Below are 60,948 nucleotides of genomic sequence, written 5' to 3' on the forward strand. Positions count from 1 at the left end.
TTTTTGTCTCTGGCCCCACACACTCCTGGCAGGTTGCCCACCCCCTTGCAGGTGATGCTCGGAAGTTTCCCCATAAGGCGGGCATGTCCAAAGTCTGTTTTGGGGGCCTAATCCGGCCCACCGGCCAGTGTAATCTGGCCCCTGTGGCAGTTTATTTCCTGGGGTTAAAACCCCCCAAACCTCAACAACTTCAATCCTATAAAAAGCTCGACAACTTCAACCCTATAAAGCTCAACAACTTTGGGGTAAAATCATTAAAAAAGCTCAACAACTTCAATCCTAAAAAAAGGTCAGCAACTATGGTTGGCCCTCACGTCCTTCACTTCATCAAATCTGGCCCTCTTTGAAAAAAGTTTGAACACCACTGCCACAAGGGAATGAAGCCTTTGGTCTGGGAAAGCTTTGTCATTCCTGTGTGACTTGTTCTTTTCAATCCTGCTGGGGATTGAACTAGGGGCCTTCTATATAAGCAGAAGCTCTGCCACTGAGTTATGGGCCTTTGCTATACTGAGTCAGACCACTAGTCCATCCACCACAATACTGTGCACACTGTCTGGCAGCAGCTCTCCAGGGTTTCAGCCCTACCTGAAGATTCTGCCAGGGATTAAACTTGGTGCATGGAACCTTCTGCATGCCGAGCAGGTGCTCTGCCACTGAGCCAAAGCCCTTTCCTTAAAAATCAAGTAAGGTTCTAATCCTCATAGTTTGGAAGGAAGGGTTCCCTCTTTGGGTCAGGTTGGGAAGAGGAGGACTCAGCCTAGTCAACTGCTCTAGATTGAGGGAGAGCTTTGGGTGGGAAGAAATTTGATATCTACTCACTTGGCTCCCCCCCCCTCCCCGCCCCAAGTTTTCTGCATTGCAAAAAGAAGTTCCATCTGCTTCTTCCTCTGCTTCTCTAGCAGGCAGCTCTCACTTACTCAATTCCACACACCCCCTTCCATCCAGGCTCTGCCTTTCCAGAGGCACATTGTGCAAATGTAACCTTTCTGCAAGTCTTGCCTGCATCAGAAAACTGGGAAAGCGGGGAGGGGGGGAGGCAGTAGAGAGATGCCTCCTCCTCCTCCTCCTCCTCCTCCTCCTCCTCCTCCTCCTCCTCCTCCTCCTCCTCCTCCTCCTCCTCCTCCTCCTCCTCCTCCTCTGTATTCCCCCCCCCCACAACTCTCTCGCTCCTCTATCCCCCCCCTTCCCCCCTTTCTTCTTTCCTTCCCGCTTTGGAGCTGGAAGGCAGCTTGTTAATCAGAACTGGCTGACAGCAAAAAAAAGAGGAAAGGAAAGAAAAAGCTGACGTCATGCGGCTGCAGTGGTGGGGGGTGGAGGAGAGAAAGAGAGAGAGGTTGCTCGATGATTTAGCCTGGTGCTTCTTGCTGCTTTGAAAGCAGAGGTGGGCGGCGGGGTGGGCAGCCTGTGCCCCTCAGCCTCACTCCATGCAGTCCTTGGCCTGACTACGGGCTGGCGGGCTGGGAACTGGAAGGGAAAGCAGGTAGTTGGAAGAGACGGGGAAGCGGGGGTAGTAGGGAGGGGTGGCAAAAAGGGAAGTCGAGAAACGGGGAGAAGGGTGACAGAAAGAGAAAGAAAAAAGGAGAAGACAAAGGGGTGGCAGAAAGAGGGAGTGGGAGAAGGGGTGCACTAGATGGACCCATGGTCTGACTCAGTACTGTATAAGGTAACTCCCTACCTACCTACAGGTAGGTAGCCGCGTTGATGTGACGTAGTCGAAACAAAATAAAAAAAATTCTTCCAGCAGCACCTTAGAGACCAACTAAGTTTGTTATTGGTGTGAGTTTTTGTGTGCATGCACACTTCTTCAGATACACTGAAACAGAAGTCACCGGATGCTTATATATATATAGTGAGATGCTTATATATTATATATACCTACCTGTTCAACTGAGCCCTTTGGTCAGAACTATGAGGGCTAGGATTTTACTCTCTTTTTTACTGCACTACTCAGATGAAGTACACTTATTTGCCTACAAAAGATCTGAGGTTCAATCTCTGGCATCTCCAGGTAGGGCTCCTTGTTTGAAACCCTGCAAAGTTGTGTGGGCAAAGTCAGTGTGGTCAGTACTGAGTGAGATGGAGGGGTGATCTTGACTCGGTATAGGAATCTTCCCGTGTTCCTAAAACATGCACAAAACTAAATTTGTCTCCCATCTTTTTCCAAGCAGAAGAAAGCTTTCAGATGGAGTTTCTTTAAGTCAGTACGATAATTAAGCACCTGAACAAGAGGTGCATAGGCTGTGGGCTTTCTACCGGCACAAAGACAAGGGTCCCTGGAATGAAGCCTTCAGTCTTGGCAATGGATTTGAAAGGAGGGACCCTCCTATCCATTAGTGTAATGAAAACTGCTCACTGAGGCATGCCCTTCCAAGAAAAAAACATTTTGCTTATCAACTGAAGACCAGACCGAAGACTGGTGTCAAATTGCCAGGTGTCTGGACAAGAGACCTTCCTTTGATATTGCAAAGCATACTTGGCTGCAGAACATCTTATTCCCATAGAACTTTGGTCTACAGGCACCTTTCTGTTTCCTGGTTCTCAAAATCACAATTTCTGTGAAGGATAGGGTTCCAGATCCTATGTATTGCCTGGACCCAAATATACATTAATGGAAAGCAATGCCCAGCATGAAGAAAGTGTTTAGAGAAAAGATTTTCCTCCCTCATCTCATGACACTAGAACCAGTGGGCATTCAATGAAGCTGAATATTGGAAGATTCGGGGCATAGGCATAGCCAAGATTTATTGGGGGTGGGGGGCAGAACTGAGGTATCTGTGACACGATTGATCAGTTAGTTAAATTTTTATTTATTTACCTGATTTGAGGGGCAGCTGCCCTCCCCGGGCTATGCCCATGACTCGGAGCATGGAATTGGCTACCACAGGAGGCAGAGGTGGCCATCAACTTGGATGGCTTTAAAATAATATTGGTAAAATTCATGGAGGAGAAGAGGGCTATTGGAGGCTACTAGCTGGGCTGATTGTGCTCTGCCTCCACAAATAGGGGCAGCAATGTTTCCGAATACCAGTTGCTGGAAGCCACAGAAGGGGAGAGGGTTCTTTTACTGAGGTGCTGCTTGTGGGTTTCTCATAATTGGCACCTGGGTATCCACTGTTAGAACAGGATGTTGGGCAAAATGGGCCACTGGCCACACTCAGAAGACTTTCCCTATGTTTTATCTACATCAGGTACGTCTAACAGGTAGATCGAGATCTACCTGTAGATCACGGAACGTCTGTGGTAGATCACTGGTAGACCACTGGCTCCCCCTAAAGAAGCTCAACAACTTTGACTCCCCTAAAAAAAAGCTCAACATTTTTGCCCTTCACCCCAAAGAAACGGAGCTTTCCTTCTCCCTAAAAAAGAGCCCTACAACTTTGACCTGAACCCCTAAAAAATGGGCCTTTCTCCTTCCTAAAAAAAGCTCAACAATTTTGACCCGAACCTCCAAAAAGGGGGTAGATCACTGCCAGTTTTTAACTCTGTGAGTAGATTACAGTTTCTTGGGAGTTGGCCACCCCTGATTCTACATAATACACAGGAGTTGGTTTAAGGTTTTAGGGAATGTTTTGTCACAGTTCCTTATAGAACTATAGAATTGTAGAGTGGGAAGGGACCTCAATCATCATCTGATCCAGCCCCACTCGGTGCAGGCATTTCAATGAATGCATCCACAACAGATGGCAATCCAACATCTGCTTAAAAATCTCCAAGGATGGAGAGCCACCCCACCTTCTGAGGCAGTCCATGCTACTGTTCAACAACTCTAGCCATCATGAAGTTCTTTCTGATGTTTAGTCAGAATCTTATTTCTTATAACTTGAATCTACTGGTTTGGGTCCTACCCTCCAGAGAGGGAGAAAACAAGCTTGCTCCATCTTCCATGGGACACTCTTCAGATATTTGGCTATCAGATTACCCCACAGGCAGGAATAGCCATCTGGAACACCTAGTACATATGAAAATGATCTAGGGGTCTTAGTGGATCACAAGCTTAACATGAATCAACAGTGTGATGCAGCAAACAAAGAAGTGAATGCTATTCTAGGCTGTGTTAACAGAAGGGCAGTCCCAATCTATTCTGCCTTGGTCAGACCACACCTGGATTCCTGTGTCCAGTTCTGGGCTTCACAATTTAAGAAGGATATTGACAAGCTGGAATGTGTGGAGAGGAGGGTGACCAAGATGGCCAGGGGTCTTGGAAACCAAGCCTTATAAGGAACAGTTGAGGAGGTTGGGCTATGTTCAGCCTGGAGAAGAGAAGACCAAGATGTGATATGATAGTACTCTTCAAATAAATGAAGGGCACATAGAAGAGGAAGCAAGCTTGTTTTATTTTGCTCCAGAGGGCAGGACTTGAATCCTGAGCATACCTTGTGAGAGATGGTTGAGGGAGTTGGGTATGTTTAGCCTGGAAAACAGGAGAATGGGAGTAGATAGTAATAGCTAAAGGGCTGTCACATGGAAGTTGGAGCGGCACAATCAAATGGTTTCCAGTTACTAGAAAGGAGATTCCAGCTAAATAGCAGTAAGAACTTAACTGATGGTAAGAGCTGTTTGGCAGTGGAATGGATTTCCTTGGAAGGTGATGGACTCTTCTTCGGGGAGGGGGGGTTAATCAGACGTTGGCTGGCCACCACCATATATGATTTAGTTGAGATTCCTGCATTACACATGGTTGGACTAGATGACAGTCCCTTCCAACTCTACAATTCTATGATTCTTTGATTCTCTGCTTAGGAGAAGGGGAGAAAAAAAATCTCCCTATTTGCTTTCTCCATGCCATGCATAATTTTTATAAACTTCTTCAAGTTCCCCGTTAAGCCTCAGATACTGTAACCTTTCTTCATGGGGTACATGTATATTCGGCAAAACTGCATAAAATCTTGTGTGTCTTGGGAGGAATTTACACTAAAAAGTGGGTGAAATTTCATGACAACCTTATTTAAATAAATGAATGATTGAATCACACACTGATGTGGAGAGCCCGGAAACAGTGAAACTGACAGATTTGCCCCCCCCCCTCTTTTTTTTTTGTACGGTGAGGCGGGCAGTGGACTTTAAAGCAAGCCTCCCATCTACACAACCCCACAGAGAAAAACATGGAGGTGCAGTTGGAGCCATGTCAAATTGCCTTGGGAAAAAGCAGTGCGTATATGTGTGAATGTAACACGAGCTCCATTTTTCGGATTCCATTCTGGGCGGGGACCCCCCACGCAAGGCTAGCCTGTGTTTGTGAAATGCCTGTGTGGGGTGGAGAAGGAGGTTAACAAAGGGTGAAAAGCTTTTGAAATTCAGCTTCCTCCCCCCACCCCCAAACCCCCATGGGCTAAAGCAATTACCCTCCCCCCCAATCCTCCTCTAGGTTTCTTCCCCCCACAGCTGCCTCCCCTCCTGGCCATCTATTCTTCCAAAAAAAAGAAAAGGGGAAAAAAGAGCCTTTTGTTGGCAATCTGAGAGAAAGGCAGGCAGTTGTGTGAGTGAAACAAGGCTTCTTGTGGTCAGGTGGGGGACCTTCCAGGCCTGCCCATCAGATGGTGCTGATTGCAACCCCCAACTGACTGTTGATGCCTGAAAACGTAAAAAAAGCCTGGTGGATCAGGCCAGTGGTCTATCTAGTCTAGCATTCGGCCCTCACAGTGCTGCCCCAACCAGCTGCTCCAAAGGGAAGAAGCCCACAAGCAGGACCAGAGCACAAGAGCCTTCTCTCCCTCCTGCGGTTTCCAGCAGCTGACATTCAGAAGCACTGTGCAGGCAGAGCATAGCCATTGTGGCTAGCGGCCATCGATAGCCCTCCATGAAATTGTCTAATCCTCCTTTAAAGCAATCCAAGCTGGTGGACATTACTGCCTTCTGGGGTAGTGTGTTCCATAGTTTATGCACTGTGTAAAGAAATACTTTTATCTGTCCTGAATCTTCCAACATTCAGCTTAATCGGACATCTATGAGCGCTGGTGTTAGGAAACAGCACTTTCCCCATATCATGCATCATTTAAAAACTTTATCAACTTACCGGTAATATCACATTGCCTCTTACCTGCCTTTTTTCTAACTAACCCCCATCATTCTGCCCGGACACTGAGGTCCAGTACCGAGGGCCTTCTGGCGGTTCCCTCGTTGTGAGAAGCCAAGTTACAGGGAACCAGGCAGAGGGCCTTTTCGGTAGTGGCACCCGCCCTGTGGAACACCCTCCCATCAGGTGTCAAAGAGAAAAACAGCTATCAGATTTTTAGAAGACATCTGAAGTCAGCCCTGTTTAGGGATGCTTTTAATGTTTAATGGATTATTTTAGTTTATTTTTCTGTTGGAAGCCGCCCAGAGTGGCTGGGGAAATCTAGCCAGATGGGTGGGGTATAAATATATTATTATTATTATTATTATTATTATTATTATTATTATTATTACCTCCCCATGCTACAATTCATAGGGGAGTGGTTCCATCCTATTGATCTTTTTTGTTGCCCTTTTCTGAACATTTTCCAGGTCTACAATATCCTTTTGGAGGTGAGATATGGCCAAGCAAGAGGGTGATTGGAAGGGCAGAGGGCTGAGCCTCAGTGCCCAGATTTAGTCCCTTCTTGAGATCACTCCTCTGAAAAATGGTATAGCTTCCATCTGCTCTTCTCTCTCTCTCTCTCTCCCTCTCTCTCCCCCCCCCCCGCTCCCCTCTCTGGTAGGGGTAGGACAAGAATGATTCCCTCACCCTTCACCCCTCCAAACCTCATTACGGTCCCAGAATCATCATCTGTTTTTAAGCCCCACTCTTGCCACATATCCTATATTGTGACGTCTGTGTGTGTGTGTGTGTGCGCGTGCGTGTGTGCATACTCTCTCTCTCTCTCTCTCTCTCTCTCTCTCTCTCTCTCTCTCTCTCTCACACACACACACACACACACACACACACAGGCACAAACCTCAGCTGTCTGCATTCTGCTATGAAGAATCTCATTTCCCACCCCCCTAGAAATCATTCCTGAGCCATCACAAATCTTCTGTTGTGCCTTTTGGAAGAAATTTTAGGGATGGCTTCTCAAAAGCCCCTTCCCTTTAATTTTATTTGGAAGTTGAAAAATACAGGTGACAAAAAAATGATGACATAAGAACAAAACATTGCCACTAATTAAGAAAAAAAGGGATTCTAATGAATGATGGTAGATTGCAGCCCTTTGTAAACTATAGGTGGACTTTTGAGATGCCGCCAGTATAACATCTTAAGGATGGATGTTGTTGTTGTTGTTGTTGTTGTTGTTGTTTTCTGCTTTTTGCCCTAGTAGTACTCAAGGTGGCTTACACAAATTAGATCAAGGCAAATAAAATATAGAATGCTAAAAACATATAACAGACGGTTGTTAAAAAGTTATTACACTCTAACAGAATTAAAACAAAATAAAAAGCATGTATAAAAATAGGGATAATAAAAGCATCACAGCACTCTTAAAAGCTGTTTCCTTAAATAAATAAACAAGTCATTTCCCTGTTGACATGTATTGCTGTATGGAATTATGTTAAGTTTAGATGGATAAAGTTATTTAGAAAGTCACCTGACAAAAAGGAGCAAAACACACAAGATGATATAGTGTAATGGTTAGAGCAGGGGCAGGGACTTCCAGGCCCTGGAGCTAAATCCGGCCCTCTACTCCTTTCTATCTGCTCCTGGGAACTCTCTCCATGGCATACTCTTAATGCCATGCCTCCTCCTAATGGCCACACCCTCCTTGAGCACCTTTGCCTGGCTGGAAGGAAGGTAACCTGTGCTACAAAGTTAAGAATAATATCTCACTCCCCCCCCCCCACACACATTGGCTCCATTTGCTACTTTCAGGATTGCCAGTTCAGGAGCAGCCCATACCCTGATATTTCAGGGTCCAAACCTGAGACCTAGGGGCACCCTGCAGTGATGTCACAGTGGGTGGACATCACCCTGCAGTGATGTCACAGTGGGTGGGTGATGTCACAGGACGAGGCAGGCCCTGGAGAGCTTATACAATAATTTGCAGAGATGGGGGTTAATTGGAAGAGGGGAAGAGGAAGGGGAGGAGGGCATACCCCACCAGCGGGGTCTCAAACTTTGGCGCTGCCATGTCCGATGCCGAAATTTGGCATGCCCCCGCCCCACCTCTCACCGTCCATTCTATATCACAGTAGCAGGCACTGTCCCCAAGGCTCCATAGACAGTGTGACTGAATCAGTTGTGCTCTCCTAAACCCACCTCTGACTCCCTCTCCCAGTCTATACAGTAATTTGCAGTCAGCTCCTGCTGGGCTGAAGCTTGCAAGTTGCACACCGTCTTTTTATTATGTATGCATTTTTTAAAAAGGCACTCTTGGCCACCTGGAGATTCAAGCCCACCACCTGGAGGGGCCCATGAAAACCTCAAGACCTAACTTTAGCTTTGGAGGGGGGGGGGACAGGCAACCTTAGCTGCTGGGAGGAGGCCTCACCCAGAAGTTTGGGAGAGGGAGAGATGTGGCATTTCCAGCCCTTCCTCCCTTTTCCAGATCTTTAAAAGGGAAACAGGTGAGGGATAAAGGGTTGAGAGGCAGGCAGCAGGGGAGCGTGGCTGTCAGGGTTCAGAGGGGAAGGATCCCAAAGTATAATCTGTGCAGCTAGCACCTAGCAGGAAGTGGAGCTGTCCACAGTCCTTTTGTTTGGAGGAAAAGGGCTCTTTTGTAGCTGGCAGGGGTTGGTGGGGAAGTGGATGCTCTGGGAAGCTGCCTCCTTTCATTTAGCCCTGAAATGCAAACACCCCCCCCCAAGTCCCCACAGGCAGGCTGGGTGGGAGGCGGGTGTGTGCCTGTGATCACAGCTGCTCCTCAGCTTCTGGGAAGGAGGTAGGCATTCAAAACCCCGAGTTTATAGCCCCGAGCCACACTGAGCAAATATAACAGGATGAGAAGATGTTGGCTCTCAGGCTTCTGTTGACTGATAGACAAGAGCACAGGAAGCTTCCTTTTTGCTATAAGGAACTGTGGTCCATCTAGCTGAGAATTGGCTGTGCTGGCTGGCAAAGTCTCTCCAGGGTTTCAGCCAGCGAGCCTGTCTGTGTGAAGGCCCAAGGCCTGATGGGAGTTGTAGTCCACATCTGGAGGGTAATGGGTTGGAGAAGGCTGGTTTGCAGGGAAGGCACCCAGGCAAACATCAGGCTGGCCTTTTCTTCCTCCTGCACTCTGGGCTGCTGGGAGATCCTCTGATCCCCTGGAACTTTCTCCAAAAGTGAACAGAAGGAGGAAGTGGAGGGGAAACAAGAGGTGGGGAAAGAGAAAAAGAGAAAAAAATAGTTTTCCTCGGTGCCCCAGCGGTGGCGGGGATTGATCGGGCGCAGGTTAGCGGCGAGCGGCGGCGAGAGCTTCATTCCCAACTTGCCAGCTTACAATTATCGGGAAAAAACCTGCTTGGCTGCTGCAGTGAAATTAGTTATTGATCCTTTGTCTGGGTGACGAGGCTCAGTTCCCTCCTCTCGCCCACAGCTGCAGAGTCCCTGAGTTGCTCACTCCATCTCCTAATAACCCCCCACCCCAGATCCCACCTGCCTCCCCAGCTCTTTGCTGATGGAGCATGGAGGGGGGGGGAGAGAAGGAACGGTTGAGGGAGCTGGGTATGTTTAGCCTGGAAAAGAGGAGACTGAGAGGAGATATGATAGCCACCTTCAAATATCTCAAGGGCTATCACATGGGAAATGGAGCAAACTTGTTTTCTCCTGCTTCGGAGGGTAGGACCAGAACCATGTTGGGCAAAAGATTCCTGCATTGCAGGGGTTTGGACTAGATGGCCCTTGAAGTCCCTTCCAACTCTACAATTCTTTGACTCTATGATTCTACGTATCTTGCCTCTAAGCCCCAGATGCACAACTACCGGTAAGAACCTTCTAGACAGCAACATCAGGTTGGACAAAAGGAAAGTCCTTCTGCATCCTTCCAGACATCATTCCACACCATAGTCCTATTAGTATATAGAGCCCTTAATGACTTGGGACCAGTCTACTCACAAGATTGCCTAATCCCAAATACACCCACTTGACTGTTTTGACTGGCAGAACTGGCACCACTAGAGATGCCACATTACACCCATTCTGCATTTGTGAGAAACTGATTTTTTTTTTTAGCAGGGCAGCACCCAAATTTTGGAACTCCCTGCCTCTTGACATCACTGTACTCTTTCCAGTGCCCACTAAAAACATTTTTGTTGAGACAAGCCTACTATATTTAGAAATATATTTTCTAAATATTTTATATTTTACCTTTTTTATATTTAGAAAGCTGATGCAAGTTTTTGGTTTGTTGGTATTTTAACTTTTTGAAAGTCTTACATTATTGTTGCTAATTCTTTCTTGGATAATTTCCTTGTTTCATCTTTTTTGTAAGCCACCTTGAGGTTTTTGTTTTTGTTTTGTTTTAAAAACCCAATCAAATGGTGTATAAATTTTATGAAATAATGAAATGAAATAAAATAAAAAGCCAATTTCGACTGAACATCAGGAAGAACTTTCTGGCAGAAAGAGCTGTTCAGCAGTGGAACAGACTCCCATGAGAGGTGATGGACTCTCCTTCCTTGAAGGTGTTTAAGCAGAGGTTGGGTGGCCATCTGTCTTGGATGCTTTAGTTGAGATTCCTGTATTGCAGGGGGTTGGACTAGATGACCCTTGGGAGTACATTCTAACAATGATTCTATGAAAATTCATTGCTGCAGGGTGTAGAATTTTGCATGCAGTCCCCCATCCAAGTCACATGTACAAAACACATACTTTAAGAGTAAAGTGTGCATAAAAATGCACACGTTAGTGAAAATTAACATACAGAAATTGTGTTAGGTTTGGGAAAACTGCTTTGCAAAAAAATGTTCAATAGGTAAACTCTACTATATATTTTGGGAAGTGGTTTGTTTGTCTGTCTATCTGTTCTCCTTTCTAGATATATCATTCCCAAACTTGGCATGAGGGTTCCTTAACTGGGAGCTACTGTTGCTGTGAAGGGCTAGATGCCAGTCACCATGTTGAATGAAAGAGGAAAACCAAAATATCATTTCGGCATGACTTTGACCACTTTGCTTCATAGCTTTGGCTGCCGCTCAAGATAGCATTAACAAACTGCACCAGGGTTCCTGAGATGAGGGTTGTGGATGTAGCTGCCATTGTGCCGAGCACCGTTTTGAACCCAGATGGCAGGCCAAAATATGACTTTGAAATGGCTTTGCCTCTATTTAGGCATCAGTTTGGCAGCCTTTCGGGATATTGTTGCAAAACTTTGCATGAAGCTTGTTGTATGGCAACCCTAGACTGAGGTGGGAGTGACTTTGGTGTAACTTCACCCATTTTTTGGTGTGATGGTTCCGACCTCATAAACTGCACTATGCATTTAAAAACACAATATGTTTTGGTTTCTACCAGTCACTCCCCGCTAGTTGCAAAAAAAAAGGGGAGAAAAGTGTATAACAGGAGAAATTAACACAAAAATGCTAATGTGTTTCGTGATGATCTTTTTTAAAACAAACAAACAAACATGCAGATGCAGAAATGGAGAGAAATGAGAGAAACTGAAATTGACAGCTCTGTTCATTTCTGGTGGGTGTTCTATGATTCTGCTATTTTATATTGTTTCAATTTATTTTTATTATAATACGCTGCTCATTGCTCTCGGCCCCAAAGTGGTATATAAATAAACCACAACATTACATTACACAACATAATAGTGGGGCTCAAACATTCAGATGACAGACATCAGAGTCACTAGGGATGAGGGAGAAATTCCATTATGTCTGCATTTTGAAGAGAAACTACCTGCTTTGCACTTCTCGAACTGAAATCTTTTGGGATTTGCACGTCTCTGAATTTTGCAATGCAATTTCCCCAACCCAGCAATGTGTACAAAGGTGTATATATTAGGGGGAGTAACAAACCGAAAAAAGCATCATATTAGGGGAAATTGCAAACAATGTGTGCATTGGTCAAAACTGCTTTAAAAATGTGTGTGCTTATGGAAAATCTGCAGCAAGATCTTGATGAAAAATATTGTTGAATTTTCACAATGATGTGTTTTTTTTAAACTACTTAGCAAATTTCTAAATAGGGGCTCATCAACCTGGGAAGGTAGCACATCTAGGAGAAGGAAAACTCTGATCCTAAACCTCAGCTGCTTTGTGGGATATCTTCAGGACAAGAGAAAGCCACACAAGTCTGGAGTGGAATCCCTAAGGCGGTTGGATGGTGCGTTGTATGCCTCCTTTGGGCAACTCCTGCAGCCAAGTTGGGGCCAAATATATGGCTCTGCTTTCCTCTAGACCAGTGTTTCCCAACCTTGTGCCTCCAGCTGTTTTCGGACTACAATTCCCATCATTCCTGACCACTGGTCTTGCTAGCTAGGGATGATGGGAGTTGTAGTCCCAAAACATCTGGAGGCACAAGGTTGGGAAACACTGCTCTAGACCACATCAGCACAGCCAAGGGGGTGGGTCCTGTCATCTGGGCAGCTCTGGACATCTATACACACTGCCTAGGCTTGTGCTTGTGCCCTGGGGAGGTCACCGGTGCTGCTAACACAGTGGTTTGACTTCACCTCTGGAGGTGCACTCCATTGTCTCTCAAGACAGATGGATGGCAACAAAAACAAAAACAACTTCAGAAATAAGGGGAACTGAACTGAACGTTGGAAAAATGAGAAACTGACCAGACTGAAATTGACCGATCCACCTTACCTGTGTCTTGGGGTAAAGAATAGCCTCTGGGGAGCAGCTTGAAGACTGAAATGAGTGGTTAATCAATATGATCCCTGGCAACTAATGCTTGGAGCTCAGATCAAACCATCACTCTTCCTGGCTGGCATCATCTTGAACCTCTCCCCTGTTGGCCTGAAATGATGGGTGCTCTGTGCTTGCCCCCAAAGTGCCTCTTCAGACATATGTGTCTTCGGACATATAATCCTTTTGGAAAAATGGGAGGTAATGAGCAATAGAGCAATAAAGCTCCGTGTGTTTGTGCTTGGAGGGTGGGCGGGTATTGACTCCAGTGGCTTCTTTAAGAAACCCACAACCTTCTCCAGAAGGAAACAGCTGAAGGTCACAGCAGGAAACCTGCCAGGCTGGTAGAGGGAGAGAAGGGAGAGCAAGGAAGGGGAGAGATTGCCTGGGGATTTTAGAGGGAATTGAAAACAAGGGAGAGGAAGGAGATGGAAGATGGGGAGCAGGTGGAGCAGGGAGAAAGCAAGTCTGAATCCCAGGCCTCAGAACTAAGCAGTTTCAAACACAGGGAAAGTGATTTAATGACTTGGGGAATGCTGGCTGTTTCTGTAGCACCAATCAATAATGTGGATTAGAATCTCCAGATCATCCATGACTACACAGAAAGGAAGGGGGTGGCAATTCTTGCTTTCTGGGGTCAGTCCCTGGAAAATTGATCTCTTGCCTTTTGGACAGGGGTGGGGAAATGAATGCAACCCTTTGGTCCTTTTAATCTGGCCCTTCACTGTCCTACTCTCTGGGAAAGGCCATAGCTCAGTGGGTAACAGCATCTGTTTTGCATATGCAGAAGGTTCTAGGTTCAATCTCTGGGAGCGTCTCCAGGTATGACTGGGAAAAGAAACCCAGCTTGAAACCCTGGAGAGCTGTTGCCAGCCAGTATAGATTATGCTGAGCAAGATGGGCTCATGGTTTGAACGGTATAAGGCAGCTTCTTATGTCCATATTTAAACCAGCCCTTTATTTAGAACCATGAGGGTTAATCATAGAAGTACAGAATTGTAGAGTGGGAAGGGACCCTGAGACTAATCTAGTCCAACCCCCTGCAATGCAGGAATATGCAGCTGTCCCATATGGGGATCTAACCTGCAACCCTGGTGTTATCAGCACCATGCTCTAACCAACTAAGCTATCTAGAATCTACTTCTAAGGGAAGAGTCCCAGCTCAGTGCCAGAGCCTGGGTTCAGTTTCAGGTAGGGCAGAGCCATTACCTTGCCAACAAAGGTCCGTATAGTTAAAGCTATAGTTAAAGGTTTTCCCAGTAGTGATGTATGGAAGTGAGAGCTGGACCATAAAGAAGGCTGATCGCCGAATTGATGCCTTTGAATTATGGTGCTGGAGGAGACTCTTGAGAGTCCCATGGACTGCTAGAAGATCAAACCTATCCATTCTGAAGGAAATCAGCCCTGAGTGCTCACTGGAAGGACAGATCCTGAAGCTTGAGGCTCCAATACTTTGGCCACCTCATGAGAAGAGAAGACTCCCTGGAAAAGACCCTGATGCTGGGAAAGATGGAGGGCCCAAGGAGAAGGGGACGACAGAGGACGAGATGGTTGGACAGTGTTCTCGAAGCTACCAACATGAGTTTGACCAAACTACGGGAGGCAGTGCAAGACAGGAGTGCCTGGCGTGCTCTGGTCCATGGGGTCACAAAGAGTCGGACACGACTAAACAACAACAACAGGCCTGGGAATGGGCGCTGGTGCCAGTCACTGTAGACAATGCTGAACCAGATGGACTGGTAATCTGACTCTGTATCTGAGGCAGCTTCTTACCTCCTGCCCTAAAATGGGTTAGTGATCCATTAGTGGACAATGAACTTCCCCCCACCTCTACTGCATTGTCACTCCTTTAAACACAGGGCTATGTCATGGTTTGTGACCAAGGGAGCAAGTTTTTATCTATCTTTGGATACAACTGGGCACCATTTTGAATCAAGATGGCAGACTGAACCTTTCAAAGCTGCGCTCATTTTAACCGAATCTTGCAGGATAGTTTGTGAGATGAAGGGAGTAGGTTTTCATCTATGTTCCAGTATAATTGGATGTCATTTTGATGCAAGACTGGGGACAGAACCTTTCAAAACTGCACTGATTTTAACCACTGATTTCTTGGGTTTCTTAGAACTCCCAAGCAGGGCTTGTCTTAAGACATCAGGGGCGCTGCAGAGGCAACGAGGAACGTTTTTGTCTGCGTGCGCTTTAATGTGAAGTTCAACTCCAGGTTGTCCTTGACAGCCAGGGATGCTTGAGTGCCACTCTTGTATATTCATGTTCTTTTGGGCAGATATTTCTCATGCGTTTCGCCCAAGAAACTCAGCTCTGGTGAGGGGAACTGAGTCCCTAGACCCCCCCCCCCCCCGGTAAAGCGATAAATCTCACTGTTAGTCCTGCTCATTTCCCACCTCTGTCAACCTGCTGTATATCTCACTGTTGGATCCATCCTAGTACAATGCACTACTTGCTACCTCCCCAGCACCAGCACCACCCTTGCTGGCTCCCTTTCTACCTTTTGCAAAAACAAAACCTGGTGCTTGAGTCCCTGGTTCAATAGAACAGGGTAACAGCGAGCTGTCGAGATTATGGATAGCCAGGAGGGAAGGAGCCAGGCAGCGGTGAAGAGTGGGAAGGTTGAGGGAGCAAAAACAGCCGCCACTACTTTCTCTCTCTCTCCCCCCCCACCCCACCCAACCATAAGCAGGAGAAGTTGTCAGCAAAGGCTCACGGAGGCTGCCGCATCAGCACAATTTTTATCGAGTCCTCTGCAGAGAGCCAAGGAGTTTGCTTCCTTTCAGAAATGAGATTCCAGCACAGGGAACGTGATGGGTGGGTGGGGGTAGGGGCTGAAATTTGGGGGGTGGTGGATTCAGGAGCTCCCACAACGTCAGGTGGTGGTGGTGGTTGGAAGTAGGGACAGGATAGGGGCAATATTTTGCACACCCCTCCCAGCCGCATCCAACAATTCCAAACATATGGACACATCAGTGAAGTGGGTGTGCTTACCGGGGGCAAAACCCCTTTGGGGGGTCTACAGGAAGACCATGCAGGGGCTGGGAATGTTTTACGGCTTGAGGGCCACATTCTGTTCAGGAAAGCTTGGGGGAGCATGTGCTGGTGGTGGGCAGGAACAGAGGGGGAAGTGGGTGGAGCAATATATGCAAATAGTAAGCTTGTTTTGACACATACTGACACCCACCCCAACTGTCTATCCTCCCTGAAGGGGAGTTTCCCAAACTTAAGTTCAGTTCTCTGCATTTTTCACATCATTTTGCCATATTTGTGTGCGTTTAAAAATACCACCTCATGAAAGTTCATCTAAATTTTCGTATGAATTTCTCCTAATAGACACAACTTTGTGTAGCATTTTGCCCAACACCTACATTCTTGCAACACAGTTCCTCCTACTATAATGCTGCATGATATTTCCTCCAATATATGTGTTTCTATGCATATTTTACCACAGTGCAATATGCTTTCTTACACATTACTTGGCTGGAGAATGGCTCTGCAAAATTTGGAGGAACGTGAGGGTCATCTTTTGGTTCTTGTATCATTTCAGAAGGCATGTTTTAGTTAAATTCACTTTTAAATGTGGCCTGAATCAGATTTCTACTCTTCTGTCCTCACTCAAGAGTCAAATTTAGCAGGTCTCTGTTGGCTATGTTCATGAATATCAATAGGTCTGCTCTGAATAAGACTAACATTAGATACAGCCCATGCCCTTTTGCAGTTAGGAAAGTGATGTGGAAACACATTGGAAACTGTGGATTGAACAAATGATTAACAGGAAGATACACAGACGCCCCAAAGGCAAATTAAAGTGAACATTTATTGTCACATTTGGAGTATTTGTTTTTCCAGCAGCCCTGGAAAAATTATTGTGCATGCTCACAATAGCTTGAGAATTAAAAATATATATTTAGAGTTGACCTATTGAAATAGGCAGGCCTCCGTTAAGGCATGCCAGTATCTGGGTATCTGTGTGTCTATTCTGAGCATGACCAACCTGCGGGATTCTGCTGGATCAGGTCTTTGAAACATTCTCCGTGCATGATGCTCTGCAAGAATCCCTCACAAAGCTTTTACTGCAGAGGAACAGGATGTTGGAACCAGCCCAGAGAAGGGGAGGGTGGGTGGGAGGAGAGAGAGGGGGAGGGAGGGAGGGAGAGGGACTTAATCCTCGCAGTACTAGGCTTTTAGGGCAAATGGAGCCTTCAGAATTAATTGCTAGCCTGGAGGCCTCATCAGCCGTTGCTTCTTCTCCTCCTCCTGCCTCCAATGCTTTCTGCTGCGCCGCTCTCCTCTCCCCACCTCCTTTCCCCGTCACCCATCATGCATAAAACTGACAGCCTCCATCTAGGCGAGGACCGCCACAACGAGGAGGCGCAGCGCTGGACGCGAGCCGTTCGATTTGTCTCTGCGCCGGGTGCTGGAGAGTTCAGGGGGGGATTATGTCGGGGGCTCAGCTGGGATCCGATGCCGGGAAACGGGGGTGGGGGTGGGGAGAAGAGAAAAGAAAGAGGCTTAGATATTTATAGGAGGACTGGATTGCATGCGGAGAGCAGACCAGCTGTCACATGACAGGGGCAGAGCTGTAAACAAGCAACCCCGAGACAGACGGACGGGGTTAACCCTTTCTGGGCACTGCCTTTCTGAGTGGCCTCCCTCCTCCCTTCCACCAGTCTCTGGCCGTGTTGTAAAAAGAAAGTCCAGGCAAAGCATTTGAGACCTTGCGTGTGCCCTTCTGACCATATGCGGTTTGGGAGTTTTGTCGTTGTTGTTGTTGTCGGTGGTGTTTTTAAGGCTGGGTGCGTAGCTGGGACCAGTTATCCATAACCCATCACCTGCCTGTCTTTCTAGCTATCATTCAATCGATTATAGGAGGGCCTGTGTTGTGTAGTGGTTAGAGTGGCAGACTAACACCTTGGGAGACCAGGGTTCACATTCCCACCCGGCCTTGAAGGCCACTGGGTGTGACCTTGGGCCAGTCACTGCCTCTCAGCCTAACCTACCTCACAGGGTTGTTGTGGGGATCGGAGGAGGAGGAGGAGGAGGAGAACCACACGTGCCACCTTAAGCTCCCTGGAGAAAAAAGTGGGATAGAAATGCAATAAAATAAATAAATATTTCTATTCAATCTCTCTCTCTCCCCTCCCCCCCCATCTAGTTAGCTTGCTATCATCTATCTAATCTCCAAAGGTTCAAATCTCAGTGCAAATTCTCTGATCCAACAGAATTTCTTAAGCTTCAGCGGGAAGGAAAACCCAGGGAAAAGCGACTTGGGGCTGTAATCCGACAGGAAATAACTTTATGATGAACCTCCAGAGAATTTTCCTTTCTCAGGAAGACTCTCCCCTTCCAGCCAGCCCCCCCCCCCGTGAAGCTTTGGAGAAATTCAGGGGCCCATTTTCCTGGGAAATACTTGGTGACTTGAGAAGGGCTGTAGCTCAAATAGGGCCACCAATAATGAACAGGAGTGGGGGTGGGCATCAGCATGCTGATGGAACTCTGAGGTTTGCAAAAGTTCAAAAAATGACTTCAGGGAAATATCCTCAGTGCCCCAGCCCCATACCCCTGGCAACCCAAACCAAATGAGTAACGCAAAACATTCATTGAGGGGCAGAATGGAGTACAGTCATACCTCGGTTTAAGTATGCTTCGGTTTGAGTACTTTCAGTTTAAGTACTCCGCGGACCCATCTGGAACGGATTAATCCACTTTCCATTACTTTCAATGGGAAAGTTCGCTTCAGGTTAAGTACGCTTCAGGTTAAGTACGGACTTCCGGAACCATTTACACTCATACTTCGGGTTAAGTACGCTTCAGGTTGAGTACTTCGTGGACCCGCCTGGAACGGATTAATCCACTTTCCATTACTTTCAATGGGAAAGTTCGCTTCAGGTTAAGTACAGACTCCCGGAACCAATTGTGTACTTAAACCGAGGTACCACTGAATACTGGAAGAGGGCATAGCTGGTTGGCTGGCTTGAACCCTGAACAGGGACATTCTGCTCTGAAACACCAATCCCATGCAGAAATTCGATAGCCTAGGTGTGAGATTTTATTTTTATGGGTGTTTCCCCTACCCCCTTGCAGAGGATGCAGATATTTTGGAGGCAGTGGAGGAAGCGGGGAGGCTTTGCAAGGCCACAGCCAATAGCCGGAGGCAGCCAGTACAGCAGAGAGTAGGCTGGGGAGATGGGGGAGGGAAAGAACAGCCTGCAGCACCACATTTAGGGCAGGGTAGGCAGTTTCTTCACGCTGGCCACAGAGCTGAGGGGGTGCAAAATAATTATAACAACAACAGCAACCACCACCACCAACAGCAACAGCTATATTTATACAGGTATATATAGGTGTAAATTGTACAAATGGAATTATTGTTAAAATCAGAAATATTTTTTGGAGGGACACCGACTGCTGTCCTTGCTCAGGGTGCCACATTACCAAAGCCTACCCCTGCAGCCAACATTAGTGTAGAACAGTTTATCTGGGTTGCAATACAGTTTCACAAGTCTGTGGCCTGCCATAAAATCTGGACGGCCTTGTACTGAATAGCTGGCAGGGACAAGTTGCTGTTTCTCTACTCACAGCCAGTCAGAGAGTTGTTTCCCCCTCCTCTCTGTCATTCTCCCAAGCTGCTCGGAGAAAAGGAATGGCCGGTTCAACTGCAAGGGCTCTCCAGTTTTAGTTCTCCTGTCCCCCTGCTCCACTATCATTACTAAGAAGCAAGAATCCAGCCAAATCCGTAATCTGGTCTGCGTTTCCCCGGGTTTCCTCTCCTCTGGAAACACAACAGTCCTGAAGGAGTCTGGCTACCTGTGTGACATAAGTGCACTGTGGTTTCCCTCACTCAAGCCCTGCTCACCTGGGGCAGCAGCAGAGAAATCCCAGGCTGGATTGCAACCCTGAACTGGAATGGATTGTGAGCCTGCTGCTGTATGTTTTTGGTTGGGAAGTGAAGAAAGTGCACAACTAATGCTACAGCCTTTGTTTATATTTATGGTGTGTGTGTGTGTGTGTGTGTGTGAGAGAGAGAGAGAGAGAGAGAGAGAGAGAGAGAGAGAGAGAGAGAGAGAGAGAGAGAGAGAGAGAGAGAGAGAGAGAAATCACTTCTACTGTGTTTGAACATTTGTATGTTGTGGATCCTCTGTGAAAAATCAGGAAGCTGCTTCTTCGTCTTCTTCGTCTTCTTCGTCTTCTTCGTCTTCTTCGTCTTCTTCACGTTTGTATCTCACCTTCCCTTCAAAGAGTTCAGGGTAGTTTACATAGTTATCCTTCTCCCTATTTTATCTCTACAACCACCCTGTGAGGTAGGCCAAAGATCAGTGGAGCTTACAACTTTACAGCCAAGTGTGGATTTTAATAAGGAAACGGGTGGGTTTGCATGTGTGTGTGTGTGTGTGTGTGTGTGTGTTTAGGAAAATCATAAGGAAATTCCTTCCTTCTTTCCTTCCTTTTCTGCAGGAAATCCCTCTTCTTCTAGCACCTGTACAGAATCCATCCAGGTGTGCTGTGATTTCAGCATCCAGAGAGGGGTGGACTTGGCGGGAGTTGAGGAGCTCTGTGAGGAGGAGGGGGTTTGCAGGAGCCTTGGAGTCAGGCCAGCAGAGCAGTTCCTCCATAGTAGTCCTCTCCACCCTTCGCTTCTCAGCCCTCCAGGAGAAAACAAGTCAAGCAAGCCCGACCACAAAAGCCCATTGGGGTGTGTGTCCCTTTTGTGCAAGGAAAAGCATCTGCTGGGAATCCACATTCAGAGGGAGGCTGGATCCAAGCTAGGCGAAGCCAGGCAGCTAATCAGTGACTTAGAACCAGGGAGGGAAAAGAATTTAGACTCAGTTGGTGTTTAAAGGTGGAATTACCTAATCTGCACTTTCTGAAACAATATGCAGATTGAATCATAGCCCTCCTTTGAAATATGCACTTCTCAAATTTTGCCATGTGGTTCTCCAGCCAAGTAAAGCATACAGAAATTGCACACACCTAGGTACAGTGGGCACAGATATGCGTGTACCAGAGAAAATAGTGTACCTATGATCTTGGGATGGAGGGTGGTATACAACTTTAATTAATAAAATAAATATAACATAAAATTATACAGTGGTACCTCGGTTTACGAACACAATTGGTTCCGGAAGTCTGTACTTAACCTGAAGCATACTTAACCTGAAGCGAACTTTCCCATTGAAAGTAATGGAAAGTGGATTAATCCGTTCTAGACTGTCTGTGGAGTACTTAAACTGAAGCGTACTTAACCTGAAGCGAACTTTCCCATTGAAAGTAATGGAAAGTGGAACTGGACTCAGTTGCTGGAAACCACACTTGTGCTAGGGTCCTGCTTGAGTGCTTCCTATAAAAGTGCTTGGCCACCGTGAGGGCAGGACCCTAGACTAGATGAGCCGCTGGCCTGATCCAACAGGGTTTCCCCTTATGTTCTTAGAGTCCTATAGAGGCATGGCACCAGCTCTGGTCCCCCATTATAGAAGGAAAATCAGGGCTGGACTAAGAGTCCTGGCACTGCTCAGACTATATGTTTGCTGTCATCAGAAGAACCCACCCACCACAGCCAATCACAAACAAGCAAACCACACCCTAGGCCAACCCAGGTCTCTCTCACCACCAAAGGAACACAAGCAAATAGCAAAGAGAACTCACAGAAGCGATGCTGACACAAACCCCACACATATATTAAGTAAAAAAATACAAACATCGCCACCCGACCCCACCCCCACCCACCATGGCCCCCTCCACCTTTCCCCTCCTTTTTCTTCCTAATGTAACCCTAATGTCTCAATAAATGAAACTGATTTGTAGAAAATGTAACTTGAAGAGACATTCCACATACTTTTGTAAACCAATAAATCTTTAATTAAATCATAAATTCACCATCAACTGGATTTGGACCCATCAACTGGATTTGGGATCTTCAAACCTGATATGTATTTGAGTTCATTTTATAGAAAGTCCCCGCTCTGGCAACATCTGGAAGGTCTAAAAGTCCAGCATTATAAAGATGGCTTAATTATAATGTTGATTTCCATATGGAGGGAGGGGGAATGCCCTTTTATACAGTAATTACCAGTGTATTAATTAATATAGAAGAATAAAAGAGAATGGAATAAACTCACAGTGCGAATCCATAAATGTTTACCCTGAATTAATGCCCACTGTGCTCAGCAATGCTCATTCTCCAGAAAGAGTGCTGATTGCTGCCTCGGTTAAATAAATTGATTGAATAAATAAAGTCTCTGGCAAGCCTGCAAGTGAGCATCCGCAGAGGAGGCAGCCTGTTGTGTCTCTGCATGATCGACCCCTCTGACCTTTTCTCCTCCCGAGTCTGTGTGTGTCTTTGCACCCAAGGGGTGTTTGGATCACTCAGTTGCTTCAGGTGAAGAGATGCATTAAAAAAACACCTGTCCAGAGAGGAGGATGCCAGGTTATGTCCTCTGTTCAGTCAGTCTCCGCCTTGGGTGGGATATCTTGCACACTGCCTCTGCCCTTGGTGTGATGGGAACATTTCTTCCCTGCTGATGCAGAAGGGTGACACTGTAGTGATTTACCCAGCCTCAGGGCAAAGGTGCTCATTGTGTCTCTGCAAGAGTCTATTTTCAATGTTCCCTTCCTTCCTGTTCTGCACAGGAGCTTAGCAGACAGGCACCTCTGGGGGCGAATGTAAGAATGTGGGGAGCTGCTTCTTGCTCAGCCAAAACACTGAACCATCTAGATCTGGGTTGACTGCCTGCAAGTCTCTAGGATTGCAGACGGGGTCTTGCCCAGTCCTCCCTGGAAAAACAAGGGACCGTCTTCAGTGGAGGATAAGACCATTAATGGCCAGTCATGATGGCTTTACGAGAAGCCAAGTTACAGGGAACCAGGCAGAGGGCCTTCTCGGTAGTGGCACCCACCCTGTGGAATGCCCTCCCACTAGAGGTCAAAGAGAACAATTACCAGACCTTTAGAAGGCATCTCAAGGCAGCCCTGTTTAGGGAAGCTTTTAATGTTTGATGGATTTCTGTATTTTAGAATTTCTGTTTTTTTGGAAGCCGCCCAGAGTGGCTGGGGGAACCCGGCCAGATGGGCGGGGTATAAATAATAAATTATTATTATTATTATTATTATATTCCACCTCCACAGTCGCAGTACAGTACAGTATTGCCTCTGAACGCCAGTTGCCAGGAATCACCAGCAGAGACAATGCTGTTGCGCGCGCCCAGGTCCTGCTTGCTGGCTTCCCCTAATGGGCACCTGGTTAGCCACTGTGAGAACAGAATGCTGGACTAGACTCTTTGGCCTGATCCTGCAGCCAGGCTCTTCTAATGTTCTCTGATGCAAAAGGGAGGGCAGCAATTTTCTGGGGTCAGAAAGCAGGGGTTCTCCCCGGCAGACCGGAGCGGTCGCAGCATATGGTCTGCTTTGAAGCAGATGGAGGAAAGAGGGAGGATCCATTCAACGTCCTGAAAGAATGAGCCTCAACAAACTTTGAGCTATAAAGGGGAAATGGCTTGGGGAGTTGATTGCAGGACCCAGATTTTGGGTCTGTTGTCTCCTGGCTACGGAAGGGCTGAGCTCTGGTGGGTAGGAGGAGACCCGCCTGCCCAGCTGCCTCCGAGCTCATCCTTCGCCTGCCTCAGCTCAGATCTGCCTCCGAGCCAGTCAGCGCCTGCCTTTTCCCAGGGAAGTATCTCCGAAAAGCGGTTTGGCTCCCGTCCAGCCATTAGCAATGGAAATGTACCGTCTCCCGGAAAGCAGCAACGAGGCTTGCCTTGTTTTCTAGCATCCTCTGTCTTCTCTCTCTCTCTCTCTCTCTCTCTCTCTCTCTCTCTCTCTCTCTCTCTCTCTCTCTCTCTCTCTCTCTCTCTCTCTCTCTCTCTCTCTCTCTCGCCCCCCTCACCTTGCACCCTTGGGCGTCAGACATCACATCTTCTGGAGCTGACATCTAACCCTAGTTCGATAGCCTCCCGTCCACACAGCCAGTTCACAAAGACCTAAATTGGGATCTGCTGGTTCAGATCATAAAGCCTTTCTGGTCCGTCTCCCAGCCGTGGATAATCTCAGTGGTGGAGAATCTATGCTGGGTGGGGGTCATGTGATCAAGCACCCCATCACAAAAACATGGAGGAGGGCCACATCCCGGGGGTTAACGCCACCTGCATTACATGCATAAAGTACTGCTTTCTGTCCCAAATGGGATCTCTAGGTAGGGTTGGGGAAGAGCCTCCATGCCTGAAACCCTGGAGAGCAGCTGCCAGTCCGTGCGGACTATGCTGAGATCAATGGATCAATGGTCTGACTCAGTATGAGATGGCTTTCTTATTTATTTCTTGCATCGATACTCCCACCTTTTCCTCCAGCTGCTCAAGGTGGTGACATGGTTCTCCTATCTCTATTGTTATCCTCACAACAACCCTGTGGGGTAGGTTTGGCTGAGAGGTGGCAACTGGCCCCAAGGTCACACAATGAGCTTCTTGGCCGAGTTGGGGGGGGGATTCAAACCTCCGTCTTCTAGGTCCTAGCCCAACATGCTAACCATTACAGTACACTGACTCTTGCCCCCTTGATGGCAGCCCCCTTGATTGCATAAGCCCCACGGAGGCTCGCCTGACCCCAACTCTGACTTTTCTCTTTGGTTCCAAGACCTCTTAACTTGGCCCACTTTTTCACATCCAGGGGGTTCAGCCACTTGGAGGCTCTGTTTTTATCCATTCCACTGAACGGGGTGGTTTAGCGCTGGACTGAAAAATTAACATCCATGTCCTCCTCCCTTCTGCTGCCCTAACCATCCTTCATCAGAGTTTGCATGCAAAAGCGTTCAAAGGGGAAAACAGGTTTTGTTGAAATATTAGGGTGGGGGTGGGGTTACTGTGGCACTTGCAGGGCCGGCGTGTCCATTTAGGCGAACTAGGCAGCTGCCTAGGGTGCCAAAATGGAGGGGAGCGCTGGCCAGCCTGCCCGCCGCCCCCCCGCCCCCAGTGCTGCCTGGGGCCGCCTCCACTGCGCCTGTCACCTGTTCAGCGGAGGCGGCCCCAGGCTCGCACTCCCTGCATGAAGCTCTGGAGGCGCGCAGGGAGCGCGAGCCTGGGGCTGCCTCCTCCGCGCCTGTCACTGCTGAGCGGCTTCAGGCCACTATCCCGAGGTGCGTGCATGCCTCCGGAGGGCGGCCTGAAGCAGCTCAGCAGCTGACAGGCGCAGTGAAGGCGGCCCCAGGCTCGTGGTCCCTGCGCGAAGCTCCAGGGGCACGCGGGGAGCACGAGCCTGGGGCCACCTCACCGCACCTCTCAGCTGTTTTTTATTTTATTTTTATTTTTCTACTTTTCTACTTTTTTCTATTTTCTATTTTTTCATTTTTTCTATTTCTATTTTTTCTATTTTCTATTTTTATTTATTAATTATTTTTTATTAATGTGGGGGGGGGGGGGGGCGGGGGGCGCCAGAAGGTGATCTCGCTTAGGGCGCAAAAAACCCTAGTGCCGGCCCTGGGCGCTTGCCTTACTTTTGAGCAAGTGGCATGGCTGCCCTTTCCCCTTCATTCTTGTAAAATTACCCTTTGTTTTGAAAAGGGTAAAAGGACAGGCTTCTCTTAAAAACTGAAGAGTCTTCTTGCAATGATATTCCTTGCTTCCCTAGTGCATTTCCCACCTCCGTAGTTGGTCATCGCCTCTTCCCTCCTCTCAGGATTCTCTCTAATGCTTATGCAAATGAGCACGCTTTGCATAAGCCATCTAGCTGATGAGATTGTTTCTGTTTTGCAGAACTTGGGAATCTGTCAGCATGGACCAATCTGCAGGTGGGAAAAGATGCATGGGTTGTAACAACAACAACAGTAATAATAGTTTGTTGTTTTATGTTACTTGTGAGGGGTTTGGCGGTTCTAGAAGGTTTAAGATTTTTTAAATAGATGTGCTTGTTTTCTTAAATGTTTTAAATGCATTTTATTTTATTATTAATAAATATTGTTTTTACTACTTCATTGCTTGATGACCTGTGCTCATTTGGGTGAAAGGATGAGAAAAACATTAGGACACCAGAGGTTGTTGCCAAACGTTAATTTTATGGATTCATTGATTCCAGCTCTGCAAAAGACTGGGCTGGAAACAACCCCCAAGGATGTAAAAGCTCCCCCTTACGGTCATCTCTTCTTGCCAATTCCACCTGAAAGTTTTGGGTGTAGATTCATGAGGACCAGAAACTTTAAAGCTGGAAAAAAGGGATTCTGGCCAGAAACCCAATTTCTGTGCTTTCACGTAAAGCTGAGGTGAGATTTCTCATAAGAGATGTTGCATGCAGAAAGTCCCAAGTTTAATCCCCAATGACATCTCCTGGCATTGCTGGGAGAGACCCCTACCTGGAAACCTGGAAAGTGACAGCCAGTCAGTGCGGACAAGCCTGAGCTCGGTGAACCAAAAGTCTGACCTGGTATAAATCACCTTCCTATATCCCTTGGCATTTACTATCAGATCCCAAAATGGGTTGATGCAACATACCTGCTTTAGGAAAAATGTGCTAGGCATCCAGAAATGGGAGCTTTTCAGGAATTTGAATACTCTCTCTAAGGAGGCCTTATTGACACAGACATTGCAAAGATTTTGGCAACCAGTGAAGACTTTCCTCTTAGCCAAGGTGCTTTGTTGTTTCTTGACCATTTTTGCTCACCTCAATCTGCTCTTCGTAGCTTTTGAAAGTTATTTGTTTTTGTTTTGCTATATTGATTTCGTTAGGGTGGTGGGTTCCTTTTTTTTTTTTGAAATCACATTGATCCGCTGATTGCAAATTACTGTTTATTTATTTAAGTCAGGATAGCTCAGTTAGTTAGGGCATGGTGCTGATAATGCCAAGGCTGCAGGTTTGATCCCCGTATGGGACAGCTGTATATTCCTGCATTGCATGGGTTTGGACTAGAATTAGCCTCAGAATCCTTTCCTACTCTACAGTTCACCAAACGATCTGACAAAGAATCTGAAAAGAGATCACAAAAGATCCTAATAAGGTGCAATGTACACTGAAATCCTGCCCATTTGGATGGTTTTCATAGAAGCACATTGGATGATTTTTCAATTGTTGTTGTTGTTGTTGTAGTAGTAGTAGTAGTAGTAGTAATAGTTAGTTAGTTATACCCTGTTCATCTGACTGGGTTGCCCCAACCACCCTGGGCAGTTTCCAGCGTATTTAAAAACATAATAAAACATTAAACCTTAAAAGACTTCCCAATACAGGGCTGCCTTCAGATGTCTTCTAAGGGTTATATAGTTACTCATCTCCTTGACATCTGATGTCCTCTACAAGGAATGGAATTGTAGAGTTGGAAGGGACCTTGAGGGTTATCTAATCCATGACAGATGGCCATCCAGCCTCTGCTTAAAAACCTCCAATGAAGGAGAGTCCACCACCTCTCCTGAGAGTCTGCTCTGCAGTCAAATAGTTTTTTTAACTGTCAGAAAGTTCTTCCCTGATGTTTAGTCGGAATCTCCTTTCCAGAGGCTACTTTCCCATAGGGCTTAGTGGCTCATTGTGCCAGGGCACCGGCCTCTCAGGGGCACCCCAGTGAGTGGGGGAGCTGCGCGGCTTTGCCAGCAGCCTCCCCTTTCCTTGCACACTGCCAGATGGTTGGCAGGGCGCAATGAGCCACTAAGCCCTATGGCTCCTCCACCACAACCGCCTCCTCTACAGCGTCTTCTCCTGCTCGTCCTCATCCTCGCAGGCACCCTTGCCCTCCTTCCCACCAAAGAACCTCTCCAAGCTGCTGCTGCCGCCTCCTCCTCCTCCTCCCCATCCCAACTGCCATTTTCCAGCCCCTGCGGCAGTGGCGGCTTCTGTCTTCGTTTCCCTCCCTCCTCAACGGTGCCTTCCGCCCCAGGCTAAATTTTGGGAAGGGAGGGACCTTTGCGCCATGGCGCTTGATGTGGTTAAGATGGGCCTGGCAGCGGGAATTCCCTCAGCCGCTACCCACTGAGCCACTGTCTTCTGAGGGAGCAGCAGGAGCGGCGGTGGCGGGAGCAGCTCCCGAGGGGCCTCTTCCGCGTCCCCGCTGCCCGCTGCCCCAACCTCACCACTCCCCAGGGCACAGGCAGCGGCGTGGCAACCGCCTCCTGCTCCTCGGGCCGCTGGGCAGCAGTGAGAGCGCCGGGAGCGGGCTGTCGTTATCAGGCAGCGGAGGAGTAGGAGGTGCCCCAGAGCCTTGCAAGAGAGTGCGGGGTTCCAGCGGTCTGGCCAGCCGCGCCGCGGCCACGACATCGACAGTGTCTTCTGTGGGCAGTGGCTCCCGGGGCTACGAGGTGGTCTTCAAATTGGGCCCCGAGTTTTAAATTCTGGGAAAGGGAGCAGGCGCCAGAGGGATCTTTGCGCCACGGTGCTCGATGCGCTTAAGACGGCCCTGCTCCTTTCTTGTAACTTTAAGCCATTGGTTTAAGTCCTACCTTCCAGAGCAGGAGAAGACAGGCTTGCTCCATCTTCCATAGGACAGCCCTTGAAATACAGTGGTACCTCAGGTTATAAGGAGTATGGCGGAGTCTCCTTCTTTGGAGGTCTTTAAGCAGAGGCTTGACAGGCATATGTCAAGAATGCTTTGATGGTGTTTCCTGCTTGGCAGGGGGTTGGACTGGATGGCCCTTGTGGTCTCTTCCAACTCTATGATTCTATGATTCTAAGCACCTCGGGTTACAAACACTTCAGGTTACAGACTCTGCTAGCCTGGAAGTAGTACCCCGGGTTAAGAACTTTACCTCAGAATGAGAACAGAAATCACGTGGCGGCGGTGCAGTGGCAGTGGGAGGCCCCATTAGCTAAAGTGGTACCTCAGGTTAAGAACAGTTTCAGGCTAAGAATGGACCTCCGGAACGAATTAAGTTCATAACCAGAGGTACCACTGTATTTGAAGATGGCTACCACATCTCCTCTCTTCTCCAGTGAGCTTCATGATTGAGTGGGGATTTGAACCCTGGTCTCTCGCAAGTCCTTGTCTGATGCTATAACCACTATGCCACAATGGGTTTCAGCTGTAAATGGCAACCCATAGATTAATCAATAAATCTTTTTTTTAATCACACAAACAAATGTGTTTGGGCGAGTGGATTGTGGTTGTTATTCACAATTTCTTCGAATGCTGCCCTGGACTCATTTGACAAAGGGTACTTTAAAACAGCAGGTGGTGCTGTGGGTTAAACCACAGAGCCTAGAGATTGCTGATCAGAAGGTTGGCAGTTTGAATCCCCACGACGGGATGAGCTCCCGTTGCTCGGTCCCAGTTCCTGCCAACCTAGCAGTTCGAAAGCACGTCAAAGTGCAAGTAGATAAATAGGTACTGCTACAGCAGGAAGGTAAACGGCATTTCCGTGTGCTGCTCTGGTTCGCCAGAAGTGGCTTTGTCATGCTGGCCACATGACCTGGAAGCTGTCTGGACCTAATGGTCATGACTGGACCTAATGGTCAGGGGTACCTTTACCTTTACCTTTACTTTAAAACTATTTTCAACCAACCCACTTCTTGTTTGTGGTAAGGATTAATGGTAGAGGTCAGTGCACATTACCCTTGTGTACAAACCACTTGGGTACGCAGGTGGCACTGTGTCTAAACCACTGAGCCTCTTGGGCTTGCTGATCAGAAGGCCAGTGGTTCGAATCCCCGCGACGGGGTGAGCTCCCGTTGCTCGGTCCCAGCTCCTGCCAACCTAGCACTTCAAAAGCACACCAGTGCAAGTAGATAAATAGGTACCGCTCCGGTGGGAAGGTAAACTGTGTTTCCATGCGCTGCTCTGGTTCGCCAGAAGCGGCTTAGTCATGCTGGCCACATGACCTGGAAAAACTGCGGACAAACGTCAGCTCGCTCGGCCAGTAAAGGGAGACAACCCCAGAGTCGTCTGCGACTGGACTTAACTGTCAGGGGTCCTTTACTTTACCTTTTTGTGAACCACTTAGAGACTAAGCAGTATATAAATTATTTAAATAAATAATTTAGGGCTCCACCAACTTCAATCTTGATTATTTCCAACTCAGCTGCCTCAAGTGCAGAGTATCCCTGAATATTTGTTGCTGACTACTTAAACTGCATATCCACCATACATGCAAAGCACACACACACCGAAAAAATTCTGGGAACTGTGGTTTAATGGTACTGTGAGAATTATAGCTTTGTTAGGGGTATTCTACTGTTCCCAAGATTCTTTGGAAGAATCCATGTGCTTTAAATGTGTTTGGTGTGGACACAGCCTTAGGCCCCATCTGCACTAATTGTTTAAAGCAATATCATACCGTTCCTCCCACCTCCCCCCCCCAAAAAAATCCTAGGGACTGTATTTTGTTAAAGGTGCTGGAAGTTGCTAAGAGACCCATGATCCCATCACAGAGCTAAAGTTCCCAGGCTGGTTTAACAACTAATGCCTCTTTTCAGGGAACACCGAGAGCTGTCGCGCTGTGAGGGGGAACGCAGTTGTCTTCTACAAACTCTTTGCACCTTTGAAGAGCTACAGTTCCCAGGATTCCCTAGGGGAAGCTGTGATTGTTTAAAGTGGTAGGATATATACACTGTATGTAACGTGAAGCGCAGAGAAGACCTTCACCTCTGATTTTGCCTGGAGGGAACTCAGCAGGGAACAAGGATGGGTGTGGCGTAGTGGTTAGAGTGTTGGAATAAGATCCTAGGAGACTAGGGTTCAAATCCCCACTCAGCCATGAAACTCACTAGGTGAGCTTGGGCCAGTCACTGCCTCTCATCCTAACCTACCTCACAGGGTTGTTGTAGGGATTAGATGAGGAGGGAGAGAACCATGTACACTACATTGAGTTCCTTGGTGGAAGCGTTGGGATAGAAATGCAATAAAATAAAATAAATCATAGAATCATAGAGTTGGAAGAGACCACAAGGGCCATCCAGTCCAACCCTCTGCCAAGCAGGAAACACCATCAAAGCATTCTTGACAGATGGCTGTCAAGCCTCTGCTTAAAGACCTCCAAAGAAGGAGACTCCACCACACTCCTTGGCAGCAAATTCCACAAATAAATGCAACTAGAATGAGTTGGCCCCACCTCTCAGGGATTCCTCTCATTGGCTCTGCCCCCTGCCTCTTGCTGGCTCTGGCGGCACCTGCTGTTGGCCTTCTGCCCTACCAGTCTCCATAATTGACAGCAGCCACCACTGGTTATGAAAGGGGTAGTTTAGTATATGTGCTGCCGAAGCAAGCACATGAAAGGGGTAGTTGATGGTTTGGGAGGTGGGGTTCCAACCTGGCTTGGAAGGGGCTTTCTGCCTGCATTGCCTCACTCTGGTTGACGTTGATCATAGCTGGACTCTAGCCATGCCTGGAAGGGATGATGATGACAACCTCTGCCGTTGAGGCCCTTCCGGAGTTCTTGAGTGGCTCAGCTCCTGACTCTTGCGCATGATCCAAGAGGCACAAGAGTGTGGTGTAGTGGTTAGAGTGCCAGACTAGGAACCCAGGAGAACAGGGGTCAAATCCCCGTTCACCCATGAAGCACACCTTGGGTAAGTCATGCGCTCTTAGCGTAACCTACTTCACAGGATAAATAGGGAGGAGGAGAACTCTGGAGGGCTCATTGGAGGAAATGTGGGGTAAAACTGTAATAAAGAAGCACATAAACAGAGTGAGTGGCTGAGAAAGGACTTGACCAAAACCTTGTTAGGATGGAAGGGGATCAGTCCACCACAACACAGTTTGCAAGCAGAAAACCAGGTTCAGGCCTCTCTTTTCAAGGGATCTCAGCCCCCAAAGCCTGGATCAATCCCTCTCTAAGACCTTGCAGAGCTGGTGCCAGTTGGATTGGCCTGCTCTGCATTGCAGAAGACCCTTGTCCCCTTCAGCCCACAGTGTCTCCATATAAATGGATCTAGAATCATGGATAGCCAAAGGCAATCCATCCCAACCCACCGGCCAACGTGAAAGATCCTTATCTGCCCATAAGACCCTAAGAAAGGCATTACCAAGCAAATTTGCAAATGAATAGAACCTTAAGAGGTTTCTCTTGCAATCCTGGGTAAATGGGGGGGGGAACCCTCTTAATTTCTGACAGTGACAGTGGGCTCCTTAGTGGTGTCCCCCCTATATATACCGTATATCTAAAAAAGGGGGGAGATTAAAAATGCAGGGGGGGGGTGTCTGAAAAGCAGGTGGGGAATGAATTGAGCATGCAAGGCTGAGGCTGGGAACTGTGTCTAAACCTTTCTGCTTCTTCATCCTCCCCCATCTGTTTGAAATTCATTTCTGACTCAGTTTCCAAGGCTCAGAGAGCTGGCAAATGGAGCTGCTGTGTGAAAGAGTCTGCGTGGCAGAATTTTCTCCTTGCCTCTCTGCCCTTTGTTTTTCTCTCTCTCTCTCTCTCTCTCTCTCTCTCTCTCTCTCTCTCTCTCTCTCTCTCTCTCTCGTGTGTGTGTGTGTGTGTGTGAGAGAGAGAGAGAGAGAGAGAGAGAGAGAGAGAGAGAGAGAGAGAGAGAGAGAGAGAGAAACCCGCTTTCCATAAAGAGAGATCAGGGTGGGTAGCAAAGTTTACCTGGCATAGAGAGGAGGAACTCCGCACAACAAAAAGAAAGAAAAGGGAGAGAAGGAGAGACAGAGAGGCTAGGAGGGGGGGGGGGTGAGAGAAAAAGTTTCCAATCCATTAACAAAGAAAGGAAGAAAGTTGTGCAGAGCATAGTTGGCTGGTTTAAAAGTGCAAGGCAAACCCGAGTGTACTGAGCAGAGGCAAAGAAAATGCAACACTCCCTCCATGTGGTTGAGAGTGGGTACTGCAGGACATTTTAAAAGAACATGCTTCTACACACAGGGCCCCATAGTTAAATTATGGAACCTGCTCCCACAAGAGGCAGTGATGCCCAGCAATGTAGAAGGCTTTAAAAGAGGACTGGGCAGATTCATGGTGGAGAGGGTTATTAATGGCTACTATGCTCTGCCTGCTGACTCTGGGGTTGCGGGGCTCATCTCGCTCTATAGGCCAAGGGAGCCGGCGTTTGTCCACGGACAGCTTCTGGGTCATGTGGTCAGCATGACTAGCCGCTTCTGGCTAACCAGAGCAGTGCATGGAAACGCCGTTTACCTTCCCGTTGTAGCGGTTCCTATTGATCTACTTGCACTTTGATGTGCTTTCAAACTGCTAGGTGGGCAGGAGCAGGGACTGAGCAACAGGAGCTCACCCCATCGCAGGGATGCGAACCTCCGACCTTCTGATCGGCAAGCCCTAGGCTCTGTGACTTAACCCACAGCACCACCCGCGTCCCACCCTTTGCCTAGGCTATAATTCCCAGAGTTTCCTGGCAGAAATATTGAATTGCTCAGACACTCTTAAGGGGGGTATCTCCTAGGAACTCTCAGCACCCTTTACAAACTACCGTTCCCAGGATTCTGTGGACTCTTTAAGGCGTCTCATCCTGCTTTGCAGATGCAGCACAGAGGGGGGCCTGGGAGTGTGTGTTGTTGTTGTTTTGAATTTGCTGCCAAAGAGTGTAATAAACTAAAAACACACCATTTATCTGGGCAGGCTTGTCTAAGGAACAATATTTTTTGCAGGTGCTGAAAACAGTACAATGAAGGCCATGGGCGTAGCCAGACTTTATGCTGGGGTGCGGGGGTGGGAGGGCAGAACCGAGTTATCTGTGACACAATTGGTCAGTTTTAGTTAAGTATTTTTATCTATGTACTTGGTTTTTTTGCTGGGAGAGGAGCTGCTGCCCTGCTTACGCCCATGGTGAAGGTACCTGCCTGATATCAATAGGCAGGGAGTTCCAAAGTAGAAGTCCTGAAGCAGGATACACAGGAGGGCAAGTGCAATAATTAAAACTTCATAAACTTAGTACGTAAAAAGCAAATGTTCCAGAAGTCTAACCACCACTGATGCTAATCTCTTTCCTATTGGTCAGTGTCCTCATTGGTCAGTGGGAAAAGCTGGCACTGTCAACAGAATCCTGTTTCCACAGCAATCTATCAGCTGGACTTTAATTTCACACAGCAAAGTGACCTCATCCGTACCTTCATCCGACGAGATTGTGCTGTGCTCATGTAAAGAGCCTGTATTCATGTGCCATTCATGTGCCGACAGCGGGTATGATTGTGTACACTGCCATATGGGTACACAAAAGGGTATAATGCCATGTGGGTAGGTTGTGTGTGCCAGCTCTTTTATGACTGATGGAGGTGTGAGCCTTAAGAATATACGGTGACTACCAAAGGCCTACCTAGCCCAGCATCCTGTTCTCACAGGTGCCTAGTCCTCATTTAATTCCTACAACACCCTTGTGAGGTAGGCTAGGCTGTGAGGTGGAGACTGGCCCCCAAGGCCACCTAGTGAGCTTCATGGCCAAGGCGGGCGGTGGAAGGATTTGAATCCTGGTCTCTCCTAGGTTATACCATCTCCAACTCCTCGAAAGATTCCATCAACGGTGTCTCCGAAAATTTTTACACATCACTTGGGAAGACAGGCGAACTAATATCAGTGTACTGGAAGAAGCAAAGATCACCAGTGTTGAAGCAATGATTCTTCAACATCAACTTCATTGGACTGGTCATGTTGTGCGAATGCCTGATGATTGTCTTCCTAAGCAACTACTCTATTCCGAATTTTAAAATGGAAAGCGTAATCCTGGTGGTCAACAAAAGAGGTTTAAAGACTGTCTCAAGGCAAATCTAAAAAAATGTAGTATAAACACTGACAACGGGGAAACACTGTCCTGCGAGTGCTCCAGTTGGAGAACAGCCTTTACCAAAGGTGTCATGGGCTTTGAAGACGCTCGAAGACGCAAGGGAGAAACGTGCTAAGAGGAAGGCACGCTTGGCAAATCCACACCGTGATCAACACCTGCCTGGAAACCAAAGTCCCCACTGTGGAAGGACGTGTGGATCCAGAATTGGCCTCCATAGTCACTTACAGCCCCATTGTTAAAACCGTGTTTATGGAAGACAATCTTACTCGGATACGAGTGATCGCCAAAGAAGAATAAGACTCCCAACAACCACTTACACCACACTGGCTCTCATGTTAAAGTCTGTGAGTTCTTCCCAAAAAATCCTGGGTGGGAACTATCGTTTCCCCAGCACAGACTTACAATTCCCAGTGCCTTTAGCAGACTGCAGTTTCCAGAATTCTTTGGGGGAACGTGTGGCCTTGAAATATATACCATGGATCTGTGAAATACGTGAGCTTGGACCAGATGGGAGATTTTGCACAGCCGAATTCTCAACTAGTTGAAGTTTCTGGGTTGCCTTCAAAGGGAAGACTCCTTCCCTCTCCAGTCTTGGGTGCTTGGCAGGGATCAGATCCTTCCTCTCGCCCCCCCCCATCTTTTATATTGTGATTATTATTTAGTGATTCCAAAATGGCAGTTAAGAAACACAATGTTCTAGAACAACAACGGTCATATTTGTTCAAAAATTGACGATGCAGGGTGGGAAAATCATGGAGATTTTAATTTTTAAATAGGAATTTGGCAGGATCAGTTAGAATTACAAGATAAAATGTTTTTTTTTATGTTTAAAAGGAAAAATAGGATCAACTGAAGAAGGGTTAGATGAACGAGGCCAAATGAAATGCAGAACTAATCAGTAGAATTCTTTGTTTTTTATTATATAGAAAACAACAAATGCTGTAAAAGGGGGCAGGGAGTAACGTGATATAGTAGATTAGATCAAATATGATGCTAAATAGAAGATTCTTAATCCTACCTGTCGGATATGTTGTGTTTTAAAGAAACATAATCTAAATCCTAAAATACTGTTCATGGCAGGGTTGGTAATTCAGGGTTGTATTGATACTCTCATCAATATTACTTTTTAAAAAACAGAATTGTATTTTAGATTTTTTTAAAAATTCTGATTTTAATGTATGTATGTGTTCCACGGATGAGTGAGGATTTGAACATGGGTGTCCCAGGTGCTAAGTCATTAACCATTCCATAACACTGTCTATTTGTGTATGTGCATGAGAGGTCTGGAAAGTGGCAACAGCAGAATGAGGCCTTTTGTGCAGTGGCTCCCCATTTGTGCCGTGTTCTCCCAAGGGAGGCTCACCTGGCGCCTTCACTACATATCCTTAGGTGCCAGCTGGAAACTTTCCTCTTCTCCCAGGTACACGCACGAATGATTTCTTACCCACCCTTCACCCTAAGGTCTCAGAGTGGGTTGCAATTTTATTTATCTCATAAAATGCATATATCGCTCAGTTTTCAGAAGAAACCTTCAAAGTGGTTTGTTAAAAATTTAATACAGTATTAAAAATGATTTAAATTTAAAAATTAAAAGTTGGAATAAATTGGGTTGGGTTCTGAAAAAAGTAGTAGTAGTAGTAGTAGTATTCTGCTCTGTATCAAATTTGAAGTTTTTTTTTAAAAAAACAACCTTTATTCAAAAGTTACAATACAGCTTTGTCTATTGCCACATCACAAAATGATCACTCCCCAGTCCTCAATCCCTCATCACTGTCATGTTGGCTTGCCCAGTACCCTCAATAGGAACTCAAATATATATACTCCCCCACCCCTGTTTTAATTCCTTTATAATTTAATGGCGTTTTAGCTGCCATTCTTTTCTACGGTTTTAGTTTTATGTGTTTTAGCTGTCCTTGCTTTGATTTTTGCTAGCCGCCTTGAGTCCCGGTCTGGAAATAAGGGGGGATATAAATAAAGGCAGTAGCAACAGCAACCATAATGATTGAAGAAATATTTTAAAAAATTGCTTGTGTATGTTTCAGCGTGTGGGTATATACAGTAGTAGAGCATGCCGGCGCGCGTGCAGCCAGGAGTCGCGCGCCCTCCCGCGCGCAGCTGTGGTGCAACCCTTTGTGAAGGGGGCGGGGCCGCAATGCCGCCCCCGCCCCCCCCCGCGATGCCTACGTCCGTCCGAGCGAAGAAAAGGGGACCCCGCCCCCGCCCCCGCCCCCAGCATCCCGCCGGCCCACCCTTCTCGTCAGCTTCTTCCTCCTCCCTCCTCCTCGCGAGCACCTCCATGCGCTCTATGTAAGGAAATTGCGTGCCGAAGAGGGGAGGAGATTGTGGGGCCCAATGCGAGGCGAGACCTGTAGCTGCCTGAATAGCAGAGAGCGAGCGCGAGAGAGGCTTCCCAGCCTGGAGGAGAAGGAAGGGGAGTAGGAGGCCTTTCTGGACACCTCCCCTCCCAGTGCCCTCCCACTATTAGGTTCCCCTTTCTCTTCTTCTTCCTCCTCCTCCTCCTCCCTGCACGTTGCCGCAGCGCCCGCGTGCAAGGGAAGCCGGCGCTTGCTGGGGTGAGTTTACACAGAGAGCCGGAGTGACTCTACTTCGGAGGCGGGGGAAAAAGAGAATTGCAGTCCACGTGGCTCATGGGTTATCGGCGGAGGGAAGGGGGGGGGGAATCTCTCCTAGTAAGGGTTTTGTTCTGGAGGGAGCTACGGCTGGTGCAGGAAGGGAACCCACAAGAGCCCGTTGGATAACCATTCTTGTTTAGTCTTCCACCGCCTTTGTGCTAGGGTTCAAAAGTTAAGGTGAACGCCATGCACCAATATAGACAGAGTTTATAAAGTTCATATAATTTGAGCACCAGGAAATTGGTGGTAATTTATTTATTAATTACTGTACATTAATTACATTTACTATATCCCACCCTTTTCTCCAAGCAGCTGACGGTGGTTTTCAAATGTGCACGTGGGTTTTTGGTTTTGCTTAAAGGGTCGCTTTGAGTTGCTGTGGCACAAAAGTAACCAATCAATTATTACTATTACTACAAATAGTAATTAATCTAAAAATTATAAGTATTGCTATGAATACTTATAATTGTTATAGTTGTCAAATAAAAGCAAGATTAACTGTTTTAAGTTTACCATATGCAATATGTGAAGATGCTAGTGTGTTGTTTGCAGTTGTAAACTCTCTTTTGGGAAGTTGGTGCTAAACTAGCAAGCAAGTGCTTTCAAATTCATGTGTTCTAGGGAACTAATGTATACTTAACATGAATTGTGGTTAATGTTGGTGCATGTGCAACTACTTTGATCTATGGAACTGGCACCGTTACACCTGCCACATAACGCTTGTTCCACATTTGTATCTCACACTTTGGAACTCCCTGCCTCTTGACATAACAGCAAGTGCCTTCATTGTACTAGTTTGGGGTGGTTGGTTTTTTTTGCGCCTACTTAAAAACGTTTCTGCTAAGTACGTAGAATGCCAAAGCGTGTATTTAACGTACATTTTTTTCCCACAGAAAACCTTCCATTTCCAGAAATTCATGAGTTGCAACAAATGGATCTGGAGTTCAAATACTAGATGAGGCAAGCCCCCCCCCCCCCCGATTTTACTGGCTTCAATCCTGATGGATTTTGGCGCGCCAGCTGAAAATACATTTATTCAGCAACTCACACCCATTAACAGTGAAAGGATGTCAGTTTGCAAAAGATGTCAATTGCAAATGCACTATCAGGCAAGATAAGCAGTTTCAAAGTTGACTGCTGTTGTTCTTGCTGCTGCGCTGTTGTCTGCGCAGCAGTCCACGAGCTTCCTTGGCACACTCCTCATGCATGCCAGGCGTGAACCAGAATCGCCTATTCCTTGCCCATCGTGGACTGGATGGGCTGAAGGGTCCTCTCGCCCCGCTAGCATGTACAAATAATTTTACATACAATATTTTTACAAATAATTTTATTTGTATGCCTCCTTTCCATTAGTTGAAGCATGTTCAAGGCAGCTTACAACATGAAAAAAACCCTCATAATGACAACAAAAGTTGTCATAAATAAAACATACAAAAAATACACAACCAAATCAAACGATTTCCACATAAATCATAATAAGATCTAAAATAAATAATAGCAATAATAGCAATAGCCCTCCCAACAAAAGCCCCTTACCCCAGTCTGTTCAGCAGCCTCAGCTTTTCTAGCTGGAGTCATTCGGGGCCCCTCCCTGCCAGGCCAGGTGGGAAAAGGTCTGCAAGGCAGGAAGCTGGTCTTCTAGGCCTCACAGCCAAGATAGTCTTTGTCTAGCATAGAATTAACATCCAGGATTTGGTTTAAAAAACGATATTTTGCAAGGGTGAGGGACAATTGGATAGCTCTTGAGTGGACCTAAGGGCTCTAGTAAAAGAACATCCCAGAAGCCCACCTGCCCTGACTCTTGGGTTCCCTACACTTTTATGATTCTGATTACAGGTACTATAGCTGGGGTGTGTGTGTGTTGTCCATCTCACAACCTGGTGAGTGCCTCAAGTTGAGCTAAGCTAAGAACACTTCTGGCAACTGATCGTCCCGATTCCATGTTTGGGTTCGTGTAGGGCACGCCCTATGGAGCCATGTATATATATTTAGCTCGAGATCTCATCCTTCAGGGTTGTACATATCGAGCGGGGCGGGTTGAACATCAGCTGCTCTCTTTTGGAATCTCTTTAAACGCCCTTTTGCATTCTGGGCCTGTTGGTTGGGGGGTGGGGTCACTATGCTAGTGCCTTCTTCTTCTTTTTTCTTTTGTAAAGATTATTTAATTTCATATGCAACGCGGAGAACAGTTATAGCCACAGATCAAAAATCTAAAACTATGAAATGGGCCCGTAGAATCTGAGTACAGTTGCACATGGGTCAAAATAATAAACTTCAAGTAACGACTTTCAGCGTTATCAGATTTATCAAGTGTAGTTCCAGATTTGCCATGCTTGTGATGAGGGTCATCTTGAAAATGGTAGTTCCACTCGACTATGTTTAGAGTGCCAAATCATATGAAAAATATCTGGAGGTTCTAGTTCTTATCAAAATCTAAAATAACACGTGATTTTCTCTATTACAGCTATATTCCTGAGAGAGTGGCTCTAAGCTGCCAGTGTAGATTTTGGACTGTTGCAATTACTATTCGAGCTGCCTAGATAATATATAAGACCAATTCTTTTGACGATGCATCTACATGGTATTGTCAAAAATATTCAGTAGGACAACAATCAAAAGTTTATTTAGTATTATACAGTGGTACCTCGGTTTAAGTATGCAATTGGTTCCGGAAGTCTGTACTTAACCTGAAGCATACTTAACCTGAAGCAAACTTTCCCATTGAAAGTAATGGCAAGTGGATTAATCCGTTCCAGACGGGTCTGCAGAGTACTTAAACTGAAAGTCCTCAAACCGAGGCGGACTTAAACCGAGGTATGACTGTATATCATTTCTGCCCAAATTAAACCCCAAAGACCAGCTGACTTTTCCACCATAAATGATAATATGTACTAAGTTTATCACAACCCTTCCAAAAGTTAGGTGATATAGACGACGACTTTTTTTGGACATTTGCAAGGCATCGCGATGCCATCTGTGAAGTAATTTCCCTAAGAAAACTGGAAACAAATGTTAAGGCTCTCCATTTCCCAATCCTTTTCACACCTTTCCCCCTCTTCTCTGTCAAAGGGAACACCTTTTGGCCTGCTTTGGTTTCTCCTTGAGAAGAAAGGTGCCAATGGCAAGCGACGTTGTGGAGAACGAGATGGAGTTCTACTCCAAGGCCGAGAAATACTGGAAGGACATCCCACCAACAGTGGATGGGATGCTGGGGGGCTACGGGCACATCTCCAGCATTGACATCAACAGCTCCAAAAAGTTCCTGCTCCGTTTTTTGCGGGTAAGCACAGTGTTCTCTCTTCCAAGCAGAGCAGGAACAGCCTTGAGTTACCTGCTTTCCCACAGATGTTTTGGACTACATCTCCCAGCAGCCTGAGCCAACCCAGCCCTGCCAAATAATGCAGGAGCTGATGGGAAATGTAGTCAAAAAACATCTGGAGGTTGGCCAAGGCTGGTTTAGGGGGAGTGTGGGAAATACATTGATTCCCCCCCCCCCCCGTTTAAAGCAGTGAATCATCAAATAGTGGAGTTCGGAGGGTCATCTAGTCCAACCCCCTGCAATGCAGGGATCACAGCTGAAGAGTCCCTGACAGATAGCCATCCAAGCTCTGCTTAAAAACCTCCAAGAAAGGAGAGTTGACTGCAGGATCTCTGGCAGGGATGGCTGATCTGTAGCCCTCCAGATATTGTTAGATTCAAACTCCCATCATTGTGGGACAGGGTCTTTTGGGTGGTGGCTCCCTATCTGCGGAGGGATGCGGGTGGCGCTGTGGTCTAAACCACAGAACCTAGGGCTTGCTGATCAGAAGGTCGGCGGTTCGAATCCCTGCGACGGGGTGAGCTCCCATTGCTCGGTCCCAGCTCCTGCCAACCCAGCAGTTCGAAAGCACGTCAAAGTGCAAGTAGATAAATAGGTACCGCTCTGGCGGGAAGGTAAACCGCATTTCCGTGCGCTGTTCTGGTTCGCCAGAAGCGGCTTTGTCATGCTGGCCACATGACCCAGAACCTGTACGCCATCTCTCTTGGCCAGTAAAGCGAGCTGAGCGCCGCAACCCCAGAGTCGTTTGCGACTGGACCTAATGGTCAGGGGTCCCTTTACCTGTACCCTATCTGCAGAATGCGCTTCCTAGTGAGGTGCACCTGTCCCTGTTATATTAGGCTAAGAGTCCTTTGCCAAAATGTGCCTATTGGGCAAAATTGTGATTACAATAAGCTGGTGAGACCTTGGTGGTGGTGCCACCACTGGGAGCTACCCAGTGCTTTTTTACTAGTAGAACACCTGCTGTTCCTGAGGAACATCCCAGGGCTGGTCATTGTTCCCTGCCTGAAACCTGGGGAAATGGAGGCTGTATCTGCAAACATGGATGCCGTCTTGCCAGATGCAGTATACCAGGGAAGGGTGGGGGTGGAGGGGAAACGATGAAAGACCCTGTTTCTGAAAGCGTTGAGAGGCATTCAAGGTTCTAGCCCTCATTGACTTCATTTCTGTCCAGGATGGGCCTAACAGGACAGGGACCTCCCGTGCCTTGGACTGTGGGGCTGGCATTGGCCGGATAACCAAGCGGCTCCTGCTGCCTCTTTTCCAAACGGTGGACATGGTCGATGTCACAAAGGACTTCCTTAACGAGGCCCGGAGCTACCTGGGTGAGGAGGGTCGGCGTGTCAGGAACTACTTCTGCTGTGGCCTGCAGGACTTCAGCCCCGAGCCCAGTGCCTACGACGTCATCTGGATCCAGTGGGTGATAGGTAAGAGTCTCCCTCCGCTACCTGGAAAGGAGGGTTGCGTATCCAGCTTATTTTCTCTCTCTTGGAGTAGACCTTAATGAAATCAGAGAACCTCAGTTAATCTTGGTCATTGACTTCAACAAGTCTACTCCAAATGGGATTGCCATTGGGTACAACTGGCAAAAGGTCCCCTCTGCACTGTACATTGAAAACGCTACAATACCTCTTTAAAAGGCATTCTGCCCCCCCCCCCCAAGAATCCTGGGAACAATAGTTCAAGGTGCTGAGAGTTTTTAGAACTTTATTGCCCTCCTCACAGAACTACAATTCCCAGGGTTCCCTGAGGAAGGGGGATTGATTGTTAAATCACTCTGGAAGCTGTAGCTCTGTGAGGGTTTTTTCCGGCCTCCTAGCAACTCTCAGCACTCTGAACAAACTACAGTTCCCAAGATTAATTGTCGGGGAACTATGGTCAGGGAACTATGACTGTTCGAAGTAGAAGTCCTTTAAATGCATAATGTGACTGGAGCTTAGGATAGAGACAGGAAAGGTATCTCATTTCATGAGTTAACTGAAGAATTCAAAGGGCAGTGTAAATGTCTGCCCTTCAATGTCCTTTCTGTTTTCCTCACAACAGGCTTGTGAGGTAGGCTTGTCAGAGAGGGCAAGCAGCCTAAGGTTACTTCAGGGCTGAGCAGAGGTTTGAACCCACACTGCCTCAATCTGTCCCCTTTGCACTGTTCAAACGCTTAATTATCATAGCATTGGATTCTAGCCAGTGCCTTTTAGGTTAAGGTTGTTGTCCAATGAAACTGAATGTTGGAAGATTCAGGACAGAGAAAAGAAAGGACTTCTTCACACAGAGCATAGTTAGAACTATGGAACTCCCCCCCACAGTGATATTCACCAACTTAGATGGTCTTATACAGTAAGATCAGAGCTGTCTCTAGACCTGGGCTCGGTGGTGCAATGCACCAGGGCACCTGGCCACCAGGGGGCACTTGCTGCGCCAGACAGCTGACATTTTAGAAGGACCAGGGCCGTCTTAAGCATATCCGCTGCGGCGGATGGAGAAGGCGGCTGGACCTGGCTGAGGGTGCCTGCCGAGACGGAGGAGCAGCAGCGGCAAGAGACAACAAGCCATGGCCGAGGCGGCAGGACAAGGCAGCGGGGTTGTTTGGAAGCGAAGGGCTCCCCCGTCCTCGGCCGGCCCAGCTGAGCCTGCCCCTTCTGGGGCCTCGCCCACCTTCCCCGCCCAGCAAAGCGCAGCGGGCGAAAGTATCCTGGGAGGGGCAGCAGAGTTATTTCCCCGTTCGCCGCCTGCGGGCGCAAAAAACGCTCCGAGCAGGAGTTGTAGGGCGAGAGAAACTTTCCCGGCTCACAACTCTGGGAAATGGGGGGGGGGGGCGCCGGAGGGATCTACACACTATGGCGCCGGATATGCTTAAGACGGCCCTGAGTAAGATGATTAGACAGATTAATGGAGCATAAGGCTATCGATGGCTACCAACCAATGATGCCTCTGCTGTACTCCCACAGTTAAAAGCAGCTTCTAAATACCAGTTGCTGGAACCCCAGGAGGAGAGAGTGCACTTGTGCATGGACCCTGCTTGCAGGCTTCCCATTGAGCTATATGGTTGGCCACTGTGAGTGCAGGATAAAATGCAGGGCTCTTCACAGAGAGAGGTCTGTTGTGAGAGCAGAACCCCCACAAACAAGAACAGTCTACCTTTGAATACCAAATAATGGGGAGCTGCAACTGGAGAATACAGTTGTGCTTAGGCCCTGCTTGGGGTTTTCATTTGGGGGGGGGGCATCAATCAGGTTGACCACTGTGAGAAAAGGATGCTGGAGTAGAGGCGGGCCATTGGCCTGATCCAGTAGCCAGAGTCTTTTTCTTCTTCTTCCATAAACCATTTATTGCTGTTCCAATGCATACACATAATATTTACATAGAATTTCATATTTCTTATATTTATACATTCACATTTTCTATTACACTTTAAATCCACATTTGGTTTTTACTTAATTATCTCATACTTTCCACCCTCGTGACTCGAAGACTTCCCTCCACCCGTGCATGACTTCCTAATTTTGTTTTAAAATTTGTTATTGTGTTTGTACTTTGATAATTTGTTTATTAAATATTTATTCTTGTATTCTATATTAACTTTGTGAGATCAATCAATGCATATCAATAGGTTTTTGTTGGAGTATCTATTAGCCGTGTATTCCTCTACACACTTCCATTCTTGTTTCAGATTCTGATTTGATTGCATTCTAATTGTTGCAGTCATTTTTGCATTAGTCTATCACTAATGGTGCTTCTTCACATTTCCAATTTTTGGCAATCAATAGTCTACTCTAGCGGCAGCTGTAGCGTATAAGAAGATTCTTTTCTTGACTTTGTGGGTATCGTTTGTTACAATTCCTAATAGAAGTGCTTCTGGTTTTTTACCAATTGTTATTTTAAACATTCTTTTCAATTCCCCCAGAATTTTTTAATTTTATTGCATACCCACCAGACATGATCTAAAGATCCCTCTGGTGCCTAACATATCCAACACAGATTTGATGGTAATTTATAAATTTTAGATAGTTTCACAGGGGTCAAATACCACCTGTAAAACATCTTCATAATCTTTTCTTTAATGGTATTACATGCGGTAAAGTTTATGTCAAATTTCCAAAAGTTTTTCCCACTGATCTAACTGAATCGCGTAGCCAAAATCCTGTCCCCACTTTATCATAACCTCTTTAATTTGTTGATCTTTGAGTTCCCATTTGAGTAATAACTTATACATTTTTGACAGATTCTTTTTAGAATTATTCAGGAGTTGTACCTGGAATTTGGATTCTTCTTTTTGGAAACCTATTTTATTACCCAAATTAAATTTATCATGTAGGTGATGGTATTGTAACCAAGTAGTGCAAAACTGTTTCAGTTCTTCATAGGGTTTCAGCTTCAATTGCCCGTTCTTCCCTTAAAAGTTGTTTATATGTTACCCATAAATTTCCTATATCTTTCTTTTTTACTGAAATCATTTCTAATAGGGCTGCCCACCAGGGAGTTTTTGATTCTAATAACCTATGATATTTCCTCCACACTTTAATGAGGGAGTTTCTTAATATATGGTTCATATATAAATCCTTGGTGAACTTTTATCTTATTGTCTAGGACAGGCATCCCCAAACTGCGGCCCTCCAGATGTTTTGGCCTACAACTCCCATGATCCCTAGCTAACAGGACCAGTGGTCGGAGAAGATGGGAATAGTAGTCCAAAACATCTGGAGGGCCGAAGTTTGGGGATGCCTGGCCTAGGAGGTATGCATGCCATCCATGTCTATTTTTGTGACCCTCTAAATCTAATAAATCAGTATTTTCTAGTATGATCCACTCTTCAATCCAACAAAGACAACAAGCCTCGTAATATAATTTAAGGTCTGGGAGAACAAATCCCCCCTTTTTTTGTCTGTAAGTAGTTGATATTTAATACAAGGTCTTTTTTGGCCCTGTCATAAAAAATTTATTTTCTCCATTTATTGAAACATTCTAACTTGCCAATTGCAGGGATCATTTGAAATAAATAAAATATTTTTGGAAGGATATTCATTTTTATTGCAGCTATCTTACCCCCAAAAGATAGCTTTAATCTATGCCTGTGGAAGACAGGAGTGCCTGGCGTGCTCTGGTCCATGGGGTCACAAAGAGTCGGACACGACTAAACAACAATGCCAGATTTCCAAATCCTTTTTAATCTGTTTCCATAATTTATTATAATTATCTTCAAATAAGTTAATATTTTTCATTGCAGTTTGTATTCCTAAATATCTTATTTTATTAGCAATTTCTAAACCTTATTTTCCTTGCAATTTCCCCCCCCCCCCCCGTTGTTCATTCATATTTTTCATCATTAATTTTGTCCTAGTCATATTAAGTTTAAAACCAAACACACTTCCATAACATTCCATTTTTTCTTTAAAAAAAACCCCCATTATGACACTTTTTTCCTGGGTCCTCTACCCTTAAGACAACATCGTCTGCAAAAGCCCTCAACTTAAAGGATTTTTGGCCCACCAATATACCTTTTATTTATTTCTCCTCCCTTATTTCTTGATTAAGAATTTCTAGTAGCCAGAGTCTTAATGCTCTTATGCTCTTAAAAACAGGGCACCTGACAGACGACCACCTCTCCAGCTTCTTGAAGCGCTGCCGCCTGGGCCTGCAGCCCAACGGCATCATAGTCATCAAGGACAATATGGCCCAGGAAGGGGTCATAATGGACGATGTGGACAGCAGTGTCTGCCGGGACCTGAACCTAGTCTGCAAGATCACCCGCTGTGCTGGTCTCAGCATGCTGGCCCAGGAGAAGCAAGAGAATTTTCCTGACGAAATCTATCACGTTTACACTCTAGCAATGAGATGAACCCCCTCCATCACTGAGCCCCATAGAGAGGGAGACTGCCTTCCTGCAGGGGCCTTGAGACACCTTTCCCACGCGAGGGTGGCTGCCTCCCCGGCGACGGAGGGCTCCAAATGAACACCCCAGAAGAGATAGTCCAGCAATTGGGGTCTGGCTGCGACTCTCGTCGTCGAGACTGGCTTAGGAATGCTGTGGGGAAGTAAATGTTCTTTTCTTCGAAGTTGGTGCTGCTAATGTTTTTGGTTCTTTATTGTTTGATGGGTGGAGGGGGAAAAACACTGTCGAAATATACTTTGTATGGTTGTAACAGCAACTTGTTTCGAACTGTTTATAGACTCAGCGGGAGGGGCAGAGATGGGTGTATGGAATTCCCTCCCCCAGGAGGAGGCGATCCCCACCAACCTGAATGGGTTTCCCAAACTTGGGTTTCCAGTTGGTTTTGGACTACAACTCCCATTATCCCTAGCTAGCAGGAACAGGAGTCGGGGAATTGTAGTCCTGCTCTGCCTCGAACTATGGAAGGCACTTGGGTCCTGCTTTCCCATAATGGGCTTCTGGTTGGCTACTGTGAGAACAGGGTGTGGGATTAGATGGGCCATTGGCTTGACCCCAGCAAGCTCTCACGTTCTTACATTTTGTGCTCTCTTTGCGAGAGTGTGAGACTCTTAATCTCAGAGTCATTGATTCAAGCCCCATGTTGGGCAAAAGATTCCTGCGTTGCAGGGGGTTGGACCCCTTGGGATATCGTCCATCTTGCGATTCTATGAAATAAATACTGGATTATTATTATTATTATTAATGGGTGCTTCTAAGCACTTTTAAATTTGCAGAAAATGCATATTTGCAAACGGCATATATGCTACTAGATGGAAATTAAGGTGAACACAACAGCTCAAAAGGGGAGTGCAAAGGACCCAGGTCCCCGCTCCCTAACAATGCACAATTTGGGGGTCCAGTTTTCACCTAAATGCTAAATTACTCTTTGCTGTAGGTCACAACCATAGAGAAACATTGCAACCCCTGCTTTTTATTGTGAAGTGTTTTTATTTACCCCTCGTCAGAAAAGGCTCCCAGAGCACATGGCGTCAGGTCAACAGCACACAAATTCCTTCCTATACAGGATTTGCAGGTGCAACCCACAAGGAGGAAAAGGAAGGGGGTGGGGATGAAGGCAAGCAAAACTCAGGCGCTGCTGAAGTGTAAAAGGTCTTATAAGAACCAGATAGGAAGGGGGAAATCAAAGCCCAGAGGAGTTGCCAAAGCAGTTGGAATGACTGCCGAGGGGTGCCAAATGAAGCTGGTCCCTCAGTACAGCCAACGGAGTGGGGCCCTTCTGTCCTTTTTGTCAAAAGATGAAATGACTATTGATAAGACCCCAGTTGAGGGGTCCCTGGAGAGTGCCAGTGGAGCAGCCCAGAGTGGTTTAACAATCCCTCCTCCTCAGGGAACTAGCTCATTGAGGGGAACAGCACTCTCCCACAGTTCCCAGGATTCTTTGGGGAAAGCTGTGATGGTTTAAAGCAGGCATCCCCAGACTGCGGCCCTCCAGATGTTTTGGCCTGCAACTCCCATGATCCCTAGCTAACAGGACCAGTGGTCGGGGAAGATGGGAATTGTAGTCCAAAACATCTGGAGTGCCGAAGTTTGGGGGTGCCTGGTTTAAAGTGTAATCTGTTTCATTTTTAAATGTATGGTGTGAATGTAGCCTGTGCGTTTGGTTAAATGCTTTCAGGGGGGGTGGGGAAAAAATACAACTGAACTAAGGGGCCACCCTGAAATGATGTCTATCTTGTACTTGTAAAGTGTAAACAATGGATATTTTTCCCCAATTGGTTGTGAGAAGAAGAGGAGGAGTTTGGATTTGATATCCCGCTTATCACTACCTGAAGGAGTCTCAAAGCGGCTAACAATCTCCTTTTCCCTTCCTCCCCCACAACAAACATTCTGTGAGGCGAGTGGGGCTGAGAGACTTCAAAGAAGTGTGACTAGCCCAAGGTCACCCAGCAGCTGCGTGTGGAGGAGCGGAGACGTGAACCCAGTTCCCCAGATTACGAGTCTACCACTCTTAATCACTACACCACACTGGCTCCCTGTGAGCACATGGTCATCACCATTTCTGAGGAACAAGGCTGCTTTTTCCAAACCAGGACCACCCGCCGGCCAGTTGACAGTGCTGGGTGACATCAGGAAAGCATGGGGTGGGTGCTGCGTTGCTAGTTTGTTCCCATCTGGAAACACTAGTAAAGTGGACCCCTCGCCTATCAGTCACCTTGCTTCATTTGTGCCCTGTCAGATGAATGACAGGTGAGTGGCCTTCCCACTTATCAAAGGTGACTTGCCAGGTAGGGTGGTGGTGGTGATAAGGACCTGGCCCAATGGGTCAAAAAAGTTCTTCACACTTAACATAGCTGTGTATCAGCTTACAACCACCATCACCACCATCATCATACAGTGGTACCTCAGGTTAAGAACTTGAATTCGTTCCAGAGGTCCGTTCTGAACCTGAAACTCTTCTTAACCTGAGGTACCACTTTAGCTAATGGGGCATCCCGCTGCCGCCGCACAATTTCTGTTCTCATCCTGAAGCAAAGTTCTTAACCAGAGGTACTATTTCTGGGTTAGCGGAGTCTGTAACCTGAAGTGTCTGTAACCCGAGGTACCACAGTACTGCCTTTAAAAACACACAAAAATGGTTGAGTCACTGTGTGGACTAGACAAGACTTCAGTTAAGGCTGCCCTTGGCTCATGGCCTAGCATAGGAAAGCCTCATGAGAAATGATACCTTCTATTTTGAAGGGCAGAAACAGAACCTGCAATACGTTGTGAACTTCCCTTAGACCTATGGATGAAGAGCAGTATACATGCTAAATAGTAAGGCAACAAGTAGGAAAACGGCTACTTCCCATTTGCAAAAGCAGCACCCAACATAGCATAGGGTGTCATTAATACGTTATTGCCAGCCCTTTTCCCTGCTACTTGGCCTATTGTTGCTTTTATTTTAAATTTGTCAAGTCACTGTTATCCAGGGCAACCCAAAGCAACTTGAAAACAACCAAGCAAGACACTAGAGCACAACATTTTGCTGGTGCAGAACACATGTTTAATGACCTAGAAGAATGGACCCTTCGCCCCATTAGAAGCCAGGTTGCTCGGAACAGTTTAGAAAAGTCACGAGGTATATCGTTCCAGATAAATGGAGGCCTCCAACCTTCCGCAGACACTGAGCAGAATTCAGTTTAGTCATGACCCGGGTCCAGAAAATGGACTTGTCCCTCCTTACTGATTCAACTTCAAAACAATCAGCAGTTGAGCTGCAGATTTGGAAACATCCAAGTGTTTTGCCCTGCAATGGATGAATGCATAAGGCCAATCCATGTGTATGAATATGGTGCAGTAACACCCTGTGTGACAATCCCGCGAATGTGCGTGACCAACACCCGTGTTGTGTGGCGCAAAGGCCTCAGTGACTGGAAATCAGATCAGTAGATCAATCTCCTTGGTCCACCCTTGGTCAGACGGCCGCCTCTGCAGAGCTGCTCAGGTCTATAAGAAGATATTTTTTTAACAAGTTAGGAAGCGGGAGGGCCTTGATTCTTTCATCAATTGGCCAGGGTCTGAGGTACTGCCGCAGGAAAACCCGGCACATCTGCTTTAAGGTAGGAGGGGAGTGTTCCAGCTGCTTCATGCTGCTGAAGAGGTCCGAGATCCTCTTCCCATGGAACCTGCTGAGCTTGCCGAGGTTTATGCCGAAGTTGCTGGGGAGCTTGATTATTTGGGAGCTCGAGGCCATGAGCTCCAGCACTGTTTCGGCCTTCTCGAAGAGGTCGACAGAGAAGGTGTCGTCCTCTGACCCGCTCAAGTGGGAGCACAGCCGCTCAAAGATAATGCTGAACCCCGACCAGCAGGCGGGCCCATGGAGGGTGCAGTTGTATGATGCCCCAAACTCCAGGAGGAAGCGCAGGAGGGGAAAGTGGAGCCGGAAGCTCTTCAGGCACAGGTGGGTGAGGGACTCATAGGTTGGGCACTCACTAGGATTGGCCCCGTGGGCCATCAGCAGCTGAGTGACCTGGAAGCAGAAGTGGTTGATGGTCCGGACCTCCTCCTCTTCACCTCCCACTGTCTCCCCAAGGAGGAAGATGATGTAGGAGAAGACGGTGTCACCATCTTTTGTTGTGGCCTTCACATTGGCTCCTGATGGGCAGGAACAATAAAGAAGCAGCCAGTTTAATGCTTTTTTTAGTGACCCTTGGCATCATCACCACCACCACCACCACCATTTTCCTATTTTTTCCAATCAATTTTTACCAAAAGTATTCAACATAAAAGCCAAACTAAGGAAGAGAAAGAAATTTCTTTCACAATTATATCTTAACCCTTATTTAAAGTAATATCAAAAAGATTTAGTGATATGATAGCCATGTTCAAATATATGAAAGGATGTCATATGGAGGGGGGAGAAAGATTGTTTTCTGCTGCTCCAGAGAAGCGGACACGGAGCAATGGATTCAAACTTCAAGAAAGAAGATTCCACCTAAACATTAGGAAGAACTTCCTGACAGTAAGAGCTGTTCGGCAGTGGAATTTGCTACCAAGGAGTGTGGTGGAGTCTCCTTCTTTGGAGGTCTTTAAGCAGAGGCTTGACAGCCATATGTCAAGAATGCTTTGATGGTGTTTCCTGCTTGGCAGGGGGTTGGACTGGATGGCCCTTGTGGTCTCTTCCAACTCTATGATTCTAGTAACGTGTTTAGAATAGCGTTGGAAGTATTTGAAGTTGAGAATATATTGCGGCAATGCATGATTATTCGTATTTCTTTCAATTAACCTAAAATAAAGAATAATGTTCTTAAATATATATATATATATCTTGTTACAGGTAGGTATCCGTGTTGGTCTGACGTAGTTGAAACACAATTTAAAAAATTCCTTCCAGTAGCACCTTAGAGACCAACTGAGTTAGTCATTGGTATGAGCTTTCGTGTGCATGGTCATGTATCTGAAGTGTGCATATATATATATATATGTTTGTCAAAGTAATCCATTTTTTCTGTTCTAAGCCACCCAGAGTGGCTAGGGAAACCCAGCCAGATGGGCGGGGTATAAATAAAATTATTATTATTATTATTATTACTATATAGAGTATATATCTCGTAACAATAAATTTGGATTAATCAGTGCTTGCACTTTTATCATTCCAGCCCACCTAGGCAGGTTGTTTTAGGGAGAATGCCGTGTGCTGGCAAGAGGGTGCCAACCTTGATCCCTGGTTCACATTCCTGCTCTGAGACCACCGATAGTTTTGCACTGGATTTGGACCCCTGGAAAAGGAAGCAGTGGGGGTGGGGTGGGTGGAGGAAGCTCACCTCCTTCCAACAAAAGGCGAATGCTTTCCGTATTGCAGATTTGAACCCCATCACTGCTGGCAAGAGCATGCAGTAGAGCGGTCTTTCCTGGGGAAGGAGAGAGAAAAAGAGTATAAGAATGTGAGAGGAGCCTGTATCAGGCCTATCAAGTCCAGCATCCTGTTCTCAAGAGTGACCAACTAAATGCCCACAAGCAGCAGCCAAGTAGGGAAAGAGGGAAAGACCAAGCCCAGGAGGGTGGAGGCAACTGACCATGTTTATCAGCTGCATTGACATCGGCTCCAAGTTGCAAAAGTCGCTTTAGGCAAGGGAGGCGTTCTGGCTCTTCGCTAGCCAGATCTAGGGGGCTGCTTTCATGAACCTAAGGAGGAATGGGATAGAGGAAACATAACTGACTGCTTTTATTGATGCCTTTACTGCAGCAGCGATGAATGGAATTTTTCCTCGTTTGAGGGCTGCATTCCCTCTTCTGGGCAGCCTTCCAGGGGCCACAAGGCAGTGGTGGGAAGGCTGGAGGCAAAAGCAGCCAGCACAGTGAATGTGAATTTCCCCTCTGTGTATATGGTCAGCTAGTTTCTACACACACTCGGACACCCCTATCCTTCATCCAGGCGAGCAAGAGGCATGAGCAGAGCTGAAGGATTTGTTTCCAGCCATGCAACGCTCAAGGAGGAAATCTGGGAACCTGGACCCTGCCGTGACCCCTGCTTTCCTGACCTACTATATTTTTATCCTATTTTTCATACAAGTTATTTCCTCTAGGACCGGGGGGGGGGGCATTTTTTAAGAGCGCAAGTTTTTAAACCCCACATGCACATTGCATCCTATGAACAGAGAAGCAAAATTTGGGGTGGGGATTTTGGCTCAGGATCTCGATGGTTCAAATATTATTGCTCTATTCCTTCCCCCCGCCTGCAATGTTGTTATCAGTCTCTCTCCCCCTTTGTTAGTGCATCTGTTCCTTTCACTATACAGGTGGTAGCCATTTTGGGTTGTGTTCCTGACCCATGTATGCATTGGCAGAGCATGTATAAGCCGGCCCCAGCCCTGTTTTTGGGCCACTTCTGGGTCAGCAGTGACGAGCGCGATCATGTGCCAATCAGACGTGCGTAAAATGGTCGCTGCCTGTATGTTTCTTTTCCTACACCAAAGATGCACCTCTTTACTCTGCCCTGAAACTCATGATGCATCTGTTTAGGACCCACTTTATTCTTGCAATTGTAATTGACCTCAAACCATTTTTTAAAAATGCTTGCGTTTTAAATGGCTGTGAGCGGGCCACTGAGAAGTCAAATCCATGATAAGGGTAGTGCCAGCATGGTGTAATGGTTAGCATGCTGGGCTAGGAGCTGGGAGTGACCAGGGTTCAAATCCCCACTCGGCCATGAAGCTAACAGGGTGTAACCTTGGGCAAGTCACTGCATCTCTTGAGTCTGATCTCCCTCACAGAGTTGAGAGAACCATGTGCACCACTTTGAGTTCCTCGTGTGTGTGTGTGTGTGTGTGTGTGTAAGGTTTGATATAAATGTTAAAAATGAAAATAATAATGGCAACAGCTTACCCTGTCTCTCCGGTTAATGTCTGCACCTTGTTGCACCAACAGCTCCACCATGTCCGGCTTGTTCCGCATCACGGCGATGTGCAAAGATGTGTAATAAGTGATTGGATCTTTCGAAAACACAGAAACACACATTTATTTATTTATTTTTACCAATTTGGCACAATTTGTTAATTTGTCACACTGAAACATCCTTACTTTTCTTCCACGGACCTCAAAGTGACTTGGTTCCCATGCCCTCACAACAATCCTACGAGGTGAGATAGCCACCAGCAGGCAGGTGAGATAGCCACCAGCCCAACTGTCGCTCAAGGGACCTTCACGCGGTTGCATTTGAAATTGGAACTCTGGTTTTCTAGTTCCACAAGTCTTATCCAAAAACTGGCTTGTTTTTTTGGAAACACTGAGCCCTTGCACATTCAGGTATGTTATTTTGATTTTCAAGGAGCTCAAGGTGGGCTTCATAGGTCTCTCCCCTCCCTGTTCCATCTTTACAACCACCCTGGGAGGTAGGCTTAGGCCGAGAAACAATGACACTGGGCCCAAGGGTTGCGTCCAGAGAGCTTCACGTAGCTGTGTGTGGGATTTGAACCCTGGTCTCCCAGGTCCTGTAGTCTGACATCCTAACCCTTGCACCACCTTGCTGCCTCGCCTAGTAGAGACTCCTGATCACTGGTCCTTTGGATATGGGGGCTGTCTGCCCACACAACAAGGCTGTCGTCAGCACTGGGGGGGAAGAGAAAGATGCTTACCGCTGTTCGCGTCAGGCCCGTAATACGGGAGCCAACAGTCCAGGAAACATCCTCCTACCCATTTCCTCCTCATGGCTCCCAACAGTCAAAGGCCCTCCCTCCTGGCCCAACTGTCTAACTGGCCTTGCTGGGAGGTGGTCATGTTGTTAGCGAGACAGCCTATGAAGGAACCTCTGTGTGACATCACACACTCATGGGCACCTGAGCCCACAGCGGCCAGAGCTTTAGAACACTGAAGCTCATGGGAAGGAGCTTAGGAGACAAGGGGTGGGGCTTGGGGGAAAAGAAGGCGGAACCTGATGGCAGAGAGCTGAGCCTAGCAGCACCTGACAGTAGAAAAGAGCGACTTAGGGAGGTGGAGCCTCATGGACACCTGGGGTGCAACTACTACTGAATTGAAAAATTATACCCCACTTTTCGCTTCCTCAACCGGGTCTCAAAATGGATTATCAGGCCAGGTGGAATGGCCTTTTTTGACTTTAATACAGGCGGCGTCCTATTTGCGTGCGGGTTGCGTTCTGATCACTTGCATAAGCCCCCCAACCCTGCCTTACCCCCCCACCTGCCCTGTTCCGGTTATGAAAACGTCCCACACACGTGCATGGCCACACGTTCTCTGAATGCACGCAAAAATGGGTCGCCTGTATTGAATTTAAACGGTGTCACATAAAACGGGGCGTTGCAATTCCCAGCAGAAATGAAGAACCAAAACAGGTTGCTCCTAACCAGAAAGGAAGCATAGGGGGGGAGGGAATCATGGAAAAAATGTATATAAAAATACAGCCTCCATAAATAGTTATCGCAATGATTTCTGCAATTTTAAAATAAATGCAAGACCGGAAGCATTAACCAGGTCCCCCCTCCAACCTTCAAAGGTGACGTCCGCCCCACCACGCAGGAGGACTTCTGCGGCTTGGACCACCCCATACTCCGCCATCTTCAGCAATGAATAGCTCACGCCCTCTTGGTAGTACACGGAGTTGGCGTTCCTCTCCAGCAGATCTTTAAGGGCCGCAATCCGCCTGTCATCTTCTACCACAGCGCTGGCGCTTCACAAGAAAACAAGGCAAATAAAACACCACCATAGGAGGAGGGCAAAGTTCCGCGGTGGTGGTTTGGTAACGATTAAGAGCCGATCGGTAGTCAGCTCAGAGGGAAGAGCTGTGTGCCAATGAGAAGACATGTCCGTCTGGGCCACATTCTGGGGGCCACATGCAAGTGGTGGGCAGGGCCAGAGTGGGCAGGAGAAACTAATGTGATCCCCCCTCCCCACTTTACATTAGACCACCAGGTCCATCTAGCTCAGTACTGTATGCACTGACTGACAGCAGCAACAGCTCTGCAGGGTTTCAGGCAAGGGGGTATTATAAGCGCCAACTTGGAGATGCCATTAGGGGGGAACCTAGGGCCTTCTGTACGTACATAAAGTGCTCTACCCTTAACCATGGCCCTACCAAGGTAGGATTCTGTTTGTGCATTTAATGGTATTTATATACTGCCTGATTGTAGAAAACCCTCAAAGATCCTAGTCCTCATAATTCTGAAGAATGGGCTGAATTGAATAAGAACCCAGCTCAGTATTGGGGTGGCCAACTCCCAAGAGACTGCGATCTACTCAGAGTTAAAAAAGTGGAAGTGATCTACCCCGTTTTGGGGGGTTCGGGTCAAAGTTGTTCAGTTTTTTCAGGGAGGAGGTAAAATCTTGAGCTTTTTTTTTTTAGGGGAGCCACAGTTGTTCAGCTTCTTTGGGGGGAGCCAATGATCTACCAGTGATCTACCACAGACGTCCAGTGATCTACCATGCCTGGTAGATCTACACTGACAGGGAAGCAGCTTCCCAGTTACCTGCCCATCATTTCCTGCACCAGAGGATCCATACATTCCAGGATTTCGTCAACTAATGGCTGGTACTCAAAGATGATGCGTCGGAAGCCGTGAAGAAAAGGCATTCTGCTTGACTCCCTTCTGTGATTCATTCAGAAAATGGTCAGAGCCAATCTAAAGCTTCTTCCTTGGCCTACCAAAAAATAAATTCTTCATAATCATCACTGTCATTCACAAGCATATGTATCATACAGGGCTTGTTAGCACATCCTTCCCAAAACCCACAGTACAGGTTAACCATTTAGGTAGGATAGCAATGTTTCAACCCTTCTCTTGCTTCTGCTGCTGCTATTAATATAATAATAATAATAATAATAATAATAATAATAATAATAATATCCTGCCTTTCCCCCAGATTGTGACTAAAGGTGACCTACACAAATTAAAACACAGATAAAATACAGGAAGCTAAAACATATTTAAAAATAGTAGTTTAAAACTATAATAGAACTTAAACAATATGAGAATGAATTTCAATAAATACAGAAATATAGCACAGTACAAACAGCACAGCACTATTTAAAAGGCCTTTTCCTAAACAAACAAACAAAACCCAACCAGTTCCCAAAGACCTGTTGGAACAGGAAGGTCTAATGGAACACGTGCCGAGTCCTCCTGGAGCTGTGCCTGGGGGAAGCAATTGCATTTTCAGCCCATCCAGAGCATGGAGGGTGAGACATAAGGCATGTGTGTATGGGGTCGGTGTGTATCTGGATCACAGTTTTGGTTTACACCCTCACAGCCCCTTAGGGTGCTTAAGAGAGCCAGTGTGGTGTAGTGGTTAAGAGCGGTAGACTCGTAATCTGGGGAACTGGGTCCGCGGTAGTGATAAAGCGGGATATCAAATCCAAACTCTTCTTTATATATGCGCTGTTATTTTAAACTACTTATACATGCATACATACATACATATATTCCATCCAGGAAACAAGAGGCATTATCACATTTCAAGGATAAATTGCAGCCAGGCGCAATCATCCAAGAAGGGTGTGGCCTGGAGGGAGTCCCAAGGGCCACACAGGGAGGCCTCAAGGGCCAGATCTGTACCCCCACTGCCCCAGGCCTAAGATTCCCTATCTTTGCTTTTGAAAAACCACCATCTTAAAAGAGCTGTGTGAGAGAGCGATGCTGTGACTTTGGTTGCAAACTGTAAAGGGGACTTGCCTTTTTTCACCTGTCAAAAGGGTAGGACCTGTTTAAGCCAGTTTTAAACCTGGGGGGGGGGGTAAATTGTCATGAGTACCCTGTCTTATTTTTTTCCTCCTCCTTCTGCCGCGGCCGGCATTGCTGCTGCGCCTATCACTATGTCTTATTTTCGGGGTATGGCTTATATTCATTGAATGCTCAAAAATCCTGCTATGGCTTATTTTATGACTACGTCTTAAAATAGGGGAAACAGGGTACAGTGCATTTGAAGGGGAAACTCTGGATACGCCAGACAGGAATTCACCAGGTGCAGTTAAGAGAAATGGAAGCTGTACCAGTTGTGTTTGTTTGGTCACACACGCACACGCACACAGAGCTAAGAGACCTTGACCAAGCTGTTGCCATTCAGATGTTTCCAACAACAACTCCCATCAACCCCAGCCTTGAAATTACCAACTCTGACTACTCACCTAAGTAAGGACTGGATGACACCCCTGCCAGCTGGCGAACGAGCCGCCAATGACTTGTGGTAGACATGGGCCCCTGGGCCAGCTGTAAGCCTTTCAGGGCTAGTCATTAGAGGTAACTTTTTGCAAGGCTGTCAGAGGTTAAGGAGAAAGCCTTTGCCATCCTTAAGATGGGTCCATCCTTAAGATGCCATAGCAACAAAACAACTTGATATCTTGCAGGGCTCCTGCTCTCAGTTTGCTACCGTAGGACCAGTAGCTACAGGATGGAACTGGGGCCACTCCACCCAGGAGTCAGAGACTAGTAGCTCAAGACATGACGTCCCTGCTTTGGGAAGGATTGATACAGTGGCAAGTGGAAGGTTACCCCCATCCTTTAAATGCATGCCTTTACGGTGGAGTAGCACAGTCATTAAGCCCAACAGGTGCAGAGTTTCCTTGCCCCTCCCACCCTAGAAAAGAACTCTCCATTGCAACTGCCATTGCCCTGTTGATATAGAATCAGAGCTGTAGGGCCATTCATAACATAAGAATATTCTTCACAACTATGAGCAGGGCAAGCTGCAACAGTTAACTGTGCCTATGATTCTATGAAATCAAGAGGTGTGATCTCACAGCATTCAAAAAGCTAAAGAGACCCTCTCCTTATCAAGAAGGCCACCTGCGACTTTTCTTTCCAGGGGGAGGGTGGGTCTGCATTTCAGATCCACACACTCAAGGAAACTTCTTTTTTTTAAAAAAATAAAATAAAAATCTACAGCATATTTTTTAAAATCAACCACGAGGCAAGTTTCAAGGGCTCCATGCCACTCAATGATCCTACACAATGCCCAAAAAAACTACACCTAGCTCAGTTTGACCAAAACTGACTGGCAGCTGTAGGATAGAAAAGCTATTTGCCACATGGCTCCTGGAACCTGGGTTATAGGCGCAAAAACAGAATGGCTATTCCTCACCCCAAATGCAGCAGCACTTTCTATTATTTTTTGTAGATAATTTATTTGGTTCCTTTTTTCAATTTGCGCCATTTGGAAGGTTGTAACCAGCCACAGCAAAACAGGTTGTACAGAGCACTTAAGTTTAGGCATGTAACACCCAGTAACACAGAGTAACACTCAGAGAACATCATGGCTGAGTGGGGATTTGAACCTGTGTCTCCCTAGGCCTAGTCCTACAGACTCTTAACCACTACACCACACTGCTCACACTGGGGGCGAACCTTTTTCTTCCACTTTGCAAAGTCACAGCTTCTGTGATAGGTGCTGCCACTAGTGAAGCGGCACTGCCTCACTCTAGTCTAGTCTGTTCATGCCCACATAAATGTGATTATTTTCAAAGTTCTGATGTTTTTATTTCACTTCCCTCCAGATGTTTTGGCCTACAATTTCCCATGATCCCTAGCTAACAGGACCAGTGGTTGGGGAAGGTGGGAATTGTAGTCCAAAACATCTGGAGGGCCGAAGTCTGGGGATGCCTGCTGTAAATGGTACAGGAGCACTCATGCAAATCTTTCCCCAAAACTAGGGAAAGGTAAAGGGACCCCTGCCCATTAGGGTCCTGTCGTGACCGACTCTGGGGTTGTGGCGCTCATCTCGCATTATTGGCCGAGGGAGCCGGCGTACAGCTTCCAGGTCATGTGGCCAGCATGACAAAGCCGCTTCTGGCGAGCGAGAGCAGCACATGGAAGCGTCGTTTACATGGAAGCGCTGTAGCGGTACCTATTTATCTACTTGCACTTTGACGTGCTTTCGAACTGCTAGGTTGGCAGGAGCGGGCACCGAGCAATGGGCGCTCACCCCCGTCGCAGGGATTCGAACCGCCAACCTTCTGATTGGCAAGATCTAGGGCTAGGCTCTGTGGTTTAACCCACAGTGCCACCTGCAGAGAATGCTGCACCATTTCAAGAGGCTTAATTTGGCCCCGCCCCCAAATTACCACTGCAGCTGTAGCTTGTTAACTCCATGAGTCTGGTTGAGAGGAAGTCCGTGGGAAAGGTTTAAACGGAAAGGCTACCTTTCTGACATAAAAAAAATGGGGCTTCCCCAAGAAAAGGCACTTAACTTCGTTTTTCACTTCCAGTAAAAAAACCAACGACAACTGCAATGAATGCTAACCACTTGGGGTAAAATTTTGAATGGGGCAAACATTCTAATGACCAAGAGCAGGTGTGGGGGACGCTGTGCCCCCTACCCCTGAATGTTGCTGTATTACAACTCCAGCCATTCCCAGCCATTGCCACGCCTGCGAGGGCTGACGAAATATTCTCCATCCCGGGACTAATGAGCTATCCAAATTAGCTTGCTTATTTTTCTTGCACTTAGTAAACAAAGCTGAAAAGTTTGAACGTGCCAAGCTAATATTTATTTTCAAGTGGCACCTGCTTTGTCATCATCACTACATGAATTTATTTCCCGTAGAAATACGTAAATCCCCTGCGCCCCACCCCACCCCACCCCGCCAGGAAGGGCAAGAAAATTAACGCAGACCAAGTAAGGTTTATACGTAGCAAAATACAAATTATCAAACAAAAGTCAGCATCTCGGTAACCTGCCACCTGCTTCCAAACCCCTGCTTCCAAAACCAGTCGCTATAAACATGGGTACGAGCCCACCTCACAAGGCTGTTGGGAAGATTTAACGGGCAGGGGAGCTTTCTCGAAGGAAGCGTCTGAACCACCCTGAAGTGCTTTGTAAAATGCAATCAAATTATCACTACGTTCAGTTTGGACAACCAGAGCAGCCTTCTCTCCCCGCCACACACCATGCCGGAAGAATACCTTTGCGCGTCCGAAACCTGCAATTCCAATAACCCTACTTTGCAATTTAATTTTTTTAAAGAGCCTTAACAGTTTAACGATTATCAAGATTTTAAAATTCTGCATTTTTAAGTAACTTAATAAATAAAAGCCTTTTTGCTAGAACCAGCAAAAACCAAACCAAACCCCTGTATCAAGGTAGCCCATTAAAACGTTCATTTCAACCACCTTCCTCTCTGCAAATTCCCAGCTCCCATCCCATCCTATTGGTCCCACGTCTCCTACCTGCACAGCGTGCCTCTGGGTTAGCAGGAAGCGGAAGGATGCCGAGCTCTTGAGTTGCACTTTTAAACAGTTTGCAGCCAACAGCTGCAGCTCTCTCTCTCTTGATTGCTTGTTCGCTCTCGCTCTCCCCACAGTTACACGTATCTTTTCATCTAAGTGCCCTCTGCAGGCTGGAGGTTTTGGTTTAAACAGCTGCAGGATCAAGCGGCCACCAGGGGGCAGACTTCCCCAGCAGAAGATAAAATACTGTACAGTGCATCTATCGACTCTGTTGAACTGGAATAATTATTTTTAATCCGCTCTTTACAAACATTAAATGCATGTAGGCTTCAGCTCCATGGCTGGAGTTGCAGCTGTTTAAGACTTGCTTGATAGGGTTTTTATCAGAGCTCCCACCGCAAGTTATTTCAGTGCCAGCCTTGCAAATGTGTAATACTAAAGTTGAATGGCCTCTTGGGGCACCTGCAGAGTGCTTTTTGTGGTCTGGGAAAAGGTTATACCTCAGCTGCATGGACATGGCTTGGGAGTCTTGGTGTAGGGCTGGGAACGACTCCCTGTCTGAAACCCTGGGAAGCTGCTGCCTGTCAGTGTCAACAA

At 46.8% G+C, this 60,948-nt stretch overlaps 2 protein-coding genes across 4 annotated transcripts; one reads left to right on the forward strand and one right to left on the reverse strand.

Moving 5' to 3' along the window:
* The first annotated feature begins 36,740 nt into the window (after nt 1–36,740).
* Nucleotides 36,741–46,457, forward strand: NTMT1 (N-terminal Xaa-Pro-Lys N-methyltransferase 1). Of its 2 annotated transcripts, none has more exons than XM_060270170.1 (4): nt 36,741–36,935; nt 37,889–40,275; nt 41,489–41,741; nt 45,891–46,457. In XM_060270170.1, exons 2-4 carry the CDS (start codon nt 40,114–40,116, stop codon nt 46,145–46,147), a joined length of 672 nt encoding a protein of 223 aa, XP_060126153.1. In that variant the 5' UTR covers nt 36,741–36,935; nt 37,889–40,113; the 3' UTR covers nt 46,148–46,457. The 2 variants fall into 2 exon arrangements, with proteins under 2 accessions (XP_060126153.1, XP_034969602.1); XM_035113711.2 differs by having other exon boundaries at nt 36,742–36,935; nt 40,065–40,275.
* Nucleotides 46,458–47,708: 1,251 nt separating this feature from the next.
* Nucleotides 47,709–60,432, reverse strand: ASB6 (ankyrin repeat and SOCS box containing 6). 2 transcript variants are annotated; one of them, XM_035113728.2, is made up of 7 exons: nt 60,352–60,432; nt 55,660–55,831; nt 54,682–54,863; nt 53,066–53,172; nt 51,757–51,865; nt 51,505–51,591; nt 47,709–50,335 (listed from the first exon to the last, which is right to left on the reverse strand). In XM_035113728.2, the coding sequence occupies exons 2-7, from the start codon at nt 55,788–55,790 to the stop codon at nt 49,656–49,658; spliced, it is 1,296 nt and encodes a 431-aa protein (XP_034969619.1). In that variant the 5' UTR covers nt 55,791–55,831; nt 60,352–60,432; the 3' UTR covers nt 47,709–49,655. The 2 variants fall into 2 exon arrangements, with proteins under 2 accessions (XP_034969619.1, XP_060126152.1); XM_060270169.1 differs by lacking the exon at nt 60,352–60,432 and adding an exon at nt 60,295–60,343.
* Nucleotides 60,433–60,948: the final 516 nt, after the last annotated feature.

Source organism: Zootoca vivipara, chromosome Z, assembly GCF_963506605.1.
Source record: "Zootoca vivipara chromosome Z, rZooViv1.1, whole genome shotgun sequence".
Taxonomy (NCBI): Eukaryota; Metazoa; Chordata; class Lepidosauria; order Squamata; family Lacertidae; genus Zootoca; species Zootoca vivipara.

Coding starts and splice junctions, on each gene's coding strand:
- NTMT1 (XM_060270170.1), top strand. CDS start 40,114: ATGGCAAGCGACGTTGTGGAGAACGAGATGGAGTTCTACTCCAAGGCC. Junction 40,276..41,488: donor TCCTGCTCCGTTTTTTGCGG/GTAAGCACAGTG, acceptor ATTTCTGTCCAG/GATGGGCCTAACAGGACAGG. Junction 41,742..45,890: donor CTGGATCCAGTGGGTGATAG/GTAAGAGTCTCC, acceptor TCTTAAAAACAG/GGCACCTGACAGACGACCAC.
- ASB6 (XM_035113728.2), bottom strand. CDS start 55,790: ATGAATCACAGAAGGGAGTCAAGCAGAATGCCTTTTCTTCACGGCTTC. Junction 53,173..54,681: donor GGCGGACGTCACCTTTGAAG/GTTGGAGGGGGG, acceptor TGTTTTCGAAAG/ATCCAATCACTTATTACACA. Junction 51,866..53,065: donor ACATTAACCGGAGAGACAGG/GTAAGCTGTTGC, acceptor ATTCCTCCTTAG/GTTCATGAAAGCAGCCCCCT.